We start from the raw sequence: 72,089 nt of genomic DNA, 5'->3' as shown, positions 1-72,089 counted from the left end.
CGTGGGCGGAACGGAGAAGTCCGCCCACCCCTACTATAAAGTAATATCCCGTCCTTGGACACCCCAATGCATACTATTAAGCATTGGCCATATGGTGTAACTTGACATGTTCAATTGAAACAAAGTGGATATCTTTGTATCCAGGCAGAGGAAGTAAATTCACAGTTCAGGTACCTTGAAGACAAAGCTCTGGAACAGGAGCACGTTAGGAGGGGCCAAATTCTTTCTTGATCGCCACCTTTTCACAAACTAGATCACTAACTTTAGGAAGACAGCCACAAACCAGAATCAGAACTGCTGCTTTTTCAGGTGAAATTGATGATAAGTGAGATTTTTCCAGTGTATCAGAACACTTTTGCAGTTCCCGTAAGACAGCACAGTGGTTATCTACTTTAAATGTTGCAGCTGCTGCCACAACATCTAGACCTTCAAGGTCTGGAGAAAACATCTTGATACCAAAAAACATTTACTATCGGGTCTGCCACCCTAAAGATCTTCTTGGGAGATTATTAGGAGCACATTGAACCCCATAAAGGTGAATTAACCAGCTATGGCCCATACCTAATACCCTTGATGCTAAAGATTGTATTAAGTAACAGTTCATTCACTCCACAACAGAATTGCTCTTGGGCCTATATGGAGACAAGAAATGCACCTGCAAAAGTCAGACCTTGGTCTGAATGGAAAGTGCATAGGTCCCGACAAAGAGATGCAAAAACTTTTTAACAGTGTGAGCGTCAGCACAACGCTTTGCCAAACCCAGAGGAACCTAGTGAAAGAATCCACTGCAACTAAAATATATTTGAATATAGTATCAGATGTCAAAGGACCGCAATGATCAAGGTAAATACAACCAAAAGGATAATTAGAAATAAACAGATGAGTTTGCGGAGGATGCAACACAGTGGACCTTTTAAGGTGTTGACAAACATCACAACAAAGGACATTTTTGCAAGTTTGCTGATATAATCCGTGCCACCACAAACATTTTTATGGAATTGAAACAGTAGCTGCAACACAAGCATGAGTAGAAGTCACACTTTCATCAGTGGCCACTGTGAGAGACTGTCTATGTTGGGAATAAAGAGATCACCAATGTAGGAATTGAAACAAAAGGTACTTTAACAGTATTCATTTGAAAAGTATAGCGAGAAGAAAAACCCTGTGGAAAAGAAGTGCCCTCCCTAGTTGCGGCAATAGCTGCCAAAATGTAATTGTCACTTTTAGTCACAGCGGCTCCTTTAACTGTGGCTACTGCTGATTTGACTGCCTCATCAGCCAATTACCAACAGCGTATGAACATTTTCACCCTCTCCCTTCCATTCTTCCACTGAATGAGAACAAATGTCTAATTTTGCCTGTTTTTGCTTCTATAGAATGGGATGGAGGTTAGTTTACACTACAACTACTACTACTAACACAAATACGGTTAGCATAGCAAGTAGTGTGTAAATCATAAATGGAGCTGTCATTATATACGGCAGTGTAACCTAACCTCCCTCCCCTTCTACAGAAGCAAAATGATTATATATCAGAAGATCGCTAGGTGTCAGCAGCATACCCCATACCTTGGTATACACAGATGATGGTTCTACATCTCAGGTGCTGTCACGATCTTTTAACTGGAAAGGTCCCTCTCCAAGTATGTGTCACCTATCTGTGCATACCTTTATGTCAAAAGTATGTGTTCCCAAACAACAGCTGCATTTGCGTGTTTTTCTAGGTGTTAGGGCCTGACCAGAACAGAATAACAAGGGACATATTTGTTCAACCTTGTCTACATGTTCAGACTAAATGCCAGGAAAGAACAGAACACAGAAATAACAGCATGTTCTGCGTCAAGGTTATAATTATCCTCCGAGCACTCAAATTCATGAAACACAGTCTTTGTAGAGTCTTTCTGCTCAATTTAATGTCCAAATTCAAATTTATCTCAATCCAAAATCCACCATATAGTTAGACGCAGCCAACACGTGTTTCGTCAAGTCAGTGTAGACATATGACTTTTTCAGGGCTGCAACCCAAAATCACAAAGTAAATAACAGGCTTTACAAAATACAAAACCCAAATATTAACACTCCTACTATATTTCTAGAAGGGTTGCTCAAAAGGGATACACCCTCAAGCCATCAAAGGTTGAAAGAAAATTGAGAATATAAAAAGTAATAGTAAAAAGTAGGAAGGAACTCCACCAAAGTCGTGCTCAAGTCACCAAAAGAAAAAGACGTGTAAAATAACTTCAATGTAATATGAATAACCAGATTCAGTTTACCAAATTATAATAAGATTAGTCTAGAACAGTAGTTCCGGACTGATTAAGGTATTAGGTTGTGGTTCTTAAGTGTTCAACCTTGTCTACATGTTCAGACTAAATCCCAGGAAAGAACAGAACACAGAAATAACAGCATGTTCTGCGTAAAGGTACAGTGTGGCAAGAAGCAAAATATGTTTGTAGAGTAATGTGCACAAAGCAGAGCACAGTCTGCCATGTCCTCATGCTAATATAGGGAAAACGACAGTGGAGCATCACTGTGAGAAAAACTCTGCCAGGATAATCTCTGAGCTATACTTTTTAAGACTTCAATCAGAGCCAACCAGCCAGAATCTATCAAACATTGCTTGGCAGTTTTAATAATTTTTTTTGTATAGCACGATGTTGTCTAAGTCTTGGTTTTCTGTTTTAATTGCTCTAGTCAGGTGCCTCTCAGTACATTGGCACGCGCTCGTGTACCATGAAGGAGCCTGGGTTCCCCTCAGCTTATGGGCCTTCGTAGGTTGAGTGCACAAACTATATAGATCAGTAAATAGACTGAGTATAATTTGCTGAGGGGAATTTCACTCAAGATGATATTAAGGTAATGTCCCATTATGCTGTTAAACAGGGTGCAGATTTGTGCTACTGTCTCAGGGTTATAACTTATCTCAGACCACCTTACAGCTTTTATATTATCTGTGACAGACCATGTAGATTCAGAAAGTAACATTTCTGTGCCTTCAGTTTAAACACTTTTTCTTCTAATCAAAAGACTAGTGTATTATAGTCACTGTCTTCCCATGCAATGACTTCAAAATTAAGGGCAAAATGCCCAAATTTCAATGTCTAGTAAGATATAATCTATTTTACTGTTGGTGGTCCCCTGAATGTAAATGGCAATATTCGACTACCAATGAGGACAAGGATCTATGGTTTACCCTCCAGTCTTTGTATTCTGCTAGCTTTGTTTTACCCTTCTGTAATTGATGGCAATTGACGTCTAGGGGCTCGAATGTGGTATTAAAATCTCCTACTACTACTACTATCGGGGTTTTGGCTGAGACATCATGCAGGTGGTAAATCAGATGATTTAGAGTTGGTGATTCTTTGTTCCTATCAGAATACTGATTGTAAATATTGAATACCTTCAGCTTAAGCCAGTTCTGCACTGGATGGGACAGCTTCTGTACTTAAATTTGCATACCTTTGCCAGAAGACTTTCGCCAAGGTCCAGGTTTCTTCTGGTATAAGAACAATATTATGCCCACAAATAAAATTACCCACTCTGGGTCTAGCAATAACCCACTTATGAAAGCAATGTTCCATGATACTATTTTATTAGGACTAGAGCTGCTAGTGCGTACTTGGTTTATATCTACAGTATCATTCGAAACTTGTAGTAGCAGTGTCTCACTAAAGGGCGTTTCAGTAGTAACATGGACAAGCAGTGGGTTATAAAATGGAATATGTTTTGGAGGCATTGGGCATTTATTTTGATTGCTGGAGTTACCGGTGAATATATGGGCAAAAGGAATTTCATTTAATGACTGACTAGGTGTGTGAGTAAATCTATGGATGAGTGGTGGTGTGTGAGTGTCTGTATAGGTGTATGAGTGCATATGATAGTGCTGTATTGATGCATGTATGAGTGACTGTATGGGTGAATGAGTGGATATGTATGTAGACCTAGGAATCAGTGAGTGGGTATGTAGTAACTGGTATTGGTGTGTCTATGGTTTCGAAAATGGTAGTCTGTATTTTAGAATGTGTGTTTCAAAGGTTATTTTAGGGTATGAGGAGGTGCATCACATTATCACATGGATGATGTCATCAGTGTTGTAAGTTGAGATGTCATCAGTGATGTCACTGACCATATCACAAATTATGTAATATGTGACATCATCAGCAGTGCATTTCGAGGGCGCGAGTTACTGTTAAGCCAAATAACTATAATGGCTGAATTGGTCTGGTTTTGTATGAGTGAAATGTCCAAATAACTATAACGTACCTGAAACCTGTGTTTTTTTTCAGTGAATCTCAAAGGTTTTTAAATAATAATTTCTAACCATAACATTGCTGAAACCTAGGGTTATTTCAATGAATTTTTTAGAGATTTTTAAATGCTAATTCTAAACTATAACACCTCTGAAACATGTATTTTTTTAGAGAATTTCAAAAAAAAATTAAATGCTAATTTCTAATTATGCCTACAGAGGTAAGCCATGTGCAGAAATAGGAAGAAAAGCACAGAAAGAAGCAAAAGAAATGCATAAAGAGGGAACAGAAGTCTAGAAAGACAATGAAAGGTGCAGTAAGAAGCAAGAGATATGCAGAAAGAACCAACAGACGTGCAGAAAGAGGCCTTGTTGCAAAATCATCCTGTGCCCCCAACTTTTTACTGCCTGGTACTGGTGGTAACTGACTCTGACTAACCAGGCCCGGAGCCAGTGCTATGCTGAAAGACACTTAGAATACAGTGAAAACACCTACATAGACTAGGGTACACTATGGGTTGGGGTACCATTGTGATTGGCATGACCTCCCATATAAGGCCCTAGTACGTAATGGGGCAGAGGGATTAAAACTACCTCTGAGTCCCTATCATATAATAGGGCATGGCAGTTTAGAGGTCAGTACCCCTTTTCTGCACTTGCATGTGTGCACTGCTGAGCCTGAGGTCAGTTTAAATTAGCCCTCTGTGTGCAGAAAGAGGAAAGAGAATGTCAGAAAGAAGAAACAGAGGTGCCGAAAGAGGCAAGAGAGGTGCAGAAAAATACAAGAGAAGTGCAGAAAGAGGCAACAGAGGGGCAGAAAGACGCAAGAGAGGTACAGAAACAAGCAAGAGAAGTGCAGAAAGAGGCAAGAGAATTGCTGAAAGAAGCCACAGAAGTCCAGAAAGAGGCAAGAGAATTGCTGAAAGAGGCGACAGAGGTATAGAAAGAAGCAAGAGAAGTGCAGAAAGAGGCAAGTGAGGTGCAAAGAGAAGCAAGGGGGTGCAGAAAGAATCAACAAGGTACTGAAAGAGGCACAAAGGGTACAGAAAGAGCAAGAGAAGTGCTGAAAGAGGCAACAGTACAGAAGAGGCAAGAGAGGTACAGAAACAGGCAGGAAAGGTGTGGAAACAGGGAAAAGGGGCACAGAAAGAGGCAGGAGAGGTTCAGAAAGAGAAAAGAGGAGTGCAGGAAGAGGAAAGAGATCTGTAGAAAAAAGCAACAGAGGTGCTGAAAGAGGCAAGTGAGGTGCAGAAAGAGGCAAGAGATCTTCAGAAAAAAACTGCAGAGTTGCAGAAAGAGGCAAGTGGGTGCAGAAAGAAGCAGGAGAGGTGCAGAAAGAGGCACTAGAAGTGCAGAAAGAAGCAACAGATGTGCAGAAAGAGGCAAGAGGGGTGCAGAAAGAGGCAAGTGAGGAGGAAAAGAGAAGCAAGAAGGGTGCAGAAAGAATCAACAAGGTGCTAAAAGAGGCATGAAGGGTGCAGAAAGAGCAAGAGAACAGAAATACAAAAGAGGCAGAAGTGCAGAACGAAGCAAATGAGGTGATCAAGGAGGCAAGAGGGATGCAGGAAGAGGCAAGATAATTGCAGAAAGAACAAACAGTAGTGCAGAACGAAGCAACAGAGGTACAGAATGAGGCACAAGGGATACAGAAAGAGGCAAGAGAAGTGCAGAAAGAAGCACAGAGATTCAAAAAGAGGCAAGAGTGGTGCACAAAGGGGTAAGACGGTTACTGAAAGAGGCAAGAGGGATGCAGAAACAGTCAAGAAAAGTGCAGAAAGAGGCAAGAGAATTGCTGAAAGAAACAACAGAGGTGTAGAAAGAAGCAAGAAAAGTATAGAAAGAGGCAAGTGAAATGCAGAAACAGGCAAGAAAGGTACAGAAAGATGGAAGACAAGTACAGAAAGAGACAACATGGGTACAAAAAGAAGCAAGACAGGTGCAGAAAGAAGCATGGAAAGTGCAAAAGTGGTGCAGAAAAAGGAAAGAGAAGTGCAGAAGAAAGAAAGTAGGGTGCAGGAAGAGGCAAGAGAGATACATAAAGAGGCATGAGAGGTACAGAAACAACCAAGAGAAGTGCAGAAAGAGGCAAGAGAGTTCTAGAAACAGGCAAAAGGGGTGCTGAAATAGGGTACAGGTGGGCAGAGTGGACGAGTGGTGCAGAAATTTGGAACAGATGTGCAGGAAGAAGCCAGAGCAGTGCAGTTAGAACCAACAGAAGTGCAGAAAGAGGCAAGAGGGGTACAGAAAGAAGCATAAGTGGTACAGAAAGAGGAAGAAAACTGCAGAAAGAAGGAACAGAGGTACAGAAAGAGGCAAGAGTTGTGCAGAAAGAGGGAAGAGAGGTGTAGAAAGTGGCAAGAGAGTTACACAAAGAGCTAAGTGAAGTGCAGAATGAAGTAAAAGAGGTGCAGAAAGAACCAACAGAGGTAGAGAAAGAGGCAAGAGGGCTTCAGAAAGAGGTAGGAGAGGTGCAAAAAGAGGCAAGAGGGGTACAGACAGAGGCAGAAGTGGTGCAGAAAGAGGAAGAGAATTGCTGAAAGAAGCAACAGAGGTGCTTAAAGAGGCATGTAGGGTGCAGAAAGAGACAAGACAGGTGAAGAAATAAAGAACCAAGGCACAGAAAGAGGCAAGAGTGGTACAGAAAGAGGGAAGAGAGGTTTAGAAAGAGGCAAGAGAGTTGCACAAAGAGGGAAGAGGGATACAGAAACAGGCAAAAGGGGTGCAGGAAGAAGCAAGGGAGGGCAGAAAGAAGCAAGATACGTGCAGAAAGAAGCAACAGAAGTGCAGAAAGAGTGAAGAGGAGTGGAGAGAGAGCCAGGAGGGGTGAAGAAAGAAGCAAGACAGGTGCGGAAAGAAACAAAAGAAGTGCAGAAAGAAGAAACATAGGTGCAGAAAGAGGCAAAAAGGGTGCATAAAGACATAAAGGGGTACAGAAAAAGGCAGAAGAGGTGCAGAAAGAGACAATAGAGGTGCAGAAAGGGGCAACAAATGTGCAGAAAGAGGCAAGAGGGATACAAGAAAAAGCAATTGAGGAGCAGAAAGAGACAACAGAGGTGCAGAAAGAGGCAAGAGAGGTGCAGAAAGTAGAAGAGATTTGAAGAAAGAGGCAAGAGAAATGCAGAAAAAGAAATACATGTGCAGAAAGAAGCAACAGCAATGCAGAAAGAGGCAAGAGAGGCGCTGAAGGACACAAGATTGGCTTGCACACCATTAGTACCAATTTAGCAATAAGTAACAGGTGGCCATTCTAGGTTTACAAGGGGCCTTCCACCACGCTGCAACATTTGTCACAGCATTTTTGGTAACGTTTGATCCGTTTGAGCTAGAAACAAGGCTTTTTTGTTCAAATCTGCAGATTAGGGAGCAGTTGATGAATTATGTGGCTAGCGGGGAAAATGTATAACTGTACAAAAGTTGGTGCAGCCAAACAGTCGCATAATTCCAGTGGCCCTGCTCATACCTCTGACTAGGTCCACAAGTGCTCCTCAGTAATTCCTTCTTTTTTTGTCTCACTAGTTGAGCTTCTATGGAAATGAGGAAGAATAAACCAGAGGTTACCACTTCACAACACAGACTACCATACCACATAATTTCTTTCCATAACACATAATCCCACTCTACATAATTCCTATACACTAAATACCACTGTTAGAATTGGGGGTCTCTAGTTGGCACAGGTAGGTACATGTGACAAATAGGGACCCTCTACTCTAGTCAGGGTTAGGGGGTTCACTCCTAAAATAACCCGCGCTCACCCCCTTGGTAGCTTGGCACGAGCAGACAGGCTTATCTCAGAGGCAGTGTGTAAAGCATTTGTGAACTCATACAGTAATCAATTGACAACACTTTAAATGGACACAACACAGATTGTAAAGTTATAAAAATAAGTATCTTTTTTATTGATTTACCACAAGATCAAAAACGATAAGAATAATCCACAGTACTATTAAAAATCAAGAGTTCTTGTTAAAAACGCTTAAATCAAGGTTCTGTCCGAGTCGGTAGCCCTGTCCGGCTACAGCGTTGCTGAAATAACACATAGTCTAACAAATCCAGTGGACTGCGTCGGTCCAGACCCACTCAAGTGTCAACAGACTCGGTCACAGAACCTTTACTTTATGCGGCTGGCACGGGCGTGCAAGCCGGTTCCAGTGTTCATCGAGTTGCAGAAAAGAAAGCTTTGCAGGACGCTTTGACCCTCGATGCGGTGCAGGCTACGGACCACTGACGGAGTCGATGGGTCCGAGGTGTACGTTGCAGGGTGAGACGGTGCTTCGTTGCGGTGCTTGCAGCTTGCGGTGCGCCGACAGAGCCGGAGATAGGGAGCTGGTGTCGATCTGTCCAGACAGCCGTATGAGTCGGGCTCTGCATCGCGAAGCATGCGAGCGGTGCCCAACTCTGATGTGTTCACAGGAATCAAAGTCAGCAGCAGTATCAATGTCGGTCGGACCAGTATGAGTGAGTGTAGCGAGGCATTGCACGTCGCAGTGTCCACAAGTCGCGGTGCAGGCAACGGCTCCGTGACGGCGGCAGGACAGAGTCGGTGAGCTCAGATCTTGCATTGTTCAATGCGGACGTTTTTCAATGGGGTGCCTACAGGACACAGGGCTGGTCGTGAGAGTTGGTCACAGCTCCCTGCCTCTGTGGCTACTGAAACAGCGTTTCCAGCAGCAATCCACAAAGGCTGGTGAAGTCTACTGGTACTGATACTTCGGTCAGGGAGAAAGCTGTTTTTCAAGCCCTTGGAGATCCTTCACAAGTTGAAATAAAGCACACAAAGTTCCTTTCTCCTTTCTTTGGCAGTCAGGCAACCACTACAGGCCAATCCCCCAAGCAGCACTTGTGCTTAGGGATAGTCTCTCCTCAGTGTCTTCAGGTTCCTCTCCTCAGCAAAGGTTTTCTTCTTGTAGTCCAAAAGTGATCTAATTTCTTGGGATCAGGGTCTCAATATTTATATCAAAAACAACAAGAGAGGTAGGGATAAAGGACACTCCTGTCCCCCACACAAAGCAATTTCAATAACAACAAAAATAGTGACCGAAATTCCAATATTTGAGTGTGCACGTAATCATGAGAACTGTGAGTCTCACATTAAGTGCAGAAAAAGTATTATATACTTAACAAAGACACAGGAAACTGAATATGTGGAATAATTCAAATTTTGAAAATAAAACCCTCACTCATCAACATTGTTGATGACATGCTTCATCATAGGGTTTTACCAAGGACACAGAATGTCTCGCTGGACTGCTGCTACGACTGTGTTACAACGGAGCAGATTCCAACTATATACAAAGTGAGAAAAGTGTTGGGAGTGAAAGTAAAAAATGGCAAGCTGTCCTCCACAATAAATTTAATAAGGATTCAGATTGTCATTATTTAAAACAGTGATTCGGACATTCAATTGTCAACAATTCAGGCCAACTATGTCCTTGGTGCTTTTCTTAAAAAAGGTCGACATGTTTCTGCTTACAGGGTGCTTGTGAGAAGTCGGCCTGGTATATGATGCTCACTAGTTCTAGTGATCACCTTGTACCATGCCAAGCAACCCTTATGATGATTGGTTGTAAGTCAACCTTATAGACCAGCTATCCTAGTGGTAGCGTGGACAAAGCAGTCTTAGGCTAAACTCTGAAAGGCATGTGAAGCAAGCTGTTTTACCATATACAACCCACTTGAATACCAAATGAAAGGACACCACACAGATATATATTGAAAAAAAAAATATATATATATATATATATATATATATATATATATATATATATATATATATATATATATATATATATATATATATATATATATTTATTAACTACAAATATCCCCTATACTCTTTGTGAGCACAGAAGCACAAGTGTTAAAACAAAACACAGTTTAAATACACAAAAGTTGCACAATAAGGATGAGCCCTAGGGGCCACCTAAACCATATACTAAGAAAGTGGTATAAGAGATACTAATTGAAAAGGAAATAGGCCTAGGGCCTTGGGAATCGCTCGAGCTGATCGGGACTAGCAGTGACTAAGTCGGGAAAGGCCCGCGGGACTCGGGTGCAGTGTTTAAAGTGCACGCATTCACCAATGTATTGTCTAAAAGTTGCAAAGTTAGTTATTAAGGAACCTTCCGAGTGACCTAGAGAAATGAAACTTTAGACACAGGCACTAGAGGTGTGTACCAGTGTGGGCACACCGGCGTTGCTGAGTTACCTCACCCACAGGACGCGGGTGCATAGGGTCAAATTAGTGTCGGCTTTCGTCACGCAGGTCGATGGTGCTTAGATCTGAAGATGCTGCAGGCGGCTCGATGTGAAGAGTTCCGGTGGATCCAAGGGTGGATCTGAAGTGGTGAAGAACTGAAAGCAGAGGGGACAATGTTCAAAGTCACTAGCCAGTGACTACCGTGGAACCAGGATGGAACCAGGCGATGTCGGGTGCAAACAGGCGATGAGGTGTAGCTTCTCTCTGCAGCCACGTGGACACGAAGAGGTCGAGGACGTCCAGGCGTCGGTCATGAGCTGTCCCTTGAAGGTTCTAGCTGTTGGCGGTGTCGGCAACTTGATTGGAGCAAACAGGCCTTGGCTAATGCAAGCCACGCAGGAATCAAAAAAGGCTTATCACTCGGACCAGCAAGGTCAGAGCGGGTGCTCCCTTTTACAGGAGCAAGGGCAAGTCTGGAGCAACCAGACCCGCAGTGTAGATTGTAGGTTTTGATGCCAAGATGGCCGCTGACCACATGGCAAATGGCCGGATGGCGCGTCGAGTGGCACGTTGCAAAAGGGCCCCACGCAGATCGTGGCGATTCTGGGGGGCTGATCTTCGGTGCAAGGGCCTCTCGGTTGTGGGGCTTCTCAAACCCCAAAGACAGCATCGAGGGTGCCTCGGGTGCTGCGCAGTCAGCGTCTCGGGGGTCTTTCAAGAGGTCCGGTCCCACGTCTCTCGGTGCCTCCACGGGTCCCTTCTTTGCAGGGACTGTGGATCGGGCTGTGAGAAGTCTGGGAGTCTGGGTCTTGTCAGGCTCTGGGCTCGGGCTCCAGCGGGAGGCGGCGGCAAAGCAGATGTCGAGTTGCTGGATGGTGCCTGTGTTCACAGGGTGGCCACTCCTAGGCCACAAGGGAGATACTCTTCAGTCTTCTGTGCAGCAGAAATGTCGAAGTCCAGTCGTCTTCTTAGTTTCAAGTTGATTCAGGATGATCTGAGGTGCTATGGCACTGCTCCCACTCTTATTCCCAATCTGAGGGGTGGATCACCTGATAGGTCCCTCCTCTGGGTGGGACCACGAAGGGCGGCAGTTACACCCCCTTTCCTTTTTCCAGCTCCTCGCAAGGCCTGGGTCTGGAAAGTCCCAGGACCGGTTTGGACTGGCTTATGCACGGGGACACCTTGTGTGCCCCGGGCATGTCTCAATCTATTCAGCCCTGTTCTACCCAATACACAAAATCCTGTCTGGGGTGGTGCTCGCACCTCCCAAGGCAGGAAACCCTTTGTCCAAGCCTCCCTTGCTGGAAGGACTCCCAGCAGCAGGAGGTCAGACTTGTGTCTGTGGTGGTAGCATCCATTTTGTGATGCTGAGGCTCGGGTTAACTTTAACCGGAGTTAAGGCTATGTACATGTCGTGTCCCTCTAGAATGGTGGAATGCTATCCCCGTCGACAGAACTGTTGAGGGGATAGTATTCCAAATCGTATGACACCTTACTCGACATGTTTTAATAAAGCCAAACCAAAGTTAGCAAATAACCGCGAGGATTATAATGCACTTAAGAGTATATGGTATGGCAATATCCCGGAACAGCTAAGGGAGTTGTTCCCGACAGCTGCAGACAGGCTCAGCTCATGCTAGAGCACCATCTCACATGAAACCACACACTCTGCCCCCAGGATTGCAGGGGCCTTCTATAGGAATGGCTTATAGGTTAACATGTGTCCAGTTAAGGTTAGATATAGGGATACTATATCTAAGTAAGAGGTGATTACACCAACTTACCCCAGCTGAGTGATCAGCCAGTTGTGTCAAATATGGAGGCCAGGCCAGGGGTGGCACAATACATGCTGAAGCCCCTGGTAGGCCTTGGAAACACGTATGCCCTTGGTACCTAGGGTACACTGTTACAGGGGCCAATAAGGTGAACCAGTTCCAATTCGTAATGCACCTAAAGTGCATTGGCATTAATTTAGAGAGAGAACAGCAGGCTGTGGGTCTGATTAGCAGGCCCACGGCCACATTAAGTCATAAACCAGTGAAGCAAAAAGCAAAAATTTGGGGTGACCATAGGATAGCAGACCCTCTTCTCCTACATAACCCCCCCCCCCCAAATGCAGGGACATTAGACTAACCTTGATGAGTTGTGTCTTCATGTTCTAAGTGGAAGTACCTGGAGAGACCATCTGCGTTGCCATGGTCAGTCCCTGGGCGGTGCTCCACTGTAAAGTCCATCCCCTGTAGGGAAATGGACCACCTGAGTAGTTTGGGGTTTTCACCCTTCATCTGATTAAGCCATAAGAGGGGCTTATGGTCGGTCTGAATCTTGAAGTGAGTGCCAAACAAGTATGGTCTCAACTTCTTCAGGGCCCACAACACAGCAAAGGCCTCCCTCTCAATGGCTGATCAACGTCTTTCTCGAGGGCTCAGCCTTCTGCTAATAAAAGCAATGGGCTGGTCTTGACCATCTACATTAAGCTGTGAAAGCACTGCTCCAACTCCCAACTAAGAAGCATCTGTTTGGACAATGAACTCTCTTGAGTAGTCAGGACTCTTCAGGATAGGTGCAGAGCACATGGCCTTCTTCAGGTCATCAAATGCCTTTTGACAGTTTACTGTCCACTATACCTTTTTGGGCATCTTCTTGGATGTCAGAACATTAAGACGAGTCACAATGGACCCATAGTTCCTAACAAACTTCCTGTAGTACCCAGTCAGGCCCAAGAAAGCTCTGACCTGAGTCTGGGTAGTTGGAGGGGACCAGTCCTTGATGGTCTGGATCTTACTCTCCAGTGGTTGAACTTGGCCTCCACCTACAAGGTGGCCCAGGTATACAACTTTACTCTGCTCTATCTGGCACTTTGTTGCCTTGATAGTGAGGCCTGCCTTTTGCAGAGCCTCAAGCATTTCCTTCAGGTGGACCAGGCGATCCTCCCAGGTGGAGCTGAAGACAGCAATATCATCCAGATATGCTGCGCAAAAGTCATCCAACCCAGTAAGGACTTGATTCACCAACCTTTGGAAGGTGGCAGGTGCATTTTTCAAACCAAAGGGCATCACCACAAATTGATAATGCCCACCTGGGGTAGAAAATGCTGTCTTGGCTTTTGACTCCTCAGCTAACCTGATTTGCCAGTAGCCAGCTGTCAAGTCAAATGTGCTCAAATATTTGGCAGAAGCCAACTTGTAAATGAGCTCATCTGCCCTTGGAATAGGGTGTGCATCTGTCCTGGTGACAGCATTGAGTCCTCTGTAATCCACACAGAACCCCATCTCTCTCTTGCCATCTTTGGTGTGAGGTTTGGAGACCAGAACCACTGGGCTAGCCAAGGGGCTCTCTGAAGGCTCAATAACACCTAATTCCAGCATCTTTTGCACCTCAGTCTTTATACAGTCCCTGACGTGGTCAGGTTGCCTGTAAATCTTGCTTTTTACAGGAAAACTGTCACCAGTGTCCACCACATGGGTACACCAGTTAGTCTGACTGGGTGTCAAGGAGAACATATGACTGTATGACTGCAAAACTTGTCTACAGTCATGTTGCTGATGTTCAGTGAGGCTTCCATCTAAGGCCACACCATCAACTGAGCCATCCTCAGGGTTCTGAGTGAGCAGGTCTGGTAGAGGGTCACTCTCTTCCTCCTGTCCCTCATCTGTAGCCATGAGCAAGCCCATGTCTTTCCTGTCAACACATGCCTTCAGTCTGTTGACATGGAGCTCCCTGTGGGGGCTCCTGGGAGTTCCTAGGTCCACCAAGTAGGTAACCTCTCCCTTTTTCTCAAGAATTGTATGGGGTCCAGACCATTTGTCTTGGAGTGCTGCTGGGGCCACTGGCTCCAACACCCATACCTTCTGTCCTGGCTGATACTCAATCAAGACAGCCTTTTGGTCATGCCAAGCTTTCTGTAATTCTTGGCTAGCCTCAAGGTTTTTGGATGCCTTTTCCATATACTCAGCCATCCTGGAGCAGAGACCAAGTACATAGTCCACTATGTCCTGTTTAGGCTTTTTGAGAGGTAACTCCCATCCTTCCTTCACCAGACATAGGGGTCCTCTTACAGGGTGCCCAAACAACAATTCAAAGGGGCTGAAGCCAACCCTCTTTTGAGGGACCTCTCTGTAAGCAAACAAAAGGCAGGGTAGAAGGATGTCCCATATCCGCCTGAGATTTTCTGGTAATCCTTTGATCATACCCTTTAGGGTCTTGTTAAACCTTTCAACAAGCCCATTACATTGTGGATGATAAGGAGTGGTGAACTTGTAGTTGACACCACATTCCTTCCACATAGCTGTCAAGTATCCTGACATGAAGTTGGCACCTCTGTCAGATACTACCTCCTTAGGAAACCCCACTCTGGAGAAAACTCCAAGTAAGGCCCTGGCCACAACAGGAGCTGTTGTGGTCCTAAGTGGAATTGCCTCTGGGTACCTGGTGGCATGGTCCACCACCACCAGTATGAGTCTGTGCCCAGATGCTGTAGGGGGATCCATTGGACCTACAATATCAATCCCCACTCCTTCAAAGGGAACCCCCACCACAGGTAGTGGTATCAGGGGGGCCTTTGTGGTGCCACCTGCTTTACCACTGGCTTGGCAGGTTACACAGGAGCGACAAAACTCCTTGGTGTCTTCAGGCATGTGAGGCCAGTGAAAGTGAGTGACAATCCTGTCCCAAGTCTTATTCTGGCCTAGGTGTCCTGCTAAAGGAATATCATGGGCCAAGGTAAGAAGGAAGCCCCTAAATTGCAGAGGTATAACCAACCTTCTGGTTGCACCAGGCTTGGGGTCTCTACCCTCTGAATAAAGGAGTCCATCATCCCAATATACATTATGGGCACCTTGAGCATTCCCAGCAGCCTCAGCAGCAGCCTGCTGTCTGAGGGGCTCAAGAGAAGGACAGGTTAACTGAGCCTGCCCCAAGTCTGCCCTAGAAGGTCCCCCTGTCCCCAGAAACTCAACCTGATCAGGTTCAAGTTCTTCAGAGACAGTTCCTTCAGGGGTCTCAAGATCAGCTTCCTGTGAAGGCTGATCCTCACTTGTAGGCAGTTGGGAAGGCACAGCCTTTACCCTCCTGTTATTCTTCTTGGAAGGTGCTTGGTCCATTGTTCCAGGATCCAAGACCTGAGGTTCAGAGAGGCACTTTTTGGCCTGTGACCTGGTCACAGCAAGGACATGTGATGATATCCCTAACATCTCTGCATGAGTCCTGTACTCAACTTCTGACCATAGAGAGCTCTCCAGGTCATTGCCCAACAAACATTCAACTGGGAGATCAGCACTAACCCCAACTCTTTTTAGGCCAGTTACCCCTCCCCAGGAAAAGTTAACAATTGCCATACTATGTGTAGTGGTGACATTGCTGGCATTGGTCACCAGGTATTTATCACCTGGCATGTATTGTCCAGGGTCCACAAAGCTAGGTGTCACCATAGTGACACTGGCACATGTGTCCCTGTAAGCTTGAGCCACATTGTCATTAATCAAAGGCGTCTGTCTGTATTTGCCCAGATTACTGGGACTGATGGTAGGGGTCAAATATATGTCCCCCTCACAAATCAGAACAGCCTGTGTAAGGGTTCTGACTAGGTCAGAATCTCCTTCAGTTCCCAAGGTGATACCCACTACCCCCTTAGTTTGTGGTCCAACACTGCTAGCTGTACTAGTGGGTGCAGTTGCCTTAGGGGCTGCAGTGTTGGGGGCTCCACCCTTTTTACACTCACTGGCCCAGTGAGAGGTATTTTTACATGTACTATACCAGGGTTTTCTTTGACCTTCTTTCTTGTTCTTCTTGGAAGTTTGGGACCCTCCCTCAGTATTAGTTTGGGGCCCTGTTGAAGACTTCTGGTCTTTAGCTTTCTGCTCCCCACCCTTCTGGTCTGTTTTCTTCTGGTCACCACCCTGGTTCTGGTTCTGGTTCTTTTGCGTAACTCTGGTTCTAACCCATTTATCTGCCCTCTTTCCCAATTCTTGGGGAGAGGTCAAATCTGAGTCAACCAAATGTTGATGCAACTGCTGGTTCTGACAATTATTTAAAATATGTTCTCTCATAAGCAAATTGTACAATCCTTCATAGTCTGTAACCTTGCTTCCCAGCAACCATCCCTCCAGAGTCTTAGTGGCACACTCAACAAATTCAGACCAGTCCTGAGTCTGTGTCTTCTGGGTGTCTCTGAACATTAACCTGTACTGTTCAGTGGTTAAACCTAACCCATCAATCAGAGCACTCTTCAGGACCAGGTAGTTTCTAGAATCCCCATCGCTAACTGTGAGGAGTCTGTCTCGGCCTCTACCTTCAAAGGAGAGCCACAAGATTGCTGCCCACTGATCCTGAGGGGTCTGCTGTACTTTGCAGGCTCTCTCAAGTGCAGTCATCCATTTGTAGATATCATCCCCAGCTTTGTAGGGGGGCACAATCTTACTCAGGTTTCTGTTATCAAAAAAACTGTCTTTATCCTTTTGGATAATGCTGCCACCAGTGGGTTCTATTACCCCACTCTCTCTAGGCTGTCTTGCTCTAGCAGGTTTCTCTTGGGCCAGGGCAACTTCTAATTCTTGTCTCTGGATCCTAAGCTCAGCCTCTTTCATTTTGGCCTCATGTTCCCTTCTCTGAGGGCTAGTCATCTCCCTTCTGGAATGACCATGAGAACCTCTAGAAGCCTGGGAGGTATTGGATTCACCTGAGTGATTCCTCCTCCTCCTCTTACACTCCTGGTTAAGTCCACCTGGGTGTCTGGGCAAGGTCATCCTTGCTTCAGTCCCAAATACACTTAAGTTAGCCTGGCTGAGCCTGCTGGCTGGCACCTGACTAAGTCTACCATCATCAGAGTCACTGCTCCCCCCTTCTGTCTCCTCTTCTTCTTCCTCCTCCTCATCTACCTGAGGAGCTTCAGTGACTTGGTCATCCTCATCTAGCTGGATTACAGGGAAAGGGGTATCAGTATTGTCATCTTCAGTGGGAGAGCCTTTATCAGCATTCCCTGTGGGGTCTGCTTTAGAGGGCTATAGAGCCTCAGACTGGTCTAAGAGCTCTTTAAGGTGGTCTGTAGTAGGGGATGGCCCTGTCTTCAGACCTCTTAAGGCACAAAGCTGCCTTAGTTCCTTAAAGGAGAATATAACAAAGTTGGATGGTGCCCTTGGAGGGTCTCTCTCAACAGGAGTAAGTCCACTGGACCCCTCTGCTCCAGACATTGCTCTAGTGTGGGTGGATATGTTGCAATCTCCCTACACTCGTGTTTACCTACTAAACCTATCTAGTAGTTGTAGTCAGGGTGCGCTACTCCCTATCCTCTACAACAACTAAGTTCAGTAGAACTTAAGTATACTAGTCTTGTTTTAATATGTACCTAGCAGGTACCTGTATGATCTTTCAAATGATACTCTCAAAGATTGTAATGGTAAAACAACTGCAAGCTCAAATCCCAATCCGCTGCTCACCAATGTGAGAAGTTGGCCTGGTATATGATGCTCACTTGTTCTAGTGATCACCTTGTACCATGCCAAGCAACCCTTATGATGAATGGTTGTAAGTCAACCTTATAGACCAGCTATCCTAGTGGTAGCGTGGACAAAGCAGTCTTAGGCTAAACTCTGAAAGGCATGTGAAGCAAGCTGTTTTACCACATACAACCCCCTTGAATACCAAATGAAAGGACACCACACAGATATATATTGAAAATATATATATATATATATATATATATATATATATATATATATATATATATATATATATATATATATATACATATATATATATATATATATATATATATATATATATTCACTGAAAAAACCATAGGTTATAGACCATATATAGTTAGGGATTAGCATTTAAAAAACCTTATTTTATTTGCACAAAACCATTGAAATTCCATATATAGTTAGTTGCACTAACTATATATCGCGGACCCGCAATCCACTGCTAATGATGTCACATATTACATCATTCATGCCATGGTCAGTGACATCACTGATGACATCTCAAATGACATCACTGATGACATCACTGATGACATCTCAAATGACATCACTGATGACATCACTGACATCTCATTTGACATTACTGATTACATTACTGATGATATCATTTATGTGATAATACATCTTCAGACTCTAATATAACCTTAGATACACTCAGTGTAAACAGGCATTCACAGACTGTCACACATCCATGGAGTTACTCACACACCTAGTCAGTCATGCAAAGAATCAATCACATCTCCATTTCCTTAACTATACAGTTATACACACCTTACTTATTCAAACATATACTAACACATATTTACTCTCGTATACAATCCTTGATACAAGTTCACAATGATTCATACAGCCACTCTCACATTCACTGGCTCTTATGTTCAGTTATTTATATATGTCAACTCTCACATGGAGTGTGTTTTACATATGTACTTACTTTGACATGTAGAACTGAGATATCCATTCACTCACCAATATACTCATGCACACAGTCAACTGTCCATACAGCTGTTTCTACATGCACTTTTGAACCCATACACCTAGGGAATCAACTGCTCACACATCTATGCACAGAGTTATACACCTCCCAGCCACCCACACACATACTCAGTCTCCCATACAAATACTTGGGCAACCATTCAATAACCCATATAGTTACTGATATAGCTACTGATTTAAACATGCAGCAGTTTACAGAAGAACATAAATAATGATTGCCAAATTAAGACACTTTAATCACTAACCCATGCACTCAGTGAGACACATTTAATCATTCTCTCATACAGTCAGTCATGCACCTACTAAATCCTTCATCCAGACACTTATACATCCACTCATTCTTCAATATGTAAGACATATTTTAACTTTACAGAAACATACAGTCACTGGGTGTTGTCATCAGTGATGTCATCAGTGATGTCATTTGAGATGTCATCAGTGATGTCATCAGTGATGTCACTGACCATGTCATGAATGATGTAATATGTGACATCATTAGCAGTGGATTGCGGGTCCGCGATATATAGTTAGTGCAACTAACTATATATGGAATTTCAATGGTTTTGTGCAAATAAAATAAGGTTTTTTAAATGCTAATCCCTAACTATATATGGTCTATAACCTATGGTTTTTTCAGTGAATTTTCAAGGTTTTGTAAATGCAAATTCCTAACTATATATGGTCTATAACCTATGGTTTTTTCTGTGAATTTCATTGGTTTTTTAAAAGCTAATATCTATAGCTGTAAAATATATTCTTTATTAAGTGACGTATCACGTAGCCCGTGAGACGCCTCATGATGCATCGCATAACCGTGACGTATCGTCTCTGCAGCGCAAACCAAACCCAAAACGTAAGCGCGCCAGAACACGCTTAAAGATATATATATATTTTTTTAACCTTAATTAGACAAAATCCACATGTGCACATATCACAAACTTTCAAAAAACACAATATGTCGGACTCCCGTTACGCTGCCGGTTAGCTGCCTGGTTAACGTACCAGGAAGCACCTTTACCGCGAAAAATCGCAAATTTTTTTTTTTCACCCCCCAGGGAACTTTAATAGCCCCCTCATCAATCCTAGGGGTTCAGGAGGGGTCTGCCTTACCCCTTTCATTCATTTACACCTTTTTTTTTCCACCTCTTGTCTCTCGATCCCACAGAGAGACAAGATGGCGGCCGCTCCAGACTGTTTACAATGATAACAGCCAATCAGCTTCTCCTCAGACTCCCGTTACACTGCTGGTTAGCTTCCCAGTTAGCTGCCCGGTTAGCTGCCCAGTTCGCGTACCAAGACGCGTCTCTACGGCGAAAAAATCGGATTTTTTTTTTGTTTTTTTTTCGGCCCCGCGTGGCTTTATAATATCCCCCTCATCAATCCTAGGGGGTCAGAAGGAGTCTACCTTGCCCTCTTTCCTTCATTTCCCCCTTTGTTTTGGCCTCCTCTTGTCTCTCGATCCTACCGAGAGACAAGATGGCGGCCGCTCCGGACTGTTTACAATATTGACAGCCAATCAGCTACTCCTCAGACTCCCGTTACACTGCCGGTTAGCTTCCCGGTTAGCTGCCCGGTTAGCTGCCCGGTTCGCGTACAAAGACGCGTCTCTACGGCGAAAAAATCGGATTTTTTTTTTGTTTTTTTTTTGGCCCCGCGTGGCTTTATAATATCCCCCTCATCAATCCTAGGGGGTCAGAAGGAGTCTACCTTGCCCTCTTTCCTTCATTTCCCCCTTTGTTTTGGCCTCCTCTTGTCTCTCGATCCTACCGAGAGACAAGATGGCGGCCGCTCCGGACTGTTTACAATATTGACAGCCAATCAGCTACTCCTCAGACTCCCGTTACACTGCCGGTTAGCTTCCCGGTTAGCTGCCCGGTTAGCTGCCTGGTTCGCGTACCAAGACGCGTCTCTACGGCGAAAAAATCGGATTTTTTTTTTTTTTTTTTGGGCCCGGCGTGGCTCTATAATATCCCCCTCATCAATCCTAGGGGGTCAGAAGGGGTCTACCTTGCCCTCTTTCCTTCATTTCCCCCTTTGTTTTGGCCTCCTCTTGTCTCTCGATCCTACCGAGAGACAAGATGGCGGCCGCTCCGGACTGTTTACAATATTGACAGCCAATCAGCTACTCCTCAGACTCCCGTTACACTGCCGGTTAGCTTCCCGGTTAGCTGCCCGGTTAGCTGCCCGGTTCGCGTACCAAGACGCGTCTCTACGGCGAAAAAATCGGATTTTTTTTTTGTTTTTTTTTTTTGGGTTACACTGCCGGTTAGCTTCCCGGTTAGCTGCCCGGTTAGCTGCCCGGTTCGCGTACCAAGACGCGTCTCTACGGCGAAAAAATCGGAATTTTTTTTTTTTTTTAAGGGTTACACTGCCGGTTAGCTTCCCGGTTAGCTGCCCGGTTAGCTGCCCGGTTCGTGTACCAAGACGCGTCTCTACGGCGAAAAAAATCGGCTTTTTTTTTTTTTTTTTTTTGGGTTACACTGCCGGTTAGCTTCCTGGTTAGCTGCCCGGTTAGCTGCCCGGTTCGCGAACCAAGACGCGTCTCTACGGCGAAAAAAATCGGAATTTTTTTTTTTTTTTTTGGGGCCCGGCGTGGCTCTATAATATCCCCCTCATCAATCCTAGGGGGTCAGAAGGGGTCTACCTTGCCCCCTTTCCTTCATTTCCCCCTTTGTTTTGGCCTCCTCTTGTCTCTCGATCCTACCGAGAGACAAGATGGCGGCCGCTCCGGACTGTTTAGAATGTTGACAGACACCGGAGAGCCAATCAGCTTCGCTTCGCAAAGTTCCGATACGCGAAAAGTTCGCGAACCGGAGCGCTGCCCGGAGCGCTGTTACAGATATATATCTTGTTTTAAACGTTAATTTCTCAAAATCCACTGAAGCACATATATTGAGACCTAGCAAAGGCACATCGGGCTAACAGTCCCTACAATTTTGCCAAGTTTCGTGGAAATCCATTCAGCCGTTCGGGCTAAAAGTGAGGCCAACCGCCCTATGGAAATTAACATGGGAAAAACGTGTTTTGGGACCCCCCTTTTTTCTCAGCCCCCCCTTGACGAACCCCCCCCCAAATTTCCAGGAGCTGCTCAGAAACAAAATGTGCCATTTTCCTGAAAATTTCAGCCAATTCCGTCAACAAACGCCAAAGTTATTAGGCATAGAATTTTCAAAAGTTCCATAGAGAAAAAATCCTAACTATATATACCTACTGGCTATCGCCAGTAGGTAATATATATAGATATATATATAGATATATATATATATATATATATATATATATATATATATATATATATATATATATATATATATATATATATATATTTATTAACAACAAATATCCCCTATACTCTTCATGAGCACAGAAGCACAAGCGTTAAAACAAAACACAGTTTAAATACACAAAAGTTGCACAATATGGATGAGCCCTAGGGGCCACCTAAACCATATACTAAGAAAGTGGTATAAGAGATACCAATCGAAAAGGAAATAAGCCTAGGGCCTTGGAAATCGCTGGAGCTGATCGTGACTAGCAGTGACTAAGTCGGGAAAGGCCGGCGGGACTCGGGTGCAGTGTTTAAAGTGCATGCATTCACCAATGTATTGTCTATGGTGCATAAAAGTTGCAAAGTTAGTTATTAAGGAACCTTCCGAGTGACCTAGAGGAATGAAACTTTAGACACAGGCACTAGACGTGTGTACCAGTGTGGGAACACCGGCGTTGCTGAGTTACCTCACCCACAGGATGCGGGTGCATAGGGTCGAAGTAGTGTCGGGTTTCGTCACGCAGGTCGCTGGTGCTTGGAGCTGAAGATGCTGCAGGCGGCTCGATGTGAAGAGTTCCGGTAGATCCAAGGGTGGATCTGAAGTGGTGAAGACCTGAAAGCAGAGGGGACAATGTTCAAAGTCACTAGCCAGTGACTACCGTGGAACCAGGATGGAACCAGGCGATGTCGGGTGCAAACAGGCGATGAGATGTAGCTTCTCTCTGCAGCCACGTGGACACGAAGAGGTCGAGGATGTCCAGGCATCGGTCACAAGCTGTATCACAAAGGCTCTAGCTGATGGCGGTATCGGCAACTTGATTGGAGCAAACAGGCCTTGGCTAATGCAAGCCATGCAGGAATCAAAAAAGGCTTATCACTCGGACCAGCAAGGTCAGAGCGGGTGCTCCCTTTTACAGAAGCGAGGGCAAGTCTGGAGCAACCAGACCCGTAGTGTAGATTGTAGGTTTCGTCGCCAAGATGGCCGCTGACCATGTGGCAAGTGGCCGGGATGGCACGTCAAGTGGCACAATGCTAAAGGGCCCCACGCAAATCGTGGAGATGCTGGGGGGCTGATCTTCGGTGCAAGGGCTGCTCGGTTGTGGGGCTTCTCAAACCCCAAAGCACAGCATCGAGGGTTCCTCGGGTGCTGCGCAGTCAGCGTCTCGGGGGTCTTTCAAGAGGTCCGGTCCCGCGTCTCTCGGTGCCTCCACAGATCCCTTCTTTGCAGGGACTGTGGATCGGGCTGTGAGAAGTCTGGGAGTCTGGATCTTGTCAGGCTTTGGGCTCAGGCTCTGGCGGGAGGTGGCGGCAAAGCAGACGTCGAGTTGCTGGAAGGTGCCTGTGTTCACAGGGTGGCCACTCCTAGGCCACAAGGGAGATACTCTTCAGTCTTCTGTGCAGCAGAAATGTCAAAGTCCAGTTGTATTCTTAGTTTCAAGTTGATTCAGAATGATCTGAGGTGCTATGGCACTGCTCCCACTCTTATTCCCTTTCTGAGGGGTGGATCACCTGCAAGGTCCCTCCTCTGGGTGGGACCAGGAAGGGGGGCGGTTACACCCCCTTTCCTTTGTCCAGCTCCTCCCCAGGCCTGGGTCTGGAAAGTCCCAGGACCGGTTTGGACTGGCTTATGCACGGGGACACCTTGTGTGCCCCGGGCATGTCTCAATCTATTCAGCCCTGTCCTACCCAATACACAAAATCCTGTCTGGGGTGGTGCTCGCACCTCCCAAGGCAGGAAACCCTTTGTCCAAGCCTCCCTCGCTGGAAGGACTCCCAGCAGCAGGAGGTAAGACTTGCGTCTGTGGTGGTAGCATCCATTTTGTGATGCTGAGGCTCTGGTTAACTTTAACCGGGGTTAAGGCATTGTACATGTCGTGTCCCTCTAGAAGGGTGGAATGCTATCCCCGTCGACAGAACTGTCGAGGGGATAGTATTCCAACTCGTATGACACCTTACATGACATGTTTTGATAAAGCCAAACCAAAGTTAGCAAATAACCGCAAGGATTATAATGCACTTAAGAGTATATGGTATGGCAATATCCCGGAACAGCTAAGGGAGTTGTTCCCGACAGCTGCAGACAGGCTCAGCTCATGCTAGAGCACCATCTCACATGAAACCACGTACTCTGCCCCAGGATTGCAGGGGCCTTCCATAGGAATGGCTTATAGGTTAACATGTGTCCAGTTAAGGTTAGATATAGGGATACTATATCTAAGTAAGAGGTGATTACACCAACTTACCCCAGCTGAGTGATCAGCCAGTTGTGTCAAATATGGAGGCCAGGCCAGGGGTGGCACAATACATGCTGCGGCCCCTGGTAGGCCTTGGAAACACCTATGCCCTGGGTACCTAGGGTACTCTGTTACAGGAGCCAATAAGTTGAACCAGTTCCAATTCGCAATGCACCTAAAGTGCATTGGCATTAATTTAGAGAGAGAACAGCAGGCTGTGGGTCTGATTAGCAGGCCCACAGCCACATTAAGTCATAAACCAGTGAAGCAAAAAGCAAAAAATTGGGGTGACCATAGGATAGCAGACCCTATTCTCCTACATAACCCTGGGGTGCTCAGGGCGAAGTAACTGAGCCCTTCCCTGTGGAGCGTGGAGTCAGACAAGGGTGCGTCCTGGCCCCAACATTGTTTTCAATATACATTAATGGCATAGTGGACTATTTAAAAAGAACTCCGACTGATGCTCCAATATTAGCTGGCGCCCACGTGCCTGTCCTCATGTTTGCGGACGACACGCTAATACTTTCACGCACCCCAAGTGGTCTACAAAAGGCAGTTAATGTATTTGGCGAGTTTTGTGAGATTCGTGGACTAGAATTGAACGCTTCTAAGACAAAGTTTATGTGCATGAACCAAAGGTCTACATTCAAAGGTGTAATTACTTATAATGGTACTCCTTTAGAACAGGTAGAGGCTTTTACCTACCTAGGTATAACCCTGCAGGGCAACATGAGATGGAATACGCATATCGATACAGCAGTTCTAAAGTTTAACCAGTTAGCAGGCGTAGTAGCACTTAAACACCGAGCCTCACTGACTAAACCAGTAAATTGTGCCCTTGAGATTTACAACATGAAGGTAATCAGTGCATCCCTTTATGGTTCAGAATTATGGGTATTTTCAAATCTAAAGGATCTGGCACTAGCGGAGAATAGGTTTCTACGGCGGCTAGTAATGGCACCCCAAAGTACTCCTATCGTCCCTTTATTGCTTGACCTGGGAAGGAAAAGTGTAGAGGACCTAGCTCGTCTGCGCCCTCTGTTATACTGAAGACGTTTAATGGTGACTCCGGAACTAGCCCATTATGCTGCAGCATTGGCTGATGTCATCACTACGGACCGATTTCACACAATCTTGTGGGTAAAAGAACTACGGGGTTGCTGGTCAAGCTGAAGCTAGATCATCTTTGGGGAAACTTGGACATGTCATGCTTTCCTACAAAGGCAAATTTGAAGAAAATATATTGGGAGATGATCTACTCCACAGCTTTCTGCTCTGGATGCAGTTCCAACTTAACTGGCTGCTTTTTAGATATCAAAATGGTTCCACTCTGTGAAACCTATTGGGAGATTATTGAAAAGCCACATGACAGAAAACTGTATTTCCAATTTAGATTTGGAACCCTCCCAGTCAATGCATTCACAAAACACTGGTCATCAACAAGGGATGAATATTGCTATCATTGTAAAGATCAAACCAAGAATGTTTCTCATTTGTTGTTTGTTTGCCCTACATATGCAGGCCCACACCGCAAATGGCTAAAACCAGTGTGTCTGAATCTTGGGACTCATAGGCAAATAGTTGCACTTAGAATATTAGAAACAGATTGCACACCTTATGTTGCAATTGCAGTTGCAAAATTCCTTGGTTGGGCATGGTCAGTTCGCACATGGGTAAAGCAACTTAATGATCTATGGTAACCATGTTTCTCTTTTTTATCAAAAACTTTATGGATTATAAAGGAATGTTTTTATATTCATATATTAACTTCGTCAGCACCAATTGTTTAATACTTGTTTTTTATGTAAGTATTTTAGATCTAGTATTTATTGTATAGTGTTAGGGTGAAAACTCTTTTATGACTGCTGTCGAATAAAGCTTTGAAATTGATTGCTTATAGGTTAACATGTGTCCAGTTAGGGTTAGATATAGGGATACTATATCTAAGTAAGAGGTGATTACACCAACTTACCCCAGCTGAGTGATCAGCCAGTTGTGTCAAATATGGAGGCCAGTCCAGGGGTGGCACAATACATACTGCAGGCCCTGGTAGGCCTTGGAAACACCTATGCCCTGGGTACCCAGGGTACACTGTTACAGGGGCCAATAAGGTGAACCAGTTCCAATTCGGAATGCACCTAAAGTGCATTGGCATTAATTTAGAGAGAGAACAGCAGGCTGTGGGTCTGATTAGCAGGCCCACAGCCACATTAAGTCATAAACCAGTGAAGCAAAAAGCAACAATTTGGGGGGACCATAGGATAGCAGACCCTACTCTCCTACAGTGCTCTATTCCGCAAAGCTTGCATCAGGACCAAAGAAAAATAGAAAGAGAAAACAACTTCCAGGCGGTCTATGCACCTGTAAGGCATATCCTAACCTTGGGAAGTTAAATACAAACGTAGGTAAACTCAAGGTTTTACCCAGTTGTTGGTCATGCATGGGATTTCCAGCAACTACCAATCTGTAAGGAAAAGTCAAAGTTCAGACAGACATCCACTCTGATACAAAATACACAATTATGTCAGTATCAGTGATCAATTTGCATGTTATCATCTATAAAACATGAGCTGCCTGCGTCAAATCACGATGCCATCTAAATCTGATGCATACGTTTTATAATTAAATGCATTAAGGTATATGGCGTGATCTATTAATCCCATCAATTCAATAAAAATATATATCATGCCACTCACAAATATTGTAACCATATCTTGTTGCAAATTGGTTATCTTTTCTTACCAAGAGACTTACTCTTGGACCCACTCCCAGGCTCTGCTTTCAAAGTAGATTGACCCGGAATGTAAACAAATATTAGTCCCCATTAGCCTTAATCAAAGCAAACAGGGAGAAATCAACTTACACTACGCACTCATACAGGAGGACAATGGTAAAATCAGAGATTCAAAACGAGGACTTTCGTATTAGTAATAGAGACTTACTTTCATATCACAAGGGAATTACTCCCTGGGCACATAATTGTGTATTTTGTATCAGATTGGATGTCTGTCTGAACTTTGACTTTTCCTTACAGATTGGTAGGTGCTGGGAATCCCATGCATGACCAACAACTGGGTAAAACCGTGAGTTTACCTACTTTTGTATTTAACTTCCCAAGGTTAGGATACGCCTTAGGGTGCGTAGACCGCCTGGAAGTTGTTTTCTCCCAATATTTATACCCCAAAATCCTTTGTCCTCTGAGGGCAGAGGGGCCTTTGCCCAGTCCAAACCACTTCTGGAGCACTCTGTTGACAAGACTCCTTCTTTGCTTTCACAGTGCAGGGCAGAAACAACAGATGCCCCACATGAGGTGGAGCCAGCATTGTAGAGGGAAAGCCCAGCCCTCGAGCACTTTGTTGACATGATTCCTTCTCTCCTTTCGCAGTGCAAGGCAGAGACATCAGACGCACCACAGGGGGTGGAGCCAGTGATGAGGGGGGCAGGCACTGTCCTATTCAGGTCCCAGGTGCAACTTCTCCCTCCCATGTCTCTATTCACCATTGGGCTGACTCATTCTGTCTCCTGGAATCCCCCAGACCTGTCACTCAAACTCCAGACAAGGAATACACAACCTAGCAGAGGCAGGCCTGGATAGTTAGACAAGAAAATACATACTTTCGAAAAGTGGTATTTTCAAACACAGAATGTTAAAACCACCTTCACAAAAAGATGTATTTTATCAGTCTGAATTCAGGCATACTAAACTCGAATTTCTGCCTTGTTCCCTGAGTCAGTTTGGATTATAAATTGTAATAATCTAACTGCCCATTCTGGCCTTTGGAGAAAAGTTAGCATTGCAATAGCAAAAAACGAAAATGGCTGTAATTCACTATTAGGACATGCCACACACACCAGGGCATGTCCTACCTTATACTTACAATGCACCCTGCCCTTGGGCCTACCATAGGGGTGTCTGTTATGAAGAAAATGGAAGGTTTAGGAACTGGCAAGTGGGTGCACTTGCCCTGTCAGCATGACAGTACCAGACTGCACACAGGCTCTGCAATGGCAGGCCTTAGACACATTTTACAAGGCTGCTTCTGTGGGTTGCACAACCGGTGCTGCAAGCCCACCAGCAGCATTTGGATTTAAAAGCCCTGGGCACACAAAGTGCGCTGTACTAGGGTCTGACAGGTAAACCAAACAAGCCAATCATGGAATCACTAATCTATACATCAATTTACAATAGGGAGAGCATATGTACTTTAGCACTGATCAGCAGTGCTAAAGTGCCGAGAGTCATAAAACAGCCAACAACAGGTCAGAAAAAATATAGGAGGAAGGCAAAAAGTTCAGGGATGACCCTGCAAAAAGGGCCAAGTCCAACAACCACATACTTTCTATCCACATAATTTCACTGCACAACATACCACATACTTCCACTACAGGTTTGAAGGTTTAGGTTTTTATTAAATTAGCACAGTTAATTAAAACCATTTCTATAGTGTATCAACATAGCACAATTATCAAGTTAAAAGCAAAAACTAAGTAAAACATCAAGGTTTAATTTCCTATACATATAACTAAAACGGCAATTTTGTAGTTACCATTGTAATAACATAACAGGATTCCAAAGCCTAAAATAAAATAAATTAGTACAGGAATACTAGGCCAGGGGACGAAAAAAGTCTGTGATAAGTTTTTTGGGGGGAGGAACTGAAAGAGCAGGGGTCAAAGAGGGTAAAAAAAGATTGTCCAGGAGTCTCACATATTTTCCAGTCCTTGCAAGCACTTGAGTGTCACAGGAAGTAAAGCAAAGGGCCGATGCCTCCCAACATGTCCTGATGCCCCATTTTAAATATAAGGGTTTTAAAAGAAGTCTTCTGGGAGCGTCAAGGGTGGGACAACAGCACAGAAGATGCAACCATGATTTGAACCTGTAGTTGCACAGTCTGCAGGCCCCCTCCTCACTTGTTGGAGCCCATCGGTTGAAGGCAGAGGAGCGCAGACCTAGGAGACGCATGGACATTATGTTCTTCTGAGCCACTGCGTTCAAATTTTCCAGGAGGTAAGATTGAGGTACCCCAGGGAGGTATGAGATATTCAGGGGAAGCAAGACAGTTGATGTTTTTAGAGCCTGAGAGTCCATCCAGTGGGAAATTTGTCTGACCTGCTTATTGATAACCCTTTTCCAGACTGTGTATGGAATAGTGTCTGTGGTTAGTAATGAGTTATCGATGTCTAGCGATCTTATGGCCTTTATGATTTAACGATTCCAAGGATTCCGAGGGCTGGCAAGAGTTTCTTTTAACCAGGCTTTTAGGGTGTTGTCTGTGGCTTTTAGCATCCTTATAAAGTATTTCAGGGTATCAGCCTCACAAAAAATAGATTGTCTTTGAAGGCCCAGCTCCAGTCGTAGTCTTGCCCTCTGGATGAAGTTCGGAAGATGGAAGATTTTTTTATAAATGGAAACTTGGGCATGGTCGAGACTGGCAGAGCATGCGCCAGGGAAGGCCTGATGCCCATAGTTTAAGGCGGGGAGAAGAGAGGCTTTAATCACCTTCAGAATGGGTTCTGCAGAAGGACTACTCAGGGACTGGTTAAGTCGGATCAGAGAGTATGTTATTGCTCCAGCTCTCTTTTTCAAGGCAGCTAGGTGAGCTGATGGTCTAGAGGACTCGCTAAACCAGACCCCCAGGTAATTATATTTTGATGTTGTTTTGACCTTTGCGGGCCCAATGTTCCACCTTAAATTTTTCTTCTTCTTGCAACAGCCGAATATCAAAACCTTTGTCTGTTCCTGGTTGATTTTTAGAGCGTTAGCAGTATTATATTTGTGGAGCATGCCTAAAGCTTGTCCACCCTAAGCGTGGAAGGGTATTCTCAGATGTGAGACCCTTGCTCATTGCACCATCAGGATTCAAGCAAACCGGGCCGAAGACGGCTGTAATGCCAGAAACCGGTCCCCGGGAGCTTGTTTCCTTCCCAGTGTAAGAATTGGCTTTTGTAGTTTGGTTTGCCCTGTTCCCATCATGCACTGGGACAGGAACAGACTAATTTGCATACAGCCGGGTTCTGAAACTGGGATGGTGCAGTGAGCTAAAAAACGGTGTTGGATCTAGCCCTGATCTCTTGACTGGGTGAGAGCTTTCTGCTTAATTCAGAGACTCTGTCCCTCACCACCCCTTGTTGTAAATATTTTTGTCCACCCTAAGCGTGGAAGGGTATTCTCAGATGTGAGACCCTTGCTCATTGCACCATCAGGATTCAAGCAAACCGGGCCGAAGACGGCTGTAATGCCAGAAACCGGTCCCCGGGAGCTTGTTTCCTTCCCAGTGTAAGAATTGGCTTTTGTAGTTTGGTTTGCCCTGTTCCCATCATGCACTGGGACAGGAACAGACTAATTTGCATACAGCCGGGTTCTGAAACTGGGATGGTGCAGTGAGCTAAAAAACGGTGTTGGATCTAGCCCTGATCTCTTGACTGGGTGAGAGCTTTCTGCTTAATTCAGAGACTCTGTCCCTCACCACCCCTTGTTGTAAATATTTTTGTCCACCCTAAGCGTGGAAGGGTATTCTCAGATGTGAGACCCTTGCTCATTGCACCATCAGGATTCAAGCAAACCGGGCCGAAGACGGCTGTAATGCCAGAAACCAGTCCCCGGGAGCTTGTTTCCTTCCCAGTGTAAGAATTGGCTTTTGTAGTTTGGTTTGCCCTGTTCCCATCATGCACTGGGACAGGAACAGACTAATTTGCATACAGCCGGGTTCTGAAACTGGGATGGTGCAGTGAGCTAAAAAACGGTGTTGGATCTAGCCCTGATCTCTTGACTGGGTGAGAGCTTTCTGCTTAATTCAGAGACTCTGTCCCTCACCACCCCTTGTTGTAAATATTTTTGTCCACCCTAAGCGTGGAAGGGTATTCTCAGATGTGAGACCCTTGCTCATTGCACCATCAGGATTCAAGCAAACCGGGCCGAAGACGGCTGTAATGCCAGAAACCGGTCCCCGGGAGCTTGTTTCCTTCCCAGTGTAAGAATTGGCTTTTGTAGTTTGGTTTGCCCTGTTCCCATCATGCACTGGGACAGGAACAGACTAATTTGCATACAGCCGGGTTCTGAAACTGGGATGGTGCAGTGAGCTAAAAAACGGTGTTGGATCTAGCCCTGATCTCTTGACTGGGTGAGAGCTTTCTGCTTAATTCAGAGACTCTGTCCCTCACCACCCCTTGTTGTAAATATTTTTGTCCACCCTAAGCGTGGAAGGGTATTCTCAGATGTGAGACCCTTGCTCATTGCACCATCAGGATTCAAGCAAACCGGGCCGAAGACGGCTGTAATGCCAGAAACCGGTCCCCGGGAGCTTGTTTCCTTCCCATTGTAAGAATTGGCTTTTGTAGTTTGGTTTGCCCTGTTCCCATCATGCACTGGGACAGGAACAGACTAATTTGCATACAGCCGGGTTCTGAAACTGGGATGGTGCAGTGAGCTAAAAAACGGTGTTGGATCTAGCCCTGATCTCTTGACTGGGTGAGAGCTTTCTGCTTAATTCAGAGACTCTGTCCCTCACCACCCCTTGTTGTAAATATTTTTGTCCACCCTAAGCGTGGAAGGGTATTCTCAGATGTGAGACCCTTGCTCATTGCACCATCAGGATTCAAGCAAACCGGGCCGAAGACGGCTGTAATGCCAGAAACCGGTCCCCGGGAGCTTGTTTCCTTCCCAGTGTAAGAATTGGCTTTTGTAGTTTGGTTTGCCCTGTTCCCATCATGCACTGGGACAGGAACAGACTAATTTGCATACAGCCGGGTTCTGAAACTGGGATGGTGCAGTGAGCTAAAAAACGGTGTTGGATCTAGCCCTGATCTCTTGACTGGGTGAGAGCTTTCTGCTTAATTCAGAGACTCTGTCCCTCACCACCCCTTGTTGTAAATATTTTTGTCCACCCTAAGCGTGGAAGGGTATTCTCAGATGTGAGACCCTTGCTCATTGCACCATCAGGATTCAAGCAAACCGGGCCGAAGACGGCTGTAATGCCAGAAACCGGTCCCCGGGAGCTTGTTTCCTTCCCAGTGTAAGAATTGGCTTTTGTAGTTTGGTTTGCCCTGTTCCCATCATGCACTGGGACAGGAACAGACTAATTTGCATACAGCCGGGTTCTGAAACTGGGATGGTGCAGTGAGCTAAAAAACGGTGTTGGATCTAGCCCTGATCTCTTGACTGGGTGAGAGCTTTCTGCTTAATTCAGAGACTCTGTCCCTCACCACCCCTTGTTGTAAATATTTTTGTCCACCCTAAGCGTGGAAGGGTATTCTCAGATGTGAGACCCTTGCTCATTGCACCATCAGGATTCAAGCAAACCGGGCCGAAGACGGCTGTAATGCCAGAAACCGGTCCCCGGGAGCTTGTTTCCTTCCCAGTGTAAGAATTGGCTTTTGTAGTTTGGTTTGCCCTGTTCCCATCATGCACTGGGACAGGAACAGACTAATTTGCATACAGCCGGGTTCTGAAACTGGGATGGTGCAGTGAGCTAAAAAACGGTGTTGGATCTAGCCCTGATCTCTTGACTGGGTGAGAGCTTTCTGCTTAATTCAGAGACTCTGTCCCTCACCACCCCTTGTTGTAAATATTTTTGTCCACCCTAAGCGTGGAAGGGTATTCTCAGATGTGAGACCCTTGCTCATTGCACCATCAGGATTCAAGCAAACCGGGCCGAAGACGGCTGTAATGCCAGAAACCGGTCCCCGGGAGCTTGTTTCCTTCCCAGTGTAAGAATTGGCTTTTGTAGTTTGGTTTGCCCTGTTCCCATCATGCACTGGGACAGGAACAGACTAATTTGCATACAGCCGGGTTCTGAAACTGGGATGGTGCAGTGAGCTAAAAAACGGTGTTGGATCTAGCCCTGATCTCTTGACTGGGTGAGAGCTTTCTGCTTAATTCAGAGACTCTGTCCCTCACCACCCCTTGTTGTAAATATTTTTGTCCACCCTAAGCGTGGAAGGGTATTCTCAGATGTGAGACCCTTGCTCATTGCACCATCAGGATTCAAGCAAACCGGGCCGAAGACGGCTGTAATGCCAGAAACCGGTCCCCGGGAGCTTGTTTCCTTCCCAGTGTAAGAATTGGCTTTTGTAGTTTGGTTTGCCCTGTTCCATCATGCACTGGGACAGGAACAGACTAATTTGCATACAGCCGGGTTCTGAAACTGGGATGGTGCAGTGAGCTAAAAAACGGTGTTGGATCTAGCCCTGATCTCTTGACTGGGTGAGAGCTTTCTGCTTAATTCAGAGACTCTGTCCCTCACCACCCCTTGTTGTAAATATTTTTGTCCACCCTAAGCGTGGAAGGGTATTCTCAGATGTGAGACCCTTGCTCATTGCACCATCAGGATTCAAGCAAACCGGGCCGAAGACGGCTGTAATGCCAGAAACCGGTCCCCGGGAGCTTGTTTCCTTCCCAGTGTAAGAATTGGCTTTTGTAGTTTGGTTTGCCCTGTTCCCATCATGCACTGGGACAGGAACAGACTAATTTGCATACAGCCGGGTTCTGAAACTGGGATGGTGCAGTGAGCTAAAAAACGGTGTTGGATCTAGCCCTGATCTCTTGACTGGGTGAGAGCTTTCTGCTTAATTCAGAGACTCTGTCCCTCACCACCCCTTGTTGTAAATATTTTTGTCCACCCTAAGCGTGGAAGGGTATTCTCAGATGTGAGACCCTTGCTCATTGCACCATCAGGATTCAAGCAAACCGGGCCGAAGACGGCAGTAATGCCAGAAACCGGTCCCCGGGAGCTTGTTTCCTTCCCAGTGTAAGAATTGGCTTTTGTAGTTTGGTTTGCCCTGTTCCCATCATGCACTGGGACAGGAACAGACTAATTTGCATACAGCCGGGTTCTGAAACTGGGATGGTGCAGTGAGCTAAAAAACGGTGTTGGATCTAGCCCTGATCTCTAGACTGGGTGAGAGCTTTCTGCTTAATTCAGAGACTCTGTCCCTCACCACCCCTTGTTGTAAATAAAGCTTGTTGAAGGCCAGATTTTGCCTGGTCCATTATAACAATATCATCGGCATATTGCAAAATGTGCAGGTTCGTTTTTGCAAGGCCCAATTTTGGCGGAAGGAGATTGCTTTTCTCCAGGAATGTTCCAAGGTCAGCGGTGTAAAGGTTGAACAACAGGGGAGCGAGAACGCAACCTTGCTTTAGGCAGTCTGAGGTTGGAATTTCTGCAGAGACTGTCTTTGGGCCAGTTCTAACTCGCACCCATGTGTTCTTATGCAAGGAGATAAGGGCTCCTAATAGACTTTTGTGTGCTGCTTGTTGACTAGAGTGGTGATGTTGTCTATTGTAGAAGCCGAGGATCGAAACCCAGTTTGAAAATATGGTAGAATGTTGTTTTTTGCTACCCATTTTTCTAGCGACCTGAGAAGACAGTTGGCATATACCTTGGCCACGAGATCCAATAGGACAATGAGTCGATAATTAGCTGGAAGAGAGGGATCTCCTTTCTTAAATATTGGGCATAAGATCGAGCCTGTCCATGAGTCTGGAAACCGATAGGTAGTAAACGCGTTGTTGTATAAGGGGACCAAAAGCTTGGCCCACTCTTCCAGCGCACATTTAAATACCACAGATGGAAGGCCATTGCGCCCGGGAGCACCATCGTTTTTCATGGCTTTCAAATACTTGGAGACCTCGGCTGGAGCAGTCAGCTCATGGATTTCTATCTGCGTAGTATCAACACAGTCTCTAAATTCGCTCACCACAGGGTCCAGGGCGTCACAGCAGTATTGTTGAATCACATGCTGGGCCCAATCTTCTTCACGGACCGCGTTTCCTCTGTTCTTATTGGAGGAACAAAGCTTGTTTATGTGGTTCCAAAACTGGGACAGGTTTTTTCCCTTTAACAGGGCAAATATTTGTAGCCACTCTTTCTGTTCTTTTTGTCTCTTAGCTTCCCATGATGATTTTTTAAAGGCTTTGCGCAGTGAGGCCATATTGTTAGTAGAGTGCGCTATGCCTTTCAATTTGTGCAGGCGCACAGCCCTCCTTAGGGCTCTTCTTTGGATGGCTAACACCGGGTCAAAAGTCTGCTTCGTGCGAGGCCCGTGGGGTCAGTGGTGAGCTTCAGGGCCTGTTAAGAGGTCTCGTAGTTTGACAATGGCGTTATCCCACCAGTGATGGAAGTCTGTGGGGGCATTGTGCGTGGAGTTTGGAGTTGCTCCCATAAGCTAGGAGCCCACCTTATCAGAACCCGAGGCATCCCATTTAATTCATCTGACTAGAGTGTGGAGTTCGACCTGCATTGAGGGCCCCACTTCAGTTATTTCAGCAGCAGCAGGCACTTGCAGGTCCATTACACACAACGTACATCCACTCCACTCCAAAAAACATTCGTAAAAAACGTTTACATTTATAATGCCAATAGCTCTAATTCTTGCAATTGCAAAACCTATTACATTGCAAACACTTCTTTAACTAGTAGTCGCGTTTGGGACTGCCACCTCCCCGGGGCTTTATACATAATGTGTGGGGGCACATGGTCCCCCGGAGCCCTGGGGACCGCCACCTCCCTGGGGCATAATGAAAATTATGGTGGGGGGCCTCGTGGGCCCACCCAAGCCCCGGGGAATGCCACATCCCTGGACTTTGATGAAATTAGGGTGGTGTGGCCTCGCGGGCACCCCAACCCCCTGGGACCACCACCTCGCTGGGCACTGTTTAACTAAGGAGGTCCATTACAGCCCACTGGGCCCTGGGGACCACCACCTCCCTGGGGCTATCTTCACCTTGGGAGGGTGGCTGCACGCCCCCCAACTAGAGCCCTTGATGGCCCTGGGGACAGCCACCCCCCAGGACTACTGCAATGTCCCGGGGTGCTCACTTCCGGGTCATTGCTGTTTGCTATTGCAGGGCGGGAGCATGGCTCCTACCCTGTCATAGCAAACTCTGCTTTGCCACACAGCTGGATTACTGAGAGGTAGTCCAAGAACACACCCTTTTTACACCACTCTGCAAATGCGCCTCTTGGTGCACTGCTGGTGGGGCAATGAGTTCCTCTTGTGTCCTGAGGACCTCAGGACTGATGTGGACTTCACCCCCCAAATAGCTGTGAACGAGGAGGCATGTTTGCAGAGTGGTGTAAAAAGGGGGAGTGGCTTCATACTGCTCAGAAATCCAGCTCTGTAGAACTCACTGGAATTACCTGGGGTGGGCTAGTTGGCCCCCAGGGACCTTTGGTATTCAAGGGGACTTAATCCCCCAACTTAGAACGTGCTAGGAGGGGCATTTGCAGAGTGATGGAGAAAGGGAGTATGGCCTGGGTCCAGCTTTCAGCAATCCCACTATCTGGGACATACTGGAGGTATCAGGTAGGCTAGTCAGACCCTAAGGACCCCCAGCAGCAAATGGGGCTTTAATCCCCATCCATGAGCGTGCCAGGAAGTGTGTTTGCAGAGTGGTAGGGAAATGGGGCATGGCCTGCAATGACAACGTACCAATCCTTTTGAGTGGGACTTACTGGAAGTAATAGGAGGAGTAGTTGGCCCACAGGGATGTCCTTGGGGGCCAATTACACCTTGTGTTACCTACAGTTAGTCCTACACAATGGGATTGCTAAAAACGTCTTCGGAGGCCATGCCCCCAATTCTACAGCACTCTGCAAACGCACCTCCTGGCAGACTAAGGGTTGGGGGATGAAGTCTAAGTTACTCCTGAGGGACTTTGGGGACCAAGAAGCTCTCCTGGTGCCTCCTGTAAGTCCTACACAGTGGAATTCCTGAGCGCTGGTAGGAGGCCCAGCACCCTTTCTCCACCATCAGCAAACACGACTACTAGTTAAAGGATTGTTTGCAATGTAATAGGTTTCGCATTTAAGAGAGTTAGAGCTATTGGCGATGTAAATATAAAAGTTTTATAATAATGTTTTTCAGAGGGACGTCAATGTATGTTGTGTGTAGTGGAATTATGTGGTAAGTTGAGCAGTGAAATTATTTGGACGGAAAGTATGTGGTATGTATTTTATAGGAATTATGTAGACTGGGAGTATGTGTTATGGAGAGTAATTATGTGGTATGGTAGTCTGTGTTGTGGAGTGGTAACCTCAGGTTTAGTCTGCCTCGTTTCCATAGAAGCTAAACTATGAATTCAATGAGACAAAAAAAGAAGGAATCACTGACGAGCACTTCTGGACCTAGTCAGATGTATGAGCAGGGCCACTGGAATTATGCAACTGTTTGGCTGCACCAACTTTTGCACAATTATACATTTTCTGCATTAGCAACATAATTTATCATCACTGCCTAATCTACAGATCTGAACAAAAAAGCACTGTTTTGAGCTCAAATGGACCAAAAATGCAGGGACAAGTGGTACAGCGTGGTGGAAGGTCCTTTGTAAACTATAATGGTCACCTGTTACATATTGCCACATGTGGGTGTTAAATTGGTACTAATGGTGTGCAAGCCATCTTGCTTCTTTCTGAGCCTCTGTTACCTCTTTCTGCATTTCTGTTGCAACTTTCTGCACCTTTCTTTTTCTGCACTTTTCTGGCCTCTTTCTGCACATCTCTTCTACTTTCTGCAACCATCTTGCCTCTTTCTCCACTCCTCTTCCCCCTTTCTGCATGTCTGTTGCTTCTTTCTGTACTTCTCTTGCCTCTTTTTCCACCCCTTTTTTCTCTTTCTGCATCTATTTTGTTTTTTCTGCACTTATTTTTTGTCTTGTGTCTTTCTGTACCTCTCTTGCTTCTTTCTACACCCCGTGTGCCATTTCTGCACCACTCTTCTCTTTCTGCACTCCTCTTGCCTCTTTCTGTATCCCTGTTCCTTCTTTCTGCACTTCTTTTGTTACTTTCTGCATCTCTCTTGCTTCTTTCTGCACCCCTATTGCCTCTTTCTCCATCCCTCTTTCCTCTTTCGGCACATCTGTTGCTTCTTTCCCACCATTCTTCTTTCTCCCCCTTCCCTCATTAGTCACCTCTGTTGCTTCTTTCAGCACCTCCTTTGCTTCTTTCTGTACTTCTCTTGCTTCTATCTGTACCCTATACCTCTTTGTGTATCCCTTTTGCCTCTCTGTGTAGCTCTCCTGCCTCTTCCTGTACCTCTCTTGCCTTTTTCCGCAGTTCTCTTGCCTCTTTCTGCACCTCTTTTGCTTCTTTCTGAACTTTTCTTGCCTCTTTCTCTACCCCTCTTGCCTCTTTTTGCACCTCTGTTGCATCTTTCTGCACTTCTCTTGCTTCTTTCTGTACCTCTAGCACCTCTTTCTGCACCTCACTTGCTTCTTTGTGCACCCCTCTTATCTCTTTCTCTACCTGTCTTCTTTCTGAACCTCACTTTCCTCTTTCTGCACCTCTGTTCCTTCTTTCTTCACTTCTTCTGTTTCTTTCTGCACCCCTTGTACCTCTTTCTGTACCCCTTTTGTATTTTTCTGTACCCCCTCTTCTCACTTTCTGCACTCCTCATGCCTCTTTCTACACATCTGTTACTTGTTTCTGTACTTCTTTTGTTTCTTTCTGCACCACTCTTGCTACTCTCTGCTTCCCACTTGCCTCTTTTTCACCCCTCTTCTCTCTTTCTGGATCTCTGTTGCTTCTTTCTGCACTTCTCTTGACTCTTGTTCCACCCCATCCCTCTTTCTGCACCATTATTGTTGTTTTCTGCACTTCTCTTGCTTCTTTCTGCACCTCTGTCCCTCCTTTCTACAACCCTTGTGCCTCTTTCTGCACCCCTCTTCCCTCTTTCTGCACCCTGCTTGCCTCTTTCTGTACCTCTGTTGCTTCTTTCTGGACGTCTTTTGTTTCTGTCTGTACCTGCCTTGCCTCTTTCTCTAACACCCAATCTCCCCCTTTCTGCATCTCTGTTGCTAATCCTGCACTTCTCTTGCCTCTTTCTGCACCTCTGACCCTTCTTTCTGCAATACTTCTGCCTCTTTCTGCACTCCTCTTCCCTCTTTCTGATCTTCTCTTGCCTCTTTCTGTACTTATTTTGCCTGTTTCTGCACCTCTCTTATCCTTTCTGCACCTCACTTGCTTCTTTCTGCACCCTTCTTGCCTCTTTCCGCATCCCTCTTCTTTCTTTGTCCAACTCTCTTGCCTCTTTCTATACATCTCTTGCTGTACCACTCTTGCCTCTTTCTGTACCTCTGTTGTTTCTTTCTGCACTGCTCTTGCTTCTATCTGCTACTCTGTTGCACATTTCTGTACCCCTCTTGCCTCTTTCTGTACCTCTCTTGCCTCTTTCTGTACCTTACCTGCCTCGTTCTGCATTTCTCTTGCTTCTTTCTACGCCTCTGTTGCTTCTTTCAGCAATTCTCTTGCCTCTTTCTGCACCTCTCTTACGTCTTTCTGCACCTCTGTTACCTCTTTCTGTACCTCGCTTACTTCTTTGTGCACCCATCTTTTCTCTTTCTGCACCTCTCTTGCCTCTTTCTACATATCTGTTCCCTCTTGTTTTACTTTCCCTACACCTCGCTTGCATCTTTCTGTACCTTTGTTGCTTCTGTCTGCACTTCTCTTCCTTCTTTCTGCAACTTTCCTGCCTCTTTCTGGACCTCTCTAGCATCTGTGTGCACCTCTCCTACCTTTTTTTGCACCTCTGTTGGTTCTTTCTGCACTGCTCTTGCTTCTTTCTGCACCTCACTTGCCTCTTTCTGTACTTCTCTTGCTTCTTTCTGCACCTCTGTTGCTTCTTTCAGCAATTCTCTTGCCTCTTTCTGCACTTCTCTTCCTTCTTTCTGCCCCCTGCTGCCTCTTTCTGTATCTCTCTTGCCTCTCTGTGTACCTCTTATACCTTTTTTTCTGCACCCCTTGCCTCTTTTTCTACCTCTGTTGGTTCATTCTGCACTGCTCATGCTTCTTTCTGCACCTCACTTGCCCCTTTTCTGCACTACTCTTGCTTCTTTCTTCCCCTCTGTTGCTTCTTTCAGCAATTCTATTGCCTCTTTCTACACTTCTCTTGCTTGTTGCTGTACCTCTCCTGTGTCTTTCTGAACCTCTACTGCTTCCTTCTGCACCTTACTTGCTTCTTTCTACATTCCTTTGGCCTCTTTCTGCGCCCCTCTCCATTGTTCTGCACCTCTCTTGCCTCTTTTTGCACCCCTGTTCCCTCGTTCCGCAGCTTTATTGTCTGTTTCTACACCTCTCTTGCGTCTTTCTGTACCTCTGTTGCTTCATTCTGCACTTTTATTGCCTCTTTATATACCCTTCGAGCTTCTTTCAGCACCTCTGTTGCTTCTTTCTACACTTTTCTTTCTTTTTTTACACCCTCCGGCCTCTTGTACCTCTCTTGCCTCTTTGTGCAACTCTCCTATCTCTTTATGTACCCCTCTTGCCTCTTTTTGCACCTCTGTTAGTTCTTTCTGCACTGGTCTTGATTCTTTCTGCACCTCTTTTGCAAACTTCTGTATCCCTCTTGCCTCTTTCTGCACCCTCTTTCCTATTTCTCCACCACTCTTGCTTCTTTCTGCAATTCTCTTGCTTCTTTCTGCACTGGTCTTGTTCCTTTCTGTACATCTCTTGTAAATTTCTGTATCCCTCTTACCTTTTGCTGCACTCCTCTTGCCTCTTTTTGCACCTCTGTTGGTTTTTTCTGCGATGCTCTTGCTTCTGTCTGCACATCACTTGCCTCTTTCTGTACTTCTCTTGTTCTTTCTACACCTCTGTTGCTTCTTTCAGCAATTCTCTTGCCTTCTTCTGCACTTCTCGTCCTTCTTTATGCACCCCTCCTGCTTTTTCTGTACCTATCTCTTTCTGCACCCTCTTGCCTCTTTTTGCATCTCTGTTGGTTCAAACTGCACTGCTCTTGCTTCTTTCTGCTCCTCACTTGCCTCTTTCTGCACTTCTCTAGCTCTTTCTACATCTGTTTTTTTTCCAGCAATTCTCTTGCCTCTTTATGCACTCTTCTTGCTTTTTTCTGGACCTCTCTTTCATCTTTCTACACCTCTGTTGCTTCTTTCTGCACCTCTCTTGCCTCTTAGTGCACCTCTCCTACCTATTTCTGTACAGCTCTTGCCTCCTATTGCACCCCTGTTAGTTCTTTATGCACTGCTCTTGCTTCTTTCTGCTCCTCTTTTGCCAATTTCTGTATCCCTCTTGCCTCTTTTTGCACCCTCTTCCATATTTCTCCACCTCGCTTGCTTCGTTCTGTACTTCTCTTGCATCTTTCTGCACTGCTCTTGCTTCTTTCAGTACCTCTCATGCACATTTCTGTATCCCTCTTACCTCTTTCTGCACCCCGTTCCCTCCTTCTGGACATTTCTTGCTTGTTTCAGCATCTCTGTTGCCTCTTTTGGTACCTCTGTTACTTCTTTCCGTACTTCTCTTGCCTCTTTTTGCACTTCTCTTGCTTGTTTCTGCACCTCTCTTGCGGCTTTCTGCACCTCTGACTAAGAGGTAGTTTTAATCCCGCTACCCTAATATTTAGTAGGGCATTACAGGGGTGGTCATGCCAATCATTGGGGTATCCCAACCCATAGTGTACCCTAGTGTATGTAGATGTTTTCATGGATGTTATAGTTAGAAATTAGCATTTAAAAAAACCTTAGAAATTAACTGAAACAAACCACAGGTTTCAGGGGCGTTATAGTTAGTTGGACATTTTACTCGTATAAAACAAGAGAAATTCAGCCGTTGTAGTTAGTTCGCAAACAAAACAGGTGATGGGCCGAATGTGGATCAATGTCACACATTCACCCCAGTCCAAAGATCTGGGCCCAAATCCATCGTTTTTTTGCACTCCACACCACCCTGGGTTAGACAATGGCGATATGCAAATCAGCTCTGACCCTGTGCCCCATGGGAACAGTCCAGTCCGAACTACAAAAGCCATGTCCTTCCCAGAACGGAATCAGGCATCCGAGGACCGGACCGGTTTCGAGGTAACACCTCTCATCAGCCCGGCTAGCTTGACTCCAGTGGTGTGGAGTGCCTGGGACCAACGTCTGAGCATCCCCAGCGCACTTATGGCGAAATTTGCAAACTAAACAGGTGATGGACCGAATGTGGATCAATGTCACACATTCACCCCAGTCCAAAGATCTGGGCCCAAATCCATTGTTTTTTTTGTTTTTGTTTTTTTGCACTTCACACTACCCTGGGTTAGACAATGGCGATATGCAAATCAGCTCTGACCCTGTGCCCCATGGGAACAGTCCAGTCCGAACTACAAAAGCCATGTCCTTCCCAGAACGGAATCAGGCATCCGAGGACCGGACCGGTTTCGAGGTAACACCTCTCATCAGCCCGGCTAGCTTGACTCCAGTGGTGTGGAGTGCCTGGGACCCACGTCTGAGCATCCCCAGCGCACTTATGGCGAAATTTGCAAACAAAACAGGTGATGGACCGAATGTGGATCAATGTCACACATTCACCCCAGTCCAGACTGGGTGAGAGTATTCTGCTTAATTCAGAAACTCTGTCCATCACCACCCCCTGTTGTTTAATTATTTTGTCCACCATAAGTGTGGAAGGGTATACTCAGACGTGAGTCCCTAGCTCATTGCACCATCAGGATTCAAGCAAGCCGGGCCGAAGACGGCTGAAATGCCAGAAACTGGTCCCCGGTAGCTTGTTTCCTTCCCAGTGAAAGAATTGGCTTGGTAGTTTGGTTTGCCCTGTTCCCATGATACACTGGGCCACGGACAGACCAATTTGCATATAGCCAGGTTCTGAGCTGGGATGGTGCAGTGAGCTAAAAAACGGTGTTGGATTAAGCCCTGATCTCTTGACTGGGTGAGAGTATTCTGCTTAATTCAGAAACTCTGTCCATCACCACCCCCTGTTGTTTAATTATTTTGTTGTAGTTAGTTCAGCTAACTATAACTTGTGCACCCGCAATGCACTGCTGATGACATCACATATTACATCAATCATGTCATGGTCAGTGACATCACTGATGACATCTTAAATAACATCACCGATGACATCACTGATTACATCATCCAGAAGATAATCTGATGCAGCTCCTCACATCCTAATATAACCTTTGATACACCCACTCTAATATACAGATATACCCACTCTAATATACATACTACCATTTACAAAAAACCATAGACACACCAATACCAGTAACTACATACCCACTCACTGATTCCTAGGTCTACACACACATCCACTCATTCACCTATACATTCACTCATACATGCAGACACTCATCAATACAGCACTATCATATGCACTCATATACCTATACAGACACTCAGACACCACCAATCATCCATTGAGTTACACACACCTAGTCAGTCATGCAAAGAATCAATCACACTCCAATGTATTCACTTATGCAATTATACACACACCACCTCACTAATTCATTCAGACACTAATACAGTGGTGCTGTAGAGAGGTGCAGAGAGGGGGCAGGGCCTGATAGACAAGTGTGAAAAAACATCCTGTGGTGCATTTTAAGTTGGGGGATTAAGACCCATAGAATCCTGAGGGTCCCTTGGGGCCAACTAGCCCACCAGTAACTTTCAGTAAGCACCACAGGACTGTGTTGTAGAGATGTGGTCCGAGGCCACGCCCATTTTTATACCTCTCTGCAATGCAACTCTGTGGCACTTACTGGAGATACCTGTTGGGCTAGTTGGCCCCCAGGGACCCTTAGGATTCAAGGAGACAATTCCCAACTCAAAACACGCCACAGGACGTGTTAGCACACATGTCACGTCAGGCCCCACCCCTTCCCTTCACCACTTTGCAAACGCACCCCATGGCACATTTTAAGTTGGGGGATTAAGTCCCCTTGAATCCTGAGGGTCCCTGGGGGCCAGATAGCCCACAAGGTACCTCCAAGAAGCGAAGGGTGACCAGAATTTTAAATCCAAAAACTGGGACATTTCACAAAATAAAAGAAGGACTACAATTTTACTTCAAGTTATGAGAGCGCACCTCATCAGAGAATTACAGAACAGGCAGTAAGAACATACATAACATGCAGTACGAACATACATACAATGCAATTTTCAAGCCCTGTAGCTTGCCTGTTAATTAAATTGCTTTCTTGAAATAACTGCTAACTATCCCTGCTTTGTAAAACATAAAAAACACCTCCCCTCATTTTCAGTCAACCCTCTCCAAAAATGGGGACATGATCTAAATTTCTTGAACTTTGCTGGTAAAGTCCGGGAAAAAACAGGGACTGTCCTGGCACATCGGGGACGCCTGGTCACCCTAAGTAAGCGCCACAGGGCTGCGTTGCAGAGATGTGGTCTAAGGCCACGGCCCTTTTTTACACCACTCTGCAACGCAGCTCTGTGGTGCTTACTGGAGGTACCTGGTGGGTTAGTTGACCCAAGGGACCCTCAGGATTCAAGTGGAATTAATTCCCCAACTTAAAACGCACCACAGGGCGTGTTTGCACACATGTCACATCAGGCCCCGCCCCCTCCCTTTACCACTGAGCAAATGTGCCCCGTTGGCATGTTTTAAGTTGGGGGATTAAGTTCCCTTGAATCCTGAGGGTCCCTGGGGCCCAACTAGTCCAGAAGGTAAAAATGTAAATGTAAATCCAGTACTTGTATAGAGCACAAATCACCCCCAAAGCGGTATCTCGGCGCTGGGGGCAGTTGAGAAGATTTAGCGAGCTATTGATCAGAGTCGCATCGTTCTGGGCAGACCCCTGCCTCCAGAGCCGGGGATCAAACTATGATCCCTAGCGTTCAGCATAAGTCGCCCAAGCCGCGCCACCACATCTCTCCCCTACTGCCAGTAAGCACCACAGAGACCAATTATGTCCCTGGGGACCCCATCCCTCTGGGCCTGGCCAACCTCTTTCTTTTTTTTGTTGGGAGGGGGACCGCTTTGCACCCCTCCTCAAGCATATTATGGCCCCATCCCCCAGGGCCGCCTTTCTTTTTTTTTAACAGGGGAGGGGGGCCATGTGGCCTCCCTCTTGGGCAACGTCTGGTCCCAGGGACCTCATCCCCAGGTCCTGGCCAACCTCTTCATTTATTTTTCTGTTGGGAGGGGGCCGCATTGCCGATCCTCAGGCCAATTATAGCCCCGGGGTCACCATCCCCTGGGGCTAGTCTGTCCTTTTTTAAAAACATTTTTTTTACATGGGAGGGGGCCGTGTGGCCCCCTTCCCAGGCCACTTGTGGACCCGGGAACCCCGGCCTCTTTGTAGGGGACCGTGGGGGAGCCCCAATGCCCCTATGATCCCTGCCGTCTCCCCATCTCCTACGGGAGCCGCCATTGCTTTTGGGCAAGAGGAACTGATAACATGCAGCTCTCTTTGCCCAAAAGCAATCCAGCTTGGCTTCATTGAAGAGAGAGGGAGGTTTTTTTTGCTCTTGCTTCAATGAAGCAAAGCAGAATTTGCTAGGCAGGGCGGGAGCCATGCTTCCACCATGCCATAGCAAACAGCAATGTCCTGGGGGTGGGAACCCCGGGACATTGCAGGAGCCGGCCCTGGAGGGTGACGGTCCCCAGGGCCATGAAGGGCTCCAGGAGGGTGACTGCCAGTTGGTAATATATATAAGTGAGGACTATCTTGATGTTATCACAGCTTAAGGATTTCGGTTTTCAAAATATGTGTTCTTCTGTGAATAAGTGTGCTTTAGGGTGAATTAAGAGCTTTTTCACTATCATGGCACCACGTATTTGACAATTGTTTAGTACTCTTGGTAACTTCTGGATTATGGTTCTATTCTTAGCAACTTTTCTAATAATTTTGACAATTATCATTCAACACTGTGGGGGATTGAATTTGGACACGGGGTCAATGGAAATTTAAATGGCAACCTTTGAGTTGCCACAAGCCGATCCACGGCGAGATTACTGTCCATGACCCACTGTACTAAGGAGAGGGTTACCTGCCGATCCACGGCACAATTATGTTGTAAACTCCTCGTTATAATATATGAGGGTTTTATAAATGCTTTATTTGACATTAACAATCACAAATGAAATGTGACATTTAATTTCATGCATGCTAATACAGGGACTGTTTGTACTAGCAAGATGGCGCTCTTGCGTCAGTCCTCTCTCTACACCTACCAACACGTGTTGTCTGTAATGTTGAAATAAAATGGCGCCAGGTCGCGCATTACGGTGTAAACATTGAGGAAGGGAGCGTTGCTTCCGAAACGCGTCTGTGCGAGTAAAGACTGCTAACGAAATTCCCACGAGTGCTGTCGTTATTTTCCACCCGGGACCGGGAGGGAGAGAGCTTTCATATATATATATATATATATATATATATATATATATATATATATATATATATATATATATATATATATATATATATATATAGTAGGGTGTTGCATTACCTGTGGCTCAGCAATTGTGGTACTGAACTTTTGATCAGTGGTAAATGACACTCAGAAATTTTGCTTTAACCCCTGTTGTAGAGTGTATATCTACACTCAGATTTTGGAAATAGCTAAAAGTAGTAGAGTTATTCAAAAGTGCACCAGTAAATTACACATGTGAATAAGTCACAAGTGCAAGTTACCTTTGTGAATATCCCACAAAGAGTTCTCATGGTGTAGAAGGTCGGTTTAGACAGTTTGTACACTTGCGCATTCATAAAAATCACTGAGTAATCGTGAATGTTTTTGTATCTCTGAAGCTATTTTTGTTGGAGGTCCCAGTTAATCCTGCCGGAAGGACGATGGACGACAACTTTTCCATGTCATCCTCAAAATTGTAGCTCGTAAGTTCAAATTGGTTGGCCTGTTCTGATAACGGATTTATGTAACCCTCTAGTAGTTGGATGAAGTGGAACTCCTGTTTTGATGTTGCAATGTGTCAATGAGAAAGGGTGATATAAATTATGTTAGTCCTGTTATGTAAGTAGAATGGTATTCAAGTAGGAATAATGCCCTCAATATTCAAGGAAATTAACACAGATTAAAGATAATGTTACAGAACAAACTGCTAGGAGCAAAAATATCATCCATTAAAAAACTGAGATGCATTTTGGTTAGCTTCCTGGTACTTAAAATGTACATTCAAGGGAGTTTGGCCACCAACATGGTGGACGCTAGCTAACAAAGCTCCTGAGCCCGTGCAGCCTTTGCTGTGAATCTGTCACTATCCAGGTTGCATTTTGTACACAGCCTTCGGAAAGGGAACAGGTTGGTGAATTCACCTGGGACACCAATGAGTAGAACTGCGTCATGGACCGCTGATTGGCTGTGGCCAGGGACACCATGGGATGTGGTGGCCAGCCGGGCCCCTGAGGCCAAGACAGAGCCTCCATTCTTCAAGGGTTGCAGCGCACACTGGGCCTAAAACATGAGAATGCCATTATTAGCATGTACCCAGACTTCACTATGAGGGTTGAAGGACAGCAGCATAGTTTTCTAGAGTTCAAGAGAGAACTTATAAATAAGGATATCAAATACATAATGCTTTACCCTGCTAAACTCAAGGTCATCGCTGAAGGGAAAACCTGGCATTTTGAAGCACTGGAAGTGGGCTGGGAGTGGTTGGAGAGCCGGCATTTGGCTCCTGTCCCCAAAAGGAAGAACACTCCATGATTGCAGTGGAGAGGCTCAGGCAAAGGGATAACTAGTGATACTTCAATGCAGAGCGAAAGAGAATTCGCACAAAAAGGTCCTGAATGTCCCCGTCCATCAACACAGGAGACTGCTCCCTGAGAAACGGTGGGTCTACCTGGAGACTCAGAAATCCTACTGAGTCGAACTTAGATCCAGCTGTGGTCTCTTGCTGTGCCTTGGGGTACCTTGGAAGGGAGGGATTAATGTTTAATATTTACGTGTACGCCCATATTGGATCCATCCTAATGGAGGGTGAGCGTGGGGGCTTATGTCCAGCAGTTCATCCCTGGTTAACAGTTCATAATGTTATTAGGAGCGCTAGGCACCTTGCTGATTGGGATTGGGTGGGTACTTCAGAATCTACATTGCAGGATGGCAAGGAGGGGGGTTTGCTTTGGGGATAGGACAGCTTAGCGTTGAATCATACAGTAATGTAAGCCAACGGTCACTCATCACTACTGGGATCTATGCAACATCAGCAGAGACACATGATACAGCCATGTCTCACGAACCTCGCACCCAATTAAGGATCCTATTGTGGAATGTCAATGGCCTTGGTAATAAGGTAAAGAGATGGATGGTACACCAATACATTAAAAGATGTGGTGCTATTGCATGAGACCCATCTCCTTAGTAACACGTAAGACCATGACTAGAGGAGGGTACACACTGAGTGCACATGCAGACTCCAGAGGGGTGGGGAACCTCTTGAAATACTCGGCCCCATTTCTTGCACCTATTCCAAACAGGAGCCAAGAGGGAAAAAGGGAAAACCAGGGTTGCCCTCCACTCATAAACAATTCAATTCAAGCAAACCCTCTCCCTGGACGATAAAAATAGGTATCCGTTTTCAACAATAGAGAAGCTACATGTCAATTTCTACTATTGTTCCACCAGACTTTGCTAGTTTAATCTTCGGGTGTGATACCATGTCTCCTCCTATTCTAAAACCTAGAGAGTTTCCTTGTGAACTTTCAAAAAGACAGTCAACATGAACACAAAATGATGTCTGAATTCACAATTTTCACAGTACATCAGCAGTCAAATGTGGAAAAACTGTGTGGAGAACAAAATGACCCCTCACGGGCGCTCCACCCTCAAGGCCACTGGCAGGTACTCACCAGATTACACCCCTTTTATCATCATAGGTAGTTATTTTGCTCAAGAAATAACAGTGTCCAAAATAAAGAAAAACAAATATGTGAGGTGCAAAGGAGTAATTAATATTCACTCCTTTTGTGACAAACAGTGATTAAAATCAACAGGCACACCCAGCATGCAACTTGTATTCCGGATTATCAGGCGTGATCTGTTAAACTAAAAAGGCTGGTAGCTAACTCTGCATACCATTACCTATTGCCATTTATTGCACACCAGACCTTGACTGACTCCCAGGGCAAACATATCACCCTATCAGGCACGTGGGGGGTGTTTATGTCAATCTCTGTTCGATGTACTTCCCACCACATCACCACCTTATGACATTGCCGGGACTGAGTAATCTCATTTTGCAATTACTGAATGGGATACTTCTCATATGTGGGGACCTTAATGCCACTTTATCTGAGGATATGGATGGGCAATCCCAGGCCCAGCAGGTTCAACAGGATCCCACTCCAGTCACCTTATAGTGGCAATGGGACTAGCCAATATTTGGCATCTCCGACACCCGCTGGAAATCCAGTACACTTAATTGTCGAGAGTACATCACAGCTTCTTGAGCTTAACCTATATGTTCACTCAGATGATCAATAAGACTTAGGTGGCCGACATACGCTACTTAGCCAGAGGAATTTCAGACCATTCCCCGGTGTGGTACTGGTCCACCAGGACACAGGGTCCAAGAGCCATCAGTGCCTGGCATCTCACAGACGAAACCCTAATGCGCAATCTATAGCAGGCCACCATCTCCTACTTGGAAGCAAACAAGGGTTTAGTTGACTGGACATCTCCCAATCCGGATTTCGCAGCAACCACACCACCGAGATGCCCTATTCACCGCCACAGACGACATCCGCTCCCTCCTTGACCAGGGCCGAATGGCAGCCTTATCCTCCTGGACCTCTCAGCTGCCTTCGACACCATTTCCCATGGCACACGAGCAGCCACACTCCACGACGCCGGCATCTGTGGAAACACAGTGACTGGATAGGCTCTTTTCTCACAGGCCAAACTCAGCGAGTCAGACTCCCGCCTTACTTTTGGAACCAACAGAGACAAGATGTGGAGTTTCCCAGTGATGATCCCTCAGCCCCACCCTCTTCAACATATACATATACATGGCCCCCCTCGCAACCATCGTCAAAAACCACTAGTTCAACATTGTCTCTTACACTGATGACACCCAGCACATCATCTCTCTCACCAGAGAACCCAACATCACCAGTCACAACTTCCAAGAAAGGATGAAAGCTGTGTCCACCTGGATGAAGGACAGAAGGACAGAAGTACTCATCTTTGGCTCCACCCCTCTGTATTGGACAATGCCTGGTGCCCCCCCACCCTTGGAAACCCCCCATGCCAACAGACCACACATAAAACCTTGCATCATACTTGACTCCTTGCTCACAATGAACCACCAGATCAACGCTGAATCCTCAAACTTCTTCAATACCCTCCACATACTCCAAAACATGTTTAGATGGATCCCATCTGAATCCAGGAAAACAGTCATGCAAACCCTCATCAGTAACTGACTGGACTACGGCAATGCTCTCTAAGCTGCAATCAATAGGAAACTACTCCACAAACTCCAGGCAGTCCAGAATGCCACAGCCAGACTGACCCTAGACATCGTCTGCCACAACAACATCATCCAATACCTTCGCAATCTTCGCTGGCTCCCCATCAAAAGAAGAATAACCTTCAAGCTCCTCACTCAAGCATAAAAGAACCTCCACAACATCGGAACAGCGTACTTAAAAAACGTCTCTCCTTCCACGCACTCAGGAGACACCTCCAATCAGCTAACCTCTCCCTAACCACCATCCCATGCATCTACAAGACGAGAACACAACATCAAATTCCTTCTTCTACCTCGTAGCCAAGGCCCCACACTGCACCACTACAGGAAGGGCCTCAAGACTTGATGCTTCGTGTGACCCCAGCACTCAACAGAGACGTCCCTGATAGCACCTTGGGACCCTCGTAGGAGAGTAGCTGAACTTTACCAACCTTGATTGATTGATTGAACTCTTGGGCTTGGAAGCTGACATTTTGGGGATTAAGAGGGGGCACAGGAGGGGGATGCAGATCATGTCCACACCCTTTAGATTAAGCAAAAGAAATGAAGAGACTTACCCAAAGAGAACGTGAAAGCATGGCATATACTGACCAAGTGGCGTCAGTACGAAGTTGGGAATAAGACAAGGCAACAACTGGCTTGTTTTGAGAAGCGAGATCAGGTACACGGCTGGGTCTTACATTGCAACTGATCACAGAGAAGTTAGATTGGATTCAGAGGGGATAGGCAATGTGTTTGCTGACTATTACGAGGATCTTTACTGCACAAAAATTCACTGCATTCTCTCAGAGGTGAAAACTTTTTAGCCAATATTATAATGCCTCAACTCAGCAGACCACAAACATCTTCTTGAAGCGGACATACATCTCAGTGAGATAGGTCTGGAAATATGAGGACTTAATTCTGGGAAACCCATGGGCTCTAACTGCTTGCCCATTAAGCTCTATAAACATCTAGCCAACAAATTAGAACCTCATATATGGAAAATGTGGACTGAGGCACAATCTGTGGACCAACTACCTGAAGATCAGAGAAAGGCAACAATAGTAGTGATTCATAAGTCAGGGAAGCCATTGGATAAATGCAATTTGTATCACCCTATCTCACTCCTTAACATTGAAATAAAAATCCTAGCTAAACTCCTGGGCAGTCATCTCCGGCAAGTCATTACATTGCTGCTCCACCTGGATCAGTCCTGTTCATCCCAAGCAGAGGGACCAGACTGAACATCCAGAAGCTATTCTGTTCATGGTGGAATCTCGGGACAAGATAATATCGACGATTGTGCTGTCCATGGATGCCTCCATGGCATTCAATACATTGGAATGGAACTATATGTTTAGGGTACAGGAATGAACGGGGCGTGGTATCCAACGGGGGAAACCTTGAGAGAAGCGCAGTTCATTATATTCTGACAAAATCCTGTTTTATGTCGCAGACCTCCCTAGAACTATTGCTCGATTGACCCAGATGCTGTGTATCTTTGGACAGCATTCAAGTTACACAATAAATTCGGGACAATTCCTAATGCATCTCCTCACAGGTCCCATGCAAACGCTGCCCGACGACATTTGCGTGTCTGTCTCAACAATAGGCTTAAAATATTTGGATATACACATCACAACAGACACTCACCTTTTTTATCGAAAGAATCTTTCCCCATATTATTGACTCATTTTAACAACAGATGCCCCACACTGGAAGGTTCCTTACAAGGAAGAACAGCAATGTTCAAGATGTGAAGTAGTGTGGCTCACTGGTTAGAGGCGGCAGACCCGAGAGCAGAGGACGGCCCGGGACCAGGGTTCGATTCCCGGCGCGGCAGGTTTCTGGACCAGGGTCAGCGGACTTGATAATTCTCTCGCCTCGGTGCCCACTCTGATCAGCGATCACACTCGGCAACTCTGGGCATTAGCTTGCCTCATCTTCACTAACGGCCCCACCAGACCGCCGGGGATGCCTGGTCTCACCCTGGAGATACCCATTAAGGGACCATCTCTCAGGGAAGCCAGGAAGGGTTTCGCAGCGGTCGAAGCGCCTTGGGACCCTACGGGTAAGTAGTGCGCTATATAAATGCCAATACATACATACATGATGACATTACCCTAAATGTTATATGCCTTACAGAACACACCCTACCCTGTGACAGACGATTTTGTCCAGAAAACGAAATCTTTATTTCATTGCCTCCTGTGGGGCGTGAGACCTCCCCATATAACCCTCCACAAACTAACACGCAGAGGGTAATATAAGAATATTGGACTGCCAGACATCAGAAAATACTATGGGGATGCTCGATTAGCATTGGTAAGCAATTGTACACTCTAAGCCTGGGATGACCCGACACTTAGATTGGAGAGGGTATCATGGGGGTAGTCAGGCTATCTGGTAATGGTGTATAGATCGAGCACTCCAAGGGACTACCTGTCTCAGATTCAAACCATTGCACAGATTTGGAGGGCAGACACTAATTGTCTGGGATGGAGGGGGAGAATGACCGAGATGGCCCCTTTGTGGAGCAGTGATAGTTTGAGAGATGTGGGAAAGCTTCAGGGCATCATAAAATGGAATCTCATTGGTATCGCCACATTAGGAGACGTTTGGAAGGGGGACTCAATGCTCGTCTGATATGCAGGCCCAATTTAAATGATCCCCTGTGGAAACTTTCAAATATCTCCAGCTGTGGCATGCGCTAAAGGTACACATCCCCAAGACACTCTGATAACGGAATCCTCCCCAATGGAGTACCTGATCCTTACAGAACCGCTACCCAGAAAGGCCATAGCACTCATATTTAAGAAACTGATTTATAATTCCCCAGACACCCTTGTCAACCAGTGCTCTAAATGGGAATCAGAGGTTGGGCCCTTTGCGTGGGGAGAATGGGAGGAAGCCACTGGGGCATTAAGGACATGGCCATCAAATCGGGGTTCCACCTCATCCAGTTATGCATATTACACTGCTCATACTACACCCGCACTACCCGAGGTTTATGTCTTGTTGTTTTGGTCTCAACTAATTTATCAAATTTTACTTTCATTTTCTAAATTGGTGTAGGATTTGTGATGTGTTGTGTTTTCCCTTTATCACTGTTTCAACTTCTGCACAAATACTTTGCCTCTAAGGTAAACCTGGTTTCTTTTGGGCCATGCTACCAGAGGGTTAAGCACAGGTTAGTTTGGAGTTTTCTTGGGACTTCAGCCTGACAGGAATTGTGCTTGCTGCTTGAGTAGGGTTTCGCCCCTCAACCAGCTTCTCAATTTCCTACGCATACTACCAATACAGTGTCGCTAGAAAGCATAGTGGGCAGAAATCTTCCTCTGGTGCAAGAGAGTGTGTGATAGTGACCTCTCAACCATGCTGACGACTTTCAGTTTCTATAAATGTTGGAAGGGCGACAGTGTAACTACATGACATTTTAAGTCATTTGTACAGGCCTGCTCCAAGCAAATAGTGGTTTGAGGTTGAATTCAAATGTAAAAAACTAAATCTTCTTTTGGGATGCTGCTGCTCCCACATACTTGATTATTGAAGCCTAGCCTGACCTTATAGAATTTATAAGATAAATGTCTTAATGATTAGATTGCATGGTGAGTTGGAAACTAGCTAACGTTCCCAGTAGCCATAACATGGCTTTATCTGTCAAGTGCATCTGCTTCGTTAAAAAATGTCCAGAATGGGATATATTATTTTTTAGACCCAATAACAACTGATAACCTATAATTCTGTTTTTTTATGGGTCTGATAAACAGCTGCTATGAAAAATTTTCCCCGTTCTACTTGGTAATAAATTATGATTTCTGCACTTTCCCCGCCAAACTCAGTGGCACATTTACAAGTACCTTTTGCCGTCTGTGCATCATATTGCATGATGCACCAGCGGTGCAACTTGCTGCATGATATTTACAAGCACACGTAAAAACCAACTTAAGTGTTATGAACATGACATAGGTTTTGCTGTTGGTGTTGCCAAGCAACTCCGATGTCCACTGATGCATTTACAGTTTTACGAGCAATCATAAACCTGGAAATGCATCAGAATGCTATGCCACTGAGGCACCACGAGGAGAAATATTTTAATTTCTCTTCTTTCCTTTTTCAATGTGTGCTGCATTCTAGAGCACACATTGGAAGAGGAAATCACCTCAATAGATTGTTTTTGTGCAGGAAGGTGCCCCTTCCTGGACAAAAACAATCTCCCCATGACGCAGGCATCCTTGCACTATGGTGCAAGGGTGCCTGCGCCTAGGGTGACCAACTGGCATACGTGCAAATTCAGGACGGTAAGTGTAAAAATTCAGGACAAAGGGTCAAAATTCAGTACAAAAATTCAGGACAAAAGGTCAAAATTCAGGACCAAACTTCGGGACAAAAGGTACGTTTTACAGACACGTCAGAGGTGGTTGCACAATAGTATATACGCAAGTAAATAGACAACCATCTAAGTACAAGTCAAAATAAGTTTATATTAGGTTGAGACAATCATGTACTTCACATTTTTTCAGTATGGCCGCAGCTTGTTGCCTTAGACGATTCTAAATTCGCGTCTCACACCAGCAGGTACATTAGTCACCAGACAATGGTGAACCACACCTGAATGTAGGTGAGTCCACTTTTATTGTTTATTGAAAACTACTGGATATACTAGGAACTTTGCAGTGCCAGTACCCAGTAACAAAACCGCTTCCCCCCCCCTTTCCAGCCTCCCAGAGAAACACCCAATGCCCGGTCCAGCCAGTCCTTCCTTGCGACCGCCCTTCAATGGTGCCCCGATCTTCACTTAGACCGTCTATCATGTGTATTTAATTTCTCTTATAGTGTTACTCATCCCAATTATCTAGGGCAGGGTGTCGGAGTGCGTTATATCACACACATTATATAGAGACAATGACTCATATTAACGTGAAAGTCAATGTATAGGAAATGTTACTTAAAATAATGGGTGATGCAAGGTGTAATCATTCTTTTATCTATTATTCAGTCTTTCACAATTCATTCCGTCCTTCCATCTATGTGCCCATTTATATCCAAAGATATTCAACCATTTGCAAACCTATCGACCATATATCCTTCCATCCATCATTTCACTCATCCATCCCTCCATCCACCCTTTCACTCATCCATCCATTATTCATCTACCCACCCTTTCACCCCATCCATCCATACAGTCATCCATCCACTCTTCCACCCATCCATCTATTCACTCATTCATCCAGCCATTTACCCTTTCACCCATCCAGCCATTCATTCATTCACTTACTCATCCATCCACCCAGTCACTTATCCTTCCACCCATTCACCCTTTAAGTCATTCATCCTCCCTTTCAGTCATTCATCCTCCCTTTCTCTCTCCATCCCCCTTTCACTTATCCATCCATCCATCATCCAACCATTCATCTACTCATCCGTTCATTAATTCCATCCATTGATCCTATTACTCATCCATCCTTTCACGCACCCATCCATCCATTCTCTCATCCATCCACCCTTTCATTCTTCACTCATCTATTCATCCTTTTGTCCATCTACCCCCTTTCACTCATCCATCCATCCATTCACCCTTTCACTTATCAATTCCATCCATCCTTTCACTCATCTTTCCACCCATTCACTCGCCCATCATCTCAGCTTTGACTCATCCATCCATACTTTCATACACCCATCCACCCTTTTACCCATCCATCTGCCCTTCTACCCATACATCTATCCATTTACCCTTTCATTCATCCATTCATCCTTTCAGTAATCCATCCAGCCATTCACACATTCCTTCACATATTTACTCACCCACCTTTTCACTTTATGAGCTGAGCCTTTGTCTGCAGAGTTGCAGACAGAAGAGGCCCATCAAGAACTTCACCTTAATGTAGTTCCTAAAGCAAGGGTTGGGGAAAGTTCACTATGCCCCTGCACATAGGCAGTCTGAAAACGTAGAAGTCATGAGTCATTCATGATGCACAGTGCCAGGATGTGAGGTGACTGTAACATGGTGCTGTTTCCAGGGCTTTAAGTGGTGTAAAAAAACTGGGGGGGTCTCTTCAAAGGGGGTGTTCAACAGGGCCGGACTGGCTACCGGGCAGTTGTGTGTGCTGCCGTGCTGGGGGCTAATTTCGTTGATGGGGACCTGCGTGTGCAAAACGAAATTCGTTTTACTTTTTTTATTTCAAATCGCACGCAGGTCCCCATCAACGAAATAAGCCCCCACCACAGAGAAATTAGCCCCTAGCTCGGCAGCAAATACAACTGCCCGGTAGCCAGTCCGGCCCTGGTGTTCAATGTAATTAAGGGCATAGTTTAAAACACCTAGGCTAAAAATCTGCGCTAGCATAGTGTTCAACCCGACTGGTATTATGTTGTTTATGCCAAGCCAATTCTTATACTGGGAAGGAAACAAGCTTCCGGGGACCGGTTTCTGGCATTTCAGCCGTCGTCGGCCCGGCTTGCTTGAATCCTGATGGTGCAATGAGCGAGGGACTCACATCTGAGTATACGCTTCCACGCTTATGGTGGACAAAATGATTCAGAAAAAGGGGGTGGTGATGAACAGAGTGTCTGAATTAAGCAGACTACTCTTACCCAGTCAAAAGATCAGGGCTTGATCCATCACCGTTTTTTAGCTCACTGCACCATCCCAGCTCAGAACCTGGCTACATGCAAATTAGTCTGTTCCTGTCCCAGTGCATGATGGGAACAGGACAAACCAAACTACCAAGCCAATTCTTATACTGGGAAGGAAACAAGCTTCCGGGGACCGGTGTCTGGCATTTCAGCCATCGTCGGCCCGGCTTGCTTGAATCCTGATGGTGCAAAAAAGCAGCAACCATGGCTTTGTTGTATAAAATATTGAAAATACTTCAGTGAAAAATGATGAGACAGTGAAAAGAATGATAACCCGTTCTTTTTAACTTATTTTACAGGCTTCTTTATATAAACTGTTTTCTAAGTTTGCTAAAGTTGCAGCATTAGCATTTTACCTTTTATTTTACAGAATGCCCTGCTGTACCCTGGGGCAGAAGGAGCCCGCCACATGCTTTACCACCCCAGACTGCCCCATTGTCCATCTATATGTCGCAATTAGCCGGCATACAGAATGACAATGGGCGGGAGGGGCTGCTCTTGTACTCGAGGAGGAGTGCGAGGCGCCAGCATAAAGGGGCTAAGGCTTCCCACAGGGGAGCAGTGCTGCTCCCTGTGATGGCCAAAATTACGGACAAAAGGCATCCGTAAAAGGGATCCTCACGGACAACGGACGTGAGGTCCCAATTCCGGACTGTCCGCGAAATTTACGGAGGGTTGGTCACCTTACCTGCGCCGGCACATGGCAACAGTTTGTGCACCAGCGCAGGGGGAAGCACAGAAATGTGACATGTTGTTGTAAATATGCCTCATCCCTGTGCCTCAAAACTAACGCAGTGCGGCACAGCAAAATGACTTGTGGCACTGCACTGCATTAGTTTCTCGTAAATAGGGCCCATTGTATGTACTGCTATTTACCAAGCATTTTCCACTGTAGATTTCAGTAGGTTTGCTCTGACTAAGGTCACCTGGGGAAAACTGTAGTGAAAGCTGTAACTATCAGTAAACTTGGTATTCCGATTCCTGTGAATGGTACAAACGGGGACTCTCATAACCATAACGAAGGCCTAAGTATCATACTTTGTATTTGCCAGCTTTGCAAGGTTTCATGAAAAAAATCTGAAGTACATTTTTTGGGGGGAAATGATGAACAATAAAGAGGAAATGCAACCATGTCTGATGGACCAAACCATGAAGCTGCTCACTGGTTCTTACATTTTTGTAATTTTTCTATAATTGATATGGAAATATGTAAGACTTTATGATGTATAAGACCTGTTAAACAATTGTAAAAGACTGGACGGTGAATAAAGCGTTTTCGTATATTATTATTATGTGTATTAATAACCATTTAACTATTTTAATTAGCGAATTTTACTTACATTTCTAATTACACTACCGAAATGCAAAAAATAATTATTGATGTAATCGTTTTTGAGGTATAAAAAAGTATTTTAGTGATGCCATGACACATAAATATTGCCAATTTTCGGGAAACAATTACTTTTGCAATTGTTATTTTATTGAAAACGATAAAACTTAATGAAGGAAAAATCGCTTTGAGAAATAGTACTTGAAATGCTTAAGGTAATTATCTGCGTAGCTACCTAATCTGCTTTAAATGAACAAAATATCCGCAATATTACACACATTTCTTCTACTGTATGTTTTAGTTTTCAACCGTATAACACTTCATGGCATTCATTGCTTCATGGAAGCTAACTGTGCAAATTCATTTTTCAAACCATCTGTGCCTTTGGCACCAGTTTATGTTCCAGCATGCACTAACCACACATTAAAATGCAGAATATCCGAATAACTGTAAGAAAATAACTTTGTACCAATAAATTGAAAATTGTTTAGGTCTGTCTGATTATACAGTTTTTGTACCCTTAGATGCATTATGTGAAAAAAGGTGCAAATATGAATGCATATGAACAATGCATCTAAATATATCTTAGACAAGTATCTACTGTACTATATTTGTAAGAGCAAATGAATACTTGTGATCGCATTGTATATTAATCAGTCATTCAGAGGAAAGTGATCTTGAAATTTTTATGAGGCTTCCTCTGCTCTTGAAGGCAGACTGTTCTTGTTAGGAATGTTAACTGCATTATTCAAATTATCCCTAATACTCAAATTGATGGTATGTATTGCTTCTATTTTAACCGAGAAAGGTTCAGAAACAGTTTTACAGATGTTTATTCTCAAAATTTGTGCCAACATATACAACAATTATCTATGGAAATCGCAAAAATTCCTCATCTGAGTCACATCAATGATCACCTGATCAAAAAATCGACATATACTTGTTATGATCATCCCTTATTGAGCTGTACTCCACGGGAATTCACTCCAGTACGAAAAGATGGGGCATATTATCAAGGGGGTTTATCTCCGCTTTTTTGGCTTTAAAAGCCATGAAAGCTGAGATAAAATTATCTCCCTATTACCTAGCTGTCGCTAACACCAGTTAGCGACCGCTAGTAGAAGATAGCGACCATCTTGGGCCCCACTTTGCATGTCAGTGATATTTATCACTAATGACATGCAAAGTGGGCGTGCCAAGATGTTAGCGACTGGAAACAGTCGCTAACATCGCTATCTCCTATTACCAACTTTTAGAGCTATTCGCGCTAAGCGCGAATATCTCCAAAAGCTAACACCTGCCCTGAGCAATTCTTAGCCATGTTATCCAATGGGAGGTGGATAACATGGCAAAGAGCATTAGCTCGGGAATGCATGAATATCGCTGACTTCTCAGCGATATTCATGCATTGCGGCCGATTTTTATCGCATTTGCGATAAACCTTGGTAATACCAAGGTTTATTTGCGATAAAAATCGCCGCAGCTCAGTGGTACATTTTTGTCTCTAACCAAGCAATAGCGATAATTATCGCTATTGCTTGGTAATATGCCCCATTGTAAACAATGGTGGATTTCTTGATTTGTGGGCTAAACAAGTGTTAATTAAAAATTATGAATGAAATATAACAGTGCTTCCAAAACATTTTTGAACCCTGACCCAGAACTACAAACTTTTGTGATCCACCTAGCTGTAATCGTCCTGAGGTGAGGTGATTTTTTTTAGTGTAATAGGGGACATGCTATTGAAATGGTGCGAATTACCAAAATAACATTCTCTAAATTGTTCTGCATTCCTCTTTAACAGCACTTGTTTATAAATCTCACAACATTGACCAAAGCATTCGAAATTGAACACATTTCATGCATCTGTTCAATAAAATTACCAGGAATCCTGAAACATTGTAGTGTTGATACTAGTGTTTTAAGCAAATGCAAAAAAAAAACCTTCTGCAGCAAAGTCTGGGGTAGGGTCTCATTCATGTTTTTGTTAAAACTGGGCCCAGTGGTGCATATCCAAAGTCATCAGCTCTGCACCATATATCTCAATTTATGTGTGAAAGTCATACACAAGTGTAATGATGGTGCATGAGCGAGCATATTCTCTGTTGAGATGGCTTTTGTGAAGTAAAAAAAAATAGCAACAAATATATAATGGAAGGTTCAACCGGAGTCTTGCCTAGGACTACTTGCAAGGATTTGTTTTAACATTGGACTTAGAAGCAGAGTTTAGCACCTTTACACCTGGGTTGCAACAACAATTTTCAGAGCAGGGGTGCTGACATCAATGTTACATCACTGAAATTGAAGGGATTGTGAAAAATCCTGTCTTCACACAAAAGGGCCTATCACTATGTCGGATTTGCATCAAATCTACACCATCTTGGAAACGAGACAGACTGACCTCCGGTCGGCGGTCCCGTCTGCCTCATTATGATGCGACCGCACATCGCATTCAGGCATTTCCATATGGGAGCATGTGTTACCACTGTAAACGGACCGTAGTACATGCTCCCATAGGGAAATGTGAGGTGGTGTTAATCCCTGTACCCTGTGGCAGGCACCTTAATGTGAGAAAGGCCAGCATGGAAACCCTGCCAGAAACCATGCATTGTAATCCCGACGGCGTTAACCTCTGTCCATTTGGATTATGGCTGGTTTCGACTAGGCAACTGGCTTCTTAAGCCTGTCAGAAGCTAGCCAGAATGACCACCTGGTTTCAATTCCGACCAGCTGAATCCAAATCATCCGGTCAGAATTGAAACGGGCGATTTTGGTCGTAAGGCCACTAACCTGAGGTCGGAGGCCTTATGACCGACATCGTAATAGGCCCCAAAGTTTAGCAAATGTACTCAGCAGGAGAGTGGTAAGAATGAAGTATGTAGCTGATTGTGTTTTTTGGAGCACACTACCACCAATACATTATTATAGCATTGTGTGAGAGTACACTGTCATCTGCGGACACCACATATTCCATTGAAGTGTGCACTAAATTTGTGCAGACACACAGTTTTATTAAGAAAACTATAGGGGACACAGATAATAATATTGTGTGGGAATCTGATTTCAGTAAATATTTGTCATTTGTGGCACACCAAGTAAAAGTGTCTTGATTTATTTGAGCCTAATAAAATCTTTGTTTCCATCGCACTTTAGAGTTAGAAAAGTGTACCTCATTTCTGCTTTCCTAATTGCTGATATATTTTTAAATATGTGGCAAGTTCACATACAGGTATCTAACTTTTGTTGTGTGTTACAAAAACATGACATCTTGCAGCCTCATCTTTCACACTCCTTCTACCCCCACATAGTTGTCACATAGTTAGCTTTGCGATACAAAAGGGGATGATGGACGCAGCGTTTGAGCAAATAAAACACTCACCCCCAGTCAACTGATCTTGGTTTAATCCATCACCATTCTTTAGCTCACTCCACCACCCCAGTTCAGACATGGCCATATGCAAATCAGTCTGACCCTGTGCCTCATGTGAACAGTCCAGCCCGAACTGCCAAGCCATGTCTTCCCTGGACCGGAAACAAGCATCCTGGGACCGGTTTCGGATTCATAATCCTCATCAGCCAGGCTATCTTAAATCCAGTGGCAAAGTGAGCAAGGGACTCACGTCTGAGCATACCCTGCCAACTTAGGGCGAACAAAGCGATACAAAAGGGGATGATTGACGGAGTGTTTGAGCAAATCAAACACTTACCCCCAGTCAACTGATCTGGGTTTAATCCATCACCATTCTTTAGCTCAGTCCACCACCCCAGTTCAGACATGGCCATATGCAAATCAGTCTGACCCTGTGCCTCATGGGAACAGTCCAGCCCCGAACTGCCAAGCCATGTCTTCCCTGGACCAGAAACAACCATCCTGGGACCGGTTTCGGATTCATAATCCTCATCAGCCAGGCTATCTTAAATCCAGTGGCAAAGTGAGCAAGGGACTCACGTCTGAGCATACCCTGCCAACTTAGGGCGAACAAAGCGATACAAAAGGGGATGATGGACGGAGCGTTTGAGCAAATCAAACACTCACCCCCAGTCAACTGATCTGGGTTTAATCCATCACCATTCTTTAGAATTTGCTATGGTACCATAGTAAACAGCAGTATCCTGGGGAAGAAGCCCCCGTGGGTGGTGGTCCCCGGGGCTGTGAGCCCCCAGCATACATATTATTAAAGCCCCGGGGGTGGTAGTCCCCGGGGCTGGGTGGCCCCTCTGGGACCCCCATTATTATAACTATAAGAAGACCCGGGTTGTGGCAGTACCCGGGGCTGCGGGGGGCCGTGAGCGCCCCGCATACATAACGTTAAAGCCCCGGGGGTGGCGGTCCCCAGTACTGGGGTGCCCCTCTGGGCTCCTCATTATAATGAACTATATTGCCCCCGGGATTTGGCCCCCCACGTACTGTAGCGTATACCGCGATTTAAAAATAAATAATAATGATTTGGGCCTTGGGGGTCCTTGTGGGACCCCCGATGCAGGCCTAGGGGTCAGGGTGTTTCTACCCTGCCCCCTTTGCGTGTTTTGCGCGGTTTCTTTCACTGCTTTCTTGTGCCTCGGTTCTACCGAGGTACAAGATGGCTGCCAACACTTCCTGGTTTGGAGTGTTGACAGCCAATTAGCATAAAGCTTGTGCTCGGGAGGGTATTCGTACGGTACTTGGTCTATAGATATATCTATGATTTTACTTTTAATTTTCTCAGGAACTACTGAACGGGTTTACACCATTTAACAAAAAGCGTAATCTGCGAACCAAACTCTACCTTTTTGCCAAATTTGGTATAATTCCGTTCAGCAGTTCGGGTTGTAGCCGTGTCTAAAGGTCCCTATGAAAAATTGCATGGGGAAAACATGTTTTGGGACCCGTCTTTTTTCTCGGCCCCCGCTTGATGAATCACCCCTAAACTTTCAGGGAAGGAGCGGAGCGGAGCACCCCATCGTCTTTGAGAATTTCGCGAAGATTCGTCAACCGGCGCCAAAGTTATCCCAAATAGAATGTTGCGGATTTCCTATGGAAACTAGGTCCTAACTATAACTAGCTACTGGCGACCGCCAGTAGGTAATATATATAGCTGACAGTTACACCTTTTGGGGTCTGAGCTGTCAGTATACAGTCATGAGCTTACAGGAGGGACAAGTCCTGAAACCCATCAATGGTAGATACATCCTGGTTCACCTTAATTATGCAGTATTCTGTACTGACTTGTTTCACCTGCAGAGGGATCATTTTTGGTTTATTCTCACTTGAGATGAGGTCTCTCCAAACAGCATTTTTTCATATTCAGTAGTGATGTCTTCATCCTTTCTCTGAAAATGTACTCCATAGTTTTTGCTTTGGTACTAAATCAAAAGCAGATGAAAAATCTAAAAAGGCAACATGGAATGGCCTCTTTTTGTTTACTGTACTGTACTTGTGAGTGGACTGTGTGAAAGTAAAAATTGAATCTATGGTTGAAAGACCTTCCCTAAAGCCCTAATGTATCGGGTTTAAAATATGTGTGGCTATAAACCAGTCTTCCACTGCCTTCAGTAATAGTTTGGAAACAAAATTGTAATCAATATCAATTAGACTTACTCTGTTCAATTTTTAGGACCATTTTAATATATGGGATTGAAGATGCTATTTCTCCATAATGGTGACTGTTAGAACCGGCTGTCTCTAGTTGGCAGAGGTATGCACTTCTGACAAATAGGGACACTCCTTTTCTAGTAAGGGCAAGGGGATCACACCCTTTGATAACCCCTGCTCACCCCCTTGGTAGCTTGGCAGAGCAGAACAGGCTTATCTCAGAGGCTGTGTGTTAAGCAATTATGACCACATACAGTAATAAAGTGAATACACTACAAATGGACACGACACCGTAGTATTATAAAAATAAGTATTTTTATATAAGGCTTAGCACAAGACCAAATAACGAAAAACTGTACACAATCGTAATAAATACTCTGGGAAGGGAAAAAGGATAGTTCAAAGGTAGTTTCTACTTTAGCACAAAAAGTCTTTACTATCAAGTGAATCTTCTTCTTGGAAACACAGTTCTTGGCAACAGGGTAACTTACACGGGAGCTACACGACGTCGAGGTAAAGTTAATCCACAGGTTCGGCGTCGACCGCGAGGAGCGCTACGTCGAGCCTGGAGTCACACGGACCCCCAACAACACAGTACCTTTAGGAAAATGAAGCACACGATGATCAGCGGCGTCGAGCAATCCGGCGTCGCGTCTTCGGTGTCGATCAGGCCTCATCAGGCGTCGTCGATGATGCGGTTGCACAGAGTGAGCAGCGCTCACGGCGTCGAAGGGCACACGGTTGATGCGATCAGCAGCGGTGCAGACACGAGGTCCTCTGGAGCTAGAGCCGTACTCCCACTCACTGGCGTTGCTGCTGGCGTCGGTCGGGCCCGGCGTCCGGTCGTCGTGATTGCTGGTTCTTTCAGAGGTGCTGGATTCTCGCTTCCAGCGAATAGCACTTTAGCAGGTGAAGTCCTTTAGCCCTGTGACTTCAGCAGGAGACTGGCACTCTTCCAGTCCTTGGAGATTTTCTTAGCAAGCGTGAGAGTACACACCCAGTTCCTCTCTCCTGGTTCCTTGGCAAAAATAAAGAAGCACTGCAGGATTCCCCCAACAACAGCACACTGGCAGAAGGGGTAGGCAAGTCCTCAGATCAGCAGGCCTCTTGTCCTTGGTTACAGGGTTCCTTGTCAGAAGTGATCTGATTTCTTAGTTCAGGGGTCCTTCTCTTATACCCCTTTTTGTCTTTGATCCCTTTGTCTATGCCGGGGATTTCCCAACATCCTGGGTCTGTTGTGGGCGGAGCCAGGCAGAAGCACCTGGCCTATTCACTGAGCAGGGCTGGGTCCTCAGACGCCCAACAGGAGGTGGAGCCAGCATTGACACTGGCAGGAGCAGAGCTATCGGCCTCCTGGCAGGAGGTGGGGCTAGGATCGTCCATGGCAGGCACAGAGCCATCAGCCGCTTGGCAGGAGGTGGAGCCGGCATTGTATCAGGCCAGGCAGGCTATCAACAACTACTCTCCCCCTACTCTCAACGTAAATGTCCCACTCATCCCACACTGACTCATCCAGACCTGTGGAGCCACCCAGCTCCTGTCACACACATGCAAGACCAGCAGAAACCAGATATGGTTGGACAAGAAAATAGACACTTTCTAAAAGTGCTATTTTCAAACCCAGAGTCCAAAAACCATCCACACCAACGGATGCGTAATTAAACCCCGAGTTCAGGGATACCAAACTCGACATTGCACCATGCTCCCCGAGCCAGCTAGGATCATAGCATTAATAATCCCGGCGGCCCATTCTAATTAATGGAGAGCAGGCTACCTTGCAATAGTGAAGAACGAAGATGGCGGTAATTCACTATTAGGACATGCCAACTTGGTCAGGCGTGTCCTACCTTAGACTTCCAATGCACCCTGCCCGCGGGCCTACCATAGGGGTGACTAACATGAAGCCAAGGGAAGGTTTGGGGGCTGGCAAGTAGGTATACTTGCGCAGCCGGCGTGACAGTACCAGACTGCACGTGGGTCTCGCAATGACCGACCCGTAGACATTCTTTTACGAGGCCGCTGCTGTGGGTGGCACAACACGTGCTGCAAGCCCACGAGCGGCATTTGTATTTACAAGCCCCGGCACTCCTGGTGCACCAGACTAGGGACTGACAGTAAACCAAATAAGCCAAACATGGATACAATAGGTACATCAATTTAACATCGGTAGCACTTGCGCTATGGCACTGATCAGCAGTGACACGGCGCCCAAAGCATATACCAGCAAAACATCGTAAAACAGTAGAGGCAAAACAGAAAAAATGGAGGAGAGACTCAAGCCAATGATGTCAGGTCTAACAGTGACCACTTGTTAGACAATGCGAATTTGATGAATATTGGACATAAAACTTTTCATCATCATTCAGGAATATGTTTCAAGACCTCTGGGGAGACCATATTTGGTTCCACTGCTTTGCCTTTTGCTAGTGTCTTGATTGCTATGATGATTTTAACCCGGGCAAAGGTGTCTTTGAAAACTTCTGTAGTTGTTTATCATGTCTGTTTTGTCTATGCACAGTGAGTAGAATACTTCACTAAAGTGACAAATTGAGGAATCTTTTGGAATACGTGCTTCATAATACCTTTTACAAAATGATCTTGAGTCTTTCTCCATACCTGCATTTTCAAGTGCTCTCTTTTGAATGAATAGGACTTCTATCTTTTTTGAATGAATTAGTATTTTGTAATCCTTTATCGTGGTTCTGATTTATGCTGGTAGTGCACCTGACCTTTGCTTAGCTTATCAGTTCTTGATTTGTATATTTACAAATTTCTTCAAACAATCCTGTTTTTCCACAGCTAGACTGGCTTTGTTTCTTACTTTTGTGACCATTTTCTGATACTAGGGGTTACAAGGAATCCATAAGGCTTTGATATTGCTTAACTTTTTCTGGTTGCTGGTGAGCAATGTCAATTTACTTTGATATGAGCTTATGGTTTCTGGGTCATTTTCCCATTCTTTGGATTAGCTCCATGTCCCTTGCCCTTGACATTGTCATTAATCGTAATGTTGTGCCTAATCACAGGGCAGGAAAGAAAACCGAAATGCTGATACTGGTCCCACCCTCCCTCAGCTGAGTGCTATTAAAGTGTGACAATTCCTCAGCATTTCCTGCTTTCTTTTTTGTCTCTCAAACTTGTGGTAGAGATTCTTTCCCTGCTGGGTTTGGGAAGAACTCTGCTGCCATAGAGAGAGCAGCAAGCTGCGGGTTGAGGCAGGCAGTATCCCAGAGGCAGTATTCTTAAATGTACTACTGTCTTCAATCGCGTCCGCATGGATGAGCAGCATATTTCTGTCTCTTTATTTGCACATATGAATTCTCAGGGCTTACTAGCTCTTGTATCGCACTATTCCATCACACTCCAATCTATGCTATTGAGTATCTTTCTTTTAGTGTGGTGATGTGCAGGCTTTGTATTCTTGCAAGCACATGCGCAACAGGCTGTGTCTTTTGGTTTCGCTCATGCGAGCAGTGGCTGTCCATTCAGGTAAGCAGGTTGGGCCGTGCGGTGGGGTTCACAGACGACGGAATAGGGGAAATTAAATTAATAAATAAATCATATTCCATCATCTATCGACATCCCACCAGACCCGCTCCACTGCGCTTACCTCCAAGGACCGCTGCTGCATGAGAGACAGGATTTCCTGCACCTGTGCTTTTGTTTTAATAGTGATAGGAATTCAACTCTTTCAATGTTGGTTTCTAACTTGGTAGCAGCATATTTTTGTCCCTTTTTTCCACGTGATGGTGATGTGAATAGATAAAGATAAATTATGAAAGCCATGATTTATCCTATATTTTTCTTTTTATGTTCTTAAGATATACAAGTGGTACATTTTTCCACTCCCATAACAGGGAACAAAGGACAGTGTTTGTGACTATCAGGCATATGTACATGTATTTTATCACCCATTGAGGTGTAACAGGGATAGTTTTTTTTGGTCTAGAGGAAGAAAGCCAAGGGAATGGCTTCTGAAAGATGTCGACCCTGTAGGAGGTGACTCATTATATTACACCACCTACACCGCCCCACTTTTACTACTCTCAGCCAGGGAAGACAATAAAGTATTTTCGTTCCACTAGCCAGAGAATTTTTAACCATCTCACATTTTCTTTTCACGATCCCACGCACTACACATACTCGCCAATCACTGAATAAAGTGCTCCTGCGTCTACGTAAGTCGTAGCACGCCCCGTAGAGGGGCGGGAAGACCACAATGATGGAGTATGACACTGAATCAGGTTTCAGTGTGTGAGGTGTATTTTACGATTTTTTTTAACATTGCCCTTCCCACAAATTAAGAGAAGGAGCTCTGTTCCGTTTTCACCATTTTTCACATATGACTAAACACTTCAAATGAAAATAAAAATAGCAGCACACACCTGGGGGCATATATATTCACATAATACATGCTTGAATCCCTATGTCGGATAACAGTATCAAGAGGACGATTCTACCTTGTTTCTCCTTACTCCCTCCTTTAATTTTTTGATGATTGATAAAATAGAGGCAATTACTGTCATTGAACATTGTGCGTTATAAGACGGGGTTGGGGGGACTAGTGCTTTCATAGGAATTTCAAAATGAAATGAGCCATTCCTTTATGCAAAATGTCATCAGGTGCTTATCCCTTGCATCTACTCTTTTAAAAAAATATTGAACTGATAGAATGCCTAGCAATGATCTTATATGTAATGCTTTGTCTAAGGCATTTCCCCAATCTCCCATTTAACAGTTTAAGACACCACTAATTGGATTGAAATCTGTGGACACATTCATTGCATCTCTAATGGCGGCTAACAGTTTTAGAAATCCATATAACATAGCTTGCTCTTGGCTTGGATTTATTTAAGCTCTTGTTTTTTTATTTGGTCCTTTTCCTGTATGTTTAAATGTGTTGTACCGTTCAAACTTTGGAGACCGTTTTGTGTTTCTGTGCTAGTCTCTTTTTCAATTCTCTTATCATTTGTCTTGTCCCAGTCCTGTTCTTTTCAGTCAAGTCATTTTCATTCATTCACTTGCAATTTTCGTATTATAGAGGGAGTAAGGATTTTCACGGACTGACTGTTTTTCAAGCTTTATTTTCCTCCCGGGGTTCCTGCCATTACTCTTCCTAGAGCTTTGGTTTCAAACGCTCAGCATTAAAACAAGCCAGGCTGACTTTTATGTTCTTTGAACGCCATCTCTTTTGCAGGCTGGCCGCTATTATGCTGGGAATGTTTTGGATAATATTGTATGGTTAAAGCATATGAGTCATTGTCCTGGTTTCTATGCATTTCCATTGTTTGTGCGTAAAGGAAATCCAGTTACATTGCTGTTTATACCTATTCAGATATTATGTCCCAACCAATCACTGTCTTGGCGAGACAGAATTTTCCCTACGGGGACCTATTTAGATGTTCTAGTGCCTCAGGTGAAATGATTCTCTTTCAGGTTTTCTCCAGAGCTGCATTGACAGGTTTAGATCCTTGGTCTATGTTTAGGGCAGACATAAACTGATACTGAAGGTTGGTTATGCACCTTTGCTTCCATTTGAAATGATTTATACTCTGATTGCGGAATGAGACTGTTTGGTCAGATAGCACTCAATGTGACGTTTATTTGTTTTGCTTTTATTTATTCACATTAGATCAGTTTCTATAATGTCTCTCTTCTCCACATATACCTCCTTACCTGGTGTTTCCTGGTTTAGTAGCTTGTCATCAATGGGCTATTTTTGTATCACGAGACATAATGGCCCCATTTATGTGTGAACTCATTTTTCTATTTCATCGCTGTCATCACCAATCCCACCACCGAGCCCACATAGCTAGCACTTGTGATCTTATGCCTATCTTCCTTATCGTTATCAAGAACGATTACTAAATATGTGGGCAGTGGTGGCAGGCGCAGGTAAGCGTGGTGTGGGCATGGAGTCGGGCTAGATGGGGGGAGTCTACAGACTATGGAATAGGTTCTATTTATTTATTTAATTTTACTAATTCCGTCATCTGTCGACTACCCCATCCTACTCCCCCACCGCACTTACCTGCACCTGCTGCCGCTGTATATGTGTACATTCTTTTGACTCCCATGTATGTGTCTGTGTTGTGGATACGACTGCAGATATCACACAGTTATGAAAACAAATCTTTCCTTAGTAGTTTTTATTGATGTTATTTTTGTATAAACAGCAGTTTCAGTTGTGTCCTAAAAATTCTGGCTCATGACTAGTCTTTCAGGTGATCTCTTGTGCATGGGTTCTTGGGTCGTAATTCTTGCCTTTTACCTCTTTCCAGGTCTTCCCATGTCGTCTTGTGCTAATCAGTTGCAGAGGACCCCACACTTTGTGATACCTTTCTTAAGCTAGTGACTCCACTGCAGCAACTCCAGACTGAATTGAAGAGACCAAAGACTCTGAGGAACAAAGCACCGCCAAGGATCTCCTACATATGGTCCTGGACCCCAGGATCCAAAGGATAACAGTCTGTTGTGAGAGGTAGAATATGACCATAATAATGTAGAAATTCAGATTTCTTTCTTTCCACCTTGTCTGGGTTGATCTGTGCTCCTGGGACACATGTCCTGGATTTAGCTTGTTGTACAGCAGAGGTAGGGAGGGTGCATGTGCTGACAGACTCTGTGGAACAGGGTTCTTAGCAGCGCAGCTCAGCCTCTCCTACTATCCCCCCAAACGGGCAGATGGTGCTGATGGCTACCCTGCACCCACCACCACCAATGCTGCTTGAGATGAAATGTGCCAGTGAGACAGTAGGAGATACAGTGGGGCTAATGTGCTCACAGAGGAGTGTGAAAGAGGGATTCCTGAGAGCGAACACAATAGGGAAAAGTTGATATTGGGTTAATAAATATGCCCTGAATTTGTCTAAATTTAATACAGGGTAGATTTGTGCACTGTAACAAAAGATTAAGTTGTGCGATATTGTTAATGTTTGAGGAAGAAGGAAAAATGGAAATGGAGAACAAGAAATAACATAAATAAAGGCACTAAGGAAGAAGGCTTTATATGACAAAAATGAAGCTATATCAAAAATCCCCACCCAGAAACATTAGGAGAAACTTCTAAAAATGTTTGTGAAAAGGCAAAACATTTTGTTTAAACAAAAAAAGGGCAAAGAGGTTTGTGAATCATTTTATGATGCTGAAAGTAGTCAAGAAATGAAGGTGACATACAATGGCAATTATAGTAACACATTTAAAAAAGTTGGCTCAATGGATGAAAGGTTGATTACCTCCAGTTCCCTAGGTTCTCGTCCCATTTATTAGTTATGAAGGTCCCGACAAAAAAAGAGCATGATGAATGCTGGTTCCCCCTACGCCACCCAATCCCACCAGGAATACATAAACCATACTTACCCTACATTCGTTCTGTTTTTTTTCTATCTCTGACAGAATGTGACAAGGGTTTTATTGGGCTGCTACTGATGGGCAGGAGCAGCAGTCTGTGTTTCCCGTCATGACTGCCTTCCTCACAGTATGCATCTCCTGGCCTGTGGGGCTTGCCAGGAGACACAGCGGGTGGAAGTCTGGCCCTTGGTGGCTGGGGTGTTGCCGGGTCGCAGTCGTGTCTGTCTGATGGCTGGGCCCGATTGGTAGATCATGGATATCTTGGTTGGTACCCTGGAGCACTTCCCGCCAAGTGCCTGGTATACGGGGACTATTCAGAGGACATGCCTGGGCTGGCCTGTGGGCAGGCTGCTTTTCATTTTTTGGTGGTGTAAAAGTTTTTGTGTTCCACTGCTGTGGTCTGTGGTGTCTCCTGATAGAGATCATGGGGAAGCATGCCAGAAAAAGGAAGCATGGTGCTTAGTATTCCTCTTCTGCCTCTAGTTACTCCAGCACTTATCCTTCCCATCTATCCCACTACAGGAGTGTGGGGACGCAAAATTGTGAAGATTAATTCTAGAGAAATTGTTGGATATGAAGGTCTCCTCTAAGCTTAAGGGAATTGGGCCTG

The sequence above is a fragment of the Lissotriton vulgaris genome, chromosome 5 (genome assembly GCF_964263255.1).
Source record: "Lissotriton vulgaris chromosome 5, aLisVul1.2, whole genome shotgun sequence".
Classification (NCBI taxonomy): domain Eukaryota; kingdom Metazoa; phylum Chordata; class Amphibia; order Caudata; family Salamandridae; genus Lissotriton; species Lissotriton vulgaris.
Note: the sequence above shows the minus strand (reverse complement) of the source record.